We start from the raw sequence: 72089 nt of genomic DNA, 5'->3' as shown, positions 1-72089 counted from the left end.
CTGCAAGCCAGATAAGTAGAGATTAAGGTGTTGGGGGGGTTGGGGGCCCTGGGGCACCTCTTAGTGTAATAGCAATCAGTGTGCGACAGCTGGGGTGGGAGGGATAGGGGGGGCGCACTTTGCTGTCTCAGCCTTGGGTGCTGAATGACCTTGTCCCACCTCTGACCACTATACATTCTAAAGCCTGGCCCTGAGTGTGGTTGATGGTCTAGTGGGTAAGATAGATGCCTACTACCATGCAGTGTGGTTCATGGTCTAGAGGGTAAGACAGATACCTACTACACACTGTGTCCTGGGTTCAAATCCCAGCTATGGTATATAAGCATGCTTTTCTAAAAGTAAAAATCCTTAATCATGCAACTTTTTCTATCGAATTGATCATAATGGTAGTATGGTTTATGCTAGGCCAGCTTTAGCATGTAGTGTGGGTCATGGTCTAGAGGTTAAGACAGATACCTACTACACACTGTGTCCTGGGTTCAAATCCCAGCTATGGTATATAAGCATGCTTTTCAAAAAGTACAAATCCTTAATCATGCTACTTTTTCTATCGAATTGATCATAATGGTAGTATGGTTTATGCTAGGCCAGCTTTAGCATGTAGTGTGGGTCATGGTCTAGAGGTTAAGACAGATACCTACTACACACTGCATCCTGGGTTCAAATCCCAGCTATTGTATATAAGCATGCTTTTCAAAAAGTACAAATCCTTAATCATGCTACTTTTTCTATCGAATTGATCATAATGGTAGTATGGTTTATGCTTGGCAAGCTTTAGCATGTAGTGTGGGTCGTGGTCTAGAGGTTAAGACAGATACCTACTACACACTGCGTCCTGGGTTCAAATCCCAGCTATGGTATATAAGCATGCTTTTCAAAAAGTACAAATCCTTAATCATGCTACTTTTTCTATCGAATTGATCATAATGGTAGTATGGTTTATGCTAGGCCAGCTTTAGCATGTAGTGTGGGTCGTGGTCTAGAGGTTAAGACAGATACCTACTACACACTGCATCCTGGGTTCAAATCCCAGCTATGGCACTGGCGAACTGAGGGGGCTGTTCCGGGTGTCTGGAACCTCCCCCCTGCACTGAGCTGTGGATTCAGCCATGGAAGCCCGCATAATATAAACAGCCTCATTCTCCCTCCCTTCTTACTTCTGGTGCTTCCCTCCAGCTAATAGAATGAGAGAGGCAGCCTAGCTTCCCCAACAAGAAGATGCAGCCTGCAGTAAGAGAATGTTGATTCTGGAGTCCCGACTCTCCACAGCACAGAAGTGTCAGACATGATGAAATTAGAGTACAGGCAAGCTGGTAAATATACACAGCATGATGCAGAGCTTGCCTGGACTCAGGGTCTGTGGGCAAACATCTGTCTGGTCTCTCCCCATTGTTATAATGACTGCATGTGTGGGTAAGGTGTTAAACAAGCTGAAAAGTTTTTGACAGTCCCTAGACTCCAGGAGGGCTTCTTTCTGACTTGTGTGAGAGACTGACAGGGACAGGAGTCCGATTACAGGCAAGTAACCTGTCTGATGTGGGACTGCAATACAGATACGTTCTCTGCTCCATCTCAGGCTATTCTCAATTTCTCCACTCCTCTCTCTGGGCTAGTGCACGCCAAAATGACAATAGCAATCGCTAGCAATTTGTGAGTGTGATTTTGTGAAGTGATTTTCAGAGCGATTTTTGACTGAATTGCTCAAAAACATGCTACATGCAGTATATGTGCGATTTTGAAACAATCACAACGCTGCTGTGGGAACACCCTCATAGGGTAACATTAGCCAAGCGCTTTTCAAATCACTGTTGATTTGAAAAATGCTCAGAAGCACTCTTGGTGTGCACTAGTGTTGGGCGAACATCTAGATGTTCGGGTTCGGGCCGAACAGGCCGAATATGGCCGCGATGTTCGGGTGTTCGACCCGAACTCCGAACATAATGGAAGTCAATGGGGACCCGAACTTTTGTGGTTTGTAAAGCCTCCTTACATGCTACATACCCCAAATTTACAGGGTATGTGCACCTTGGGAGTGGGTACAAGAGGAAAAAAAAAATAGCAAAAAGAGCTTATAGTTTTTGAGAAAATCGATTTTAAAGTTTCAAAGGGAAAACTGTCTTTTAAATGCGGGAAATGTCTGTTTTCTTTGCACAGGTAACATGTTTTTTGTCGGCATGCAGTCATAAATGTAATACATATAAGAGGTTCCAGGAAAAGGGACCGGTAACGCTAACCCAGCAGCAGCACACGTGATGGAACAGGAGGAGGCGCAGGAGGAGAAGGCCACGCTTTGTGAGACACAACAACCCCGGCCTTGCATGAGGGCAAGAAGCGTGCGGATAGCATGCTTTGTACCGCCATGCAGTCATAAATGTAATAAAGATAAGAGGTTCCATAAACAGGGACCGGCAACGCTAACCCAGCAGCAGCAGCAGCAGCACACGTGATGGAACAGGTGGAGGCGCAGGAGGAGAAGGCCACGCTTTGTGAGACACAACAACCCAGGCCTTGCATGAGGACAAAAAGCGTGCGGATAGCATGCTTTTTACCGCCATGCATGCAGTCATAAATGTAATAAAGATAAGAGGTTCTATAAACAGGGACCGGCAACGCTAACCCAGCAGCAGCAGCACACGTGATGGAACAGGAGGAGGCGCAGGAGGAGAAGGCCACGCTTTGTGAGACACAACAACCCAGGCCTTGCATGAGGACAAGAAGCGTGCGGATAGCATGCTTTGTACCGCCATGCAGTCATAAATGTAATACAGATGAGAGGTTCAATAAACAGGGACCGGAAACGCTAAACCATCCCAGATGTTCATTGGTCATGTTACTTGGTTGGGGTCCTGGAGTGTTGCGTAGTCGTTTCCAATCCAGGATTGATTCATTTTAATTTGAGTCAGACGGTCTGCATTTTCTGTGGAGAGGCGGATACGCCGATCTGTGACGATGCCTCCGGCAGCACTGAAACAGCGTTCCGACATAACGCTGGCTGCCGGGCAAGCCAGCACCTCTATTGCGTACATTGCCAGTTCGTGCCAGGTGCCTAGCTTCATGCCCGGTTTCAGGTCCAGCGGTGCCAGCCACAAATCTGTCTGTTCCTTTATTCCCCTCCAAATTTCCTCCCCTGTGTTCTGCTTATCCCCAAGGCAGATCAGCTTCAGCAACGCTTGCTGACGCATGCCAACAGCTGTGCTGCACTGCTTCCACGATCCTACTGCTGCTGGTGCTGGGTTAGCGTTTCCGGATGAGGTACAGCTTTGAGATGCGTTGGAGGAGAAGGAGTCAGAGAGATAGGTGCTGCTGTTGTTATCCAGTGGGAGGGACGGCGGTGCAGCTGTTTGCGGCGTGGGCAACACCCGCGCCGTAGCAGGTGAGGAATCGCTGCCAGGCTCCACAAGGTTCACCCAGTGCGCGGTAAGGGAGATGTATCGACCCTGGCCGAACGCACTCGTCCAGGTGTCAGTGGTGAGGTGAACCTTGCAGGCAACGGCATTCTTCAAGCTTCGGGTTATTTAGCTGACCACGTGCTCATGCAACTCAGGCACTGCAGAGCGCGCAAAGTGGTAGCGGCTGGGAACCACGTAACGTGGGATGGCCACTGACATCATGCCCTTGAAGCTGTTTGTCTCCACCACTCGATATGGCAGCATTTCGCAGGCCAGAACCTTGGCTATGCTGGCTGGCTGTTACTGCCACGGCCCGGGGGTCATTTGCTGGCAATTTCCTCTTGCGCTCAAACATCTCAGAGACAGACAACTCAAACGTAGGGCTGCACACCGAAGGGCTGTTGGTTGTTGTGTTTGATGAACACTGGGAGACCTCAAGAGCACTAGTCCGGAAAGTGACAGTGTCAGCATCGTCTGATGTTTGTGAATGTTGTGAACCACGCAATGGCTGGACTACTGCTGCTGCTGAGGCGGGTCTGGTGGTGAGTCTGGTGAACCCAAGGGAGGCAGTGTTGCTGGTGGTACCCTGTCCTGCCGCGTTTGCCCACAGTGTGGGATGTTTGGATAGAATGTGGCGGCTCATGCTGGTGGTGGAGAGGTTGTTAATACTTTTCCCCCTGCTCAGGCGGGTCTTGCACACCTTGCAAATCGCCATGGTAACATCCTCAGTGCAGTCTTCAAAGAAAGCCCAGACTTTGGAGCACCTGCCTTGCTGGCGATTTCTGTTTGCGCCTCTTTTGCCTCTCACTTGAACCATGCTTGCGGTGCCTGAAATTGCGCGCCGCCTACCTTGTGGCACAAGGCGAACTCGTGCAGCAGTGGGTTCCTCAACAGACTCATCTGTGCTGCTGCTACGACGGCGATGTTCTCGTTCACAAACAAAATCTGGGTCTATGTCCACATTGTCCATACCCTCCTCTTCCATCTCCTCAAACTCGTCATATGTCATTGTGGGGGGCCGCCGCCGTGGAGTAGAGCTCCCCAGAACAACCTCTGCGCAGCTCACTCCAACGTCGTCTGGTTATCTGGCAGTTGTGTGTGTGGTGTCGCTGCCGGTTGTGTCAGCTTTGTGCCCACTGGCTCCTTGTAACTGGCTGAGGACTCGGACCTCGTGCGTGATGTGCTGGTGCTGCTTAACCCACTGCTGGACGCTTGAGAGGTCATCCAAGTAATTATCTGGTCCTGTTCTTTTGGATCTGTGAGGGTTGTTGTCCTGGACAACATGGGCGGTATTGAGTGGGTTTTCTTGGGTGCTCCCCTGTGGCCTGTACGTGAACCGTCAGGGGAAACACCTCTTCCCTTGCCCCTCCCTCTTTCACCGGATTTCTTCCTCATTTCACTTATCCTTAAAGTACACGCTGACTGGCAGCAGTACAGTGGCAGTACAGAAATGCTATACAGTGGTGGGTGAGCGGTGTACCACTTTTGTCAGCAGCGACACAGAGCACAATGCTATACAGTGGCGGGTGAGCGGTGTACTACTGTTCCCAGCAGACACAGAGTGGAAGTAAACACAATGCTATATAGTGTGGCTGAGCCGTGTACACAGAGTGGCATTAAACACAATGCTATATAGTCTGCTATATAGTCACCCCGAACAGGGTGATGTTCTGCAGAACCCGAACAGTGGCAAACACTGTTCGCCCAACACTACTGGGAGGGAACGCAGATTTTAGTACCTAAACACACGATACAACATGTTTTCCGGGGTCAGACTCTGAGGCACATACAGATGGTCCCGATCATCATCCTCATCATACAACTCTTCTCCTGAGTCTGACCCACCCACCACCTCTGCCACCCCAACATCCCCAGACACAGACCCCTCATCGTCCTCAACATTAACTTGGGATGCTGGCCTGAGCCAGACCTCCTCCTCCACATCAGGCCCCATCATCTCCTCAATGGCAGCCCTCATTAATCGCTCTGGCGCCGGACCGATGGACACAACGTTCTCCTCCGGGGAGGGCTGCTGCTGACCACTGGCTGCTGGGGTGGATGTTATAGCTTGCGTGGGGCGTTGGCTGTTGCTGTTGTTGGGAGTGCTGCTCACAGCGGAGGTCTCTGGGGAACTCATGTTGAGCTCATATAGTGGTTGACGGTGAGTGGAGTATTACTGATCCCAGCAATATACACACTGACTGGCAGAGTACGCAATGCTATATAGTGTGGCTGAGCGGTGTACACAGAGTGGCAGTAAACACAATGCCATATAGTCTGGCTGAGCGAGCGGTGTACTACTGTTCCCAGCAGAATCAGAGTGGCAGTAAACAATGGTATATAGTCTGGCTGAGCAGTGTACACAGAGTGTCAGTAAACAATGGTATATAGTCTGGCTGAGCGGTGTACACAGAGTGTCAGTAAACAATGGTATATAGTCTGGCTGAGCGGTGTACACAGAGTGTCAGTAAACAATGGTATATAGTCTGGCTGAGCGGTGTACACAGAGTGTCAGTAAACAATGGTATATAGTCTGGCTGAGCGGTGTACACAGAGTGTCAGTAAACAATGGTATATAGTCTGGCTGAGCGGTGTACAGAGAGTGTCAGTAAACAATGCAATATAGTCTGGCTGAGAGGTGTACACAGAGTGTCAGTAAACAATGGTATATAGTCTGGCTGAGCGGTGTACACAGAGTGTCAGTAAACAATGGTATATAGTCTGGCTGAGCGGTGTACACAGAGTGTCAGTAAACAATGGTATATAGTCTGGCTGAGCGGTGTACACAGAGTGTCAGTAAACAATGGTATATAGTCTGGCTGAGCGGTGTACACAGAGTGTCAGTAAACAATGGTATATAGTCTGGCTGAGCGGTGTACACAGAGTGTCAGTAAACAATGCAATATAGTCTGGCTGAGAGGTGTACACAGAGTGTCAGTAAACAATGGTATATAGTCTGGCTGAGCGGTGTACACAGAGTGTCAGTAAACAATGGTATATAGTCTGGCTGAGCGGTGTACACAGAGTGTCAGTAAACAATGGTATATAGTCTGGCTGAGCGGTGTACACAGAGTGTCAGTAAACAATGCAATATAGTCTGGCTGAGAGGTGTACACAGAGTGTCAGTAAACAATGGTATATAGTCTGGCTGAGCGGTGTACACAGAGTGTCAGTAAACAATGCAATATAGTCTGGCTGAGAGGTGTACACAGAGTGTCAGTAAACAATGGTATATAGTCTGGCTGAGTGGTGTACACAGAGTGTCAGTAAACAATGGTATATAGTCTGGCTGAGCGGTGTACACAGAGTGTCAGTAAACAATGGTATATAGTCTGGCTGAGCGGTGTACACAGAGTGTCAGTAAACAATGCAATATAGTCTGGCTGAGAGGTGTACACAGAGTGTCAGTAAACAATGGTATATAGTCTGGCTGAGCGGTGTAAACAGAGTGTCAGTAAACAATGGTATATAGTCTGGCTGAGCGGTGTACACAGAGTGTCAGTAAACAATGGTATATAGTCTGGCTGAGCGGTGTACACAGAGTGTCAGTAAACAATGGTATATAGTCTGGCTGAGCGGTGTACACAGAGTGTCAGTAAACAATGGTATATAGTCTGGCTGAGCGGTGTACACAGAGTGTCAGTAAACAATGGTATATAGTCTGGCTGAGCGGTGTACACAGAGTGTCAGTAAACAACGGTATATAGTCTGGCTGAGCGGTGTACACAGAGTGGCAGTAAACACAATGCTATATATAGCGTGGCTGAGCGAGGTGCACAGTGGCAGTACACACAATGCTATATTAGTCAGGCTAAGCCGTGTACACAGAGTGTCAGAAAACACAATGCTATATATAGCGTGGCTGAGCGAGGTGCACAGTGGCAGTACACACAATGCTATATATAGCGTGGCTGAGCGAGGTGCACAGTGGCAGTACACACAATGCTATATTAGTCAGGCTAAGCCGTGTACACAGAGTGTCAGAAAACACAATGCTATATATATAGCGTGGCTGAGCGAGGTGCACAGTGGCAGTACACACAATGCTATATATAGCGTGGCTGAGCGAGGTGCACAGTGGCAGTACACACAATGCTATATATAGCGTGGCTGAGCGAGGTGCACAGTGGCAGTACACACAATGCTATATATAGCGTGGCTGAGCGAGGTGCACAGTGGCAGTACACACAATGCTATATTAGTCAGGCTAAGCCGTGTACACAGAGTGTCAGAAAACACAATGCTATATATATAGCGTGGCTGAGCGAGGTACACAGTGGCAGTAAACAATGCTATATATAGTGTGGCTGAGCGAGCGGTGTACTACTGTTCCCAGCAGCGACACACAATGACTGGGGGGGACCCTGGCTAGCGTGGCTGGAGAGCGAACTACCCTGCCTGCCTACCCAAAGCTAAACCCACAGAGAAATGGCGGAGATATGACGTGGTTCGGGTATTTATTTACCCGAACCACGTGACCGTTCGGCCAATCAGAGCGCGTTCGGGCCCGAACCACGTGACCCGTTCGGCCAATCACAGCGCTAGCCGAACGTTCGGGGAACGTTCGGCCATGCGCTCTTAGTTCGGCCATGTGGCCGAACGGTTTGGCCGAGCACCGTCAGGTGTTCGGCCGAACTCGAACATCACCCGAACAGGGTGATGTTCTGCAGAACCCGAACAGTGGCGAACACTGTTCGCCCAACACTAGTGTGCACCAGCCCTCCCTCATTCACCTTTGTTTCCCTCTTCCCATAGTGCTGGCTGGCTGTGTCTTCTTGTCATACAGGAAAGCTAAATAAAAGTGCAATCCTGGTGAGGCAAAATATTATTATTTAGTATTTATATAGCGCCGCCATCTTCCGCAGATGCATATATCCCTGCATCATATGGGTATCGCTTGCACTTTGTGACTAGAGGTGTACCGAACGGTTCGCCGGCGAACGGTTCCAGGCGAACATTGGGGGTTCGCGTTCGCCTGCGCCAGGCGAACTTTTCCGGAAGTTCGATTCGCCCCATAATGCACTATGAGGGTCAACTTTGACCCTCTGCATCACAGTCAGCAGGCACATTGTAGCCATTCAGGCTACAGTAAGCCCTGGAGCCCCACCCCCCCCTTATATAAGGCAGCCTCCGGCGGCCATTACAGTCACTCGTGTGCCTGCTAGAGAGAGGAAAGGGACAGCTGCTGCAGACTTTTTCTCTTAGGGACAGATTAGTTAGGTTCTAGGCTGCTTTGCTTGTTCCTGACTGATTAATATTGCTTTTAAAGCACCCAGCAACAGCTCTTTTCAGAGCTCAACCTGTACATTTTTTTTTTCTGACACTTTTGTTGCATGCACAGCCTTGCTAATTGATAGTGTGTGTGCCACTGCCAGCAGCCCAGCACATTCAGTGACTGACTGCCTGTGTGTGTGACAGGGAGCTGCACATTGTACTACCCAGTACTGCATATACCCCAGTACCTGTTGTGTTTACTTAACCCACCTCATCACTGCATATACCTAGCTTTGTGTTGAGTGAACCCAGCTCACTGCATCTAACTACCCAGTACCTGTTGTGTTTACTTAACCCACCTCATCACTGCATATACCTAGCGTTGTGTTGAGTGAACCCAGCTCACTGCATCTAAGTCTAACTACCTGTTGTGTTGAGTGAGAACCCACCTCACTGCATCTTAAGTACCTTTACTGTATACTGTTCAGTGAACCCAGCTCACTGCATCTAACTACCCAGTACCTGTTGTGTTTACTTAACCCACATCATCACTGCATATACCTAGCGTGGTGTTGAGTGAACCCAGCTCACTGCATCTAACTACCTGTTGTGTTGAGTGTGAACCCACCTGGCCACCTCACTGCATCTAACTACCTGTTGTGTTGAGTGAGAACCCACCTCACTGCATCTTAAGTACCTTTACTGTTGAGTGAACCCAGCTCACTGCATCTAACTACCTGTTGTGTTGAGTGTGAACCCACCTGGCCACCTCACTGCATCTAACTACCTGTTGTGTTGAGTGAGAACCCACCTCACTGCATCTTAAGTACCTTTACTGTTGAGTGAACCCAGCTCACTGCATCTAACTACCCAGTACCTGTTGTGTTTACTTAACCCACCTCATCACTGCATATACCTAGCGTTGTGTTGAGTGAACCCAGCTCACTGCATCTAAGTCTAACTACCTGTTGTGTTGAGTGAGAACCCACCTCACTGCATCTTAAGTACCTTTACTGTATACTGTTCAGTGAACCCAGCTCACTGCATCTAACTACCCAGTACCTGTTGTGTTTACTTAACCCACATCATCACTGCATATACCTAGCGTGGTGTTGAGTGAACCCAGCTCACTGCATCTAACTACCTGTTGTGTTGAGTGTGAACCCACCTGGCCACCTCACTGCATCTAACTACCTGTTGTGTTGAGTGAGAACCCACCTCACTGCATCTTAAGTACCTTTACTGTTGAGTGAACCCAGCTCACTGCATCTAACTACCTGTTGTGTTGAGTGTGAACCCACCTGGCCACCTCACTGCATCTAACTACCTGTTGTGTTGAGTGAGAACCCACCTCACTGCATCTTAAGTACCTTTACTGTTGAGTGAACCCAGCTCACTGCATCTAACTACCCAGTACCTGTTGTGTTTACTTAACCCACCTCATCACTGCATATACCTAGCCTTGTGTTGAGTGAACCCAGCTCACTGCATCTAACTACCTGTTGTGTTGAGTGTGAACCCACCTGGCCACCTCACTGCATCTAACTACCTGTTGTGTTGAGTGAGAACCCACCTCACTGCATCTTAAGTACCTTTACTGTTGAGTGAACCCAGCTCACTGCATCTAACTACCTGTTGTGTTGAGTGAGAACCCACCTCACTGCATATAGCTAGCATACCCCCGAGATGGACAAAATGGACAAACCAGGTAGAGGAAGAGGTAGAGGCAGACCCAGAGGAAGGCCACCAGGCACCGGCAGGTCTGTGGCTGTGCGAGGTGGTGTTGCTGTGATTTCATGCGGACCTGCCCCAAAAGTGCTCAGAAGAAGGCACGTGCCATCACTTCCCAAAATCGTGAGGAGGTGATTGAGTATTTAACACAGAACACCTCATCTCCCGCAGCCACCAGCGCTACAACAAGCACCACATCCGCTGCATTTGACACTTCGCAGGAGTTATTTGGTGGTGGTGGTGAAATCACTGATTCCCAGCCACTACTGCAACAACAACAAGAAGGCGCAGGTACACCACCTCATACGTCTGAGTTAGGTGGCGATAGTATGGACGTAACGTGTGTGGATGGGGATGATGGTGGACCACCTGAAGTTGGTGCACTTGAGGAGGTGTCTGAGGAAAGCGCAGCTGGCCAGGAGGATTATGATGACGATTATACGGATACCACATATGTTCCCGGTGGAGGAGATGACCAGGGGGACAGTTCAGAGGAGGAGTCAGAGAGGAGTAGGAGGAGACGACTCCATGATAGAAGCAGAGGGAGCTCGTCCTCAGAATCAGCTGGGGGCAGTGTCCGGCGCCATGTATCGCCAGCTATGGCCAGACAGCCAACATGCCCTTCAAAGTCAGCTGCTGATGCCACCGTAGCGCCATCAGCCCAGGGGGGCTCAGCGGTTTGGAAATTTTTTCACGTGTGTGTCTCAGATCGGAGCAAAGCCATCTGTTGTCTCTGCCAGCAAAAATTGAGCCGTGGAAAGGCCAACTGTCACGTAGGGACAAGTGCTTTACGAAGGCACCTGGAGAGAAGGCACAAACAGCTATGGCAAGAACACCTGAGGAAAAGAAGCACCCCTCAAAAGACAAGCAGCGGAGAACAACCGTGGCAGCCGTCACAGGGGGCTTCTGCTGCTCCACGTTCCCATGGTATTGTTCGTGGCTGGGGGGGAGGAAGAATGGATACACTTTTAAACAATTTAAAAATACAACCATCTAAACTTTCAAACAATTTAAAAATACAACCATCTAAACTTTCAAACAATTTAAAAATACAACCATCTATCATTTTCAAAAAATTTAAAAAAAAGGCAAAAAAACTTGCCCTCCGTAAAACATTCTTGGCAAATGCTTTCGACTTGGTTTGTCTTCCGCTGGCTCAAGGGTCCATCTGACCACAGATGCCTGGTCTGCAAAGCACGGTCAGGGCAGCTACAGCATGGGTCTCAGCAGGCTCCCACTTCGGGCCGCAATCCAACCTTCATTCCCCGCGGTGACAATGGCAGACTTGCCCTCCATAACGGATTCCCGTTAAAGGATTTAAAGTTAATTCATTTCAAATACACAGCAGGGCCTCGAAAGTCCGCCTCCTGTATTGTTATTTTTGATCACTACCTCGGGGCGGGCGTGCATGCCTACCTGCTGCCCTCCTTGGATGTGTAGTGGTAGCCGTTTCTCAGGCTCCACACCGGATTCCATCCCTCATTTCCCGGCCATTACCCGGGGTCACAAATGACAGACTTGCCCGCCTCCATATGATTCTCGTGAAAGGAATGTGGTGTCATCTTTGCCCGCCATAACTGGTTCTCGTTAAAGGATTTAAAGTACATTCATTTCAAATACACAGCAGGGCCTCGAAAGTCCGCCTCCTGTATTGTTATTTTTGGTCACTACCTCGGGGCGGGCGTGCATGCCTACCTGCTGCCCTCCTTGGATGTGTGGTGGTAGCCGTTTCTCAGGCTCCACACCGGATTCCATCCCTCATTCCCCGGCCATTACCCGGGGTCACAAATGACAGACTTGCCCGCCTCCATATGATTCTCGTGAAAGGAATGTGGTGTCATCTTTGCCCGCCATAACTGGTTCTTGTTAAAGGATTTAAAGTACATTCATTTCAAATACACAGCAGGGCCTCGAAAGTCCTCCTCCTGTATTGTTATTTTTGGTCACTACCTCGGGGCGGGCGGGCGTGCATGCCTGCCCGCTGCCCTCCTTGGATGTGTAGTGGTAGCCGTTGCTCAGGCTCCACACCGGATTCAAACCTCTCATTCCCCGGCCATTACCCGTGGTCACAATGGCAGACTTGCCCGCCTCCACAGGATTCTCATTGTAGCGGTACTGAACAAGTACACAGCAAGTAGAAAATGTAAATTAAAAACAAAACGTAAGCTTTTTAACAATGCCATGGAAAGTTGAGAAGGAAGTCACACATTACCTGACATCACTGAGTGAGGAAGAGCAATCACGCCATGTTGCGCAGTAGTCCAGCATGGCCGTCACTACACAAACAGCTGTTTGCGGTGCGTTACACAGTGAGTTTGGTGTGTCAGTGTGAAGCAGTACTCTAATTACACTCCCTGTTTGATGTATACACATGCAAGATGTTTGAAAGCACGTTAGGCCTGCAATTTAGCATTCAATGTGATTTCTGCCCTTAAAACGCTGCTTTGCGTCACATCCAGATTTTTCACCGGGACTTTTGGCATGTATCCCACTCCGCCATGCCCCCCTCCAGGTGTTAGACCCCTTGAAACATCTTTTCCATCACTTTTGTGGCCAGCATAATTTTTTCTATTTTTCAAAGTTCGCCTCCCCATTGAAGTCTATTGCGGTTCGCGAATTTTTCCGCGAACCGAACCTTCTGCGGAAGTTCGCGAACCCGGTTCGCGAACCGAAAATTGGAGGTTCGCGACATCTCTATTTGTGACACTATGTGGCATATTCCACTCAATTGTCCAAACTAAGTCTATCTCCCGTTCCTCTCTCGGGGAGTTGTGCCAGCGCTGTACCCCGTTCACATTTGCTGCTACCAGAAGCCCTCAGAAACACTCGTGTCCTTGAGTACTTCCAAAGATAGGCAGCTCTGTAATACGCCAGCACACTTTTGTGCATGGGCAGTATGGAGCCACCTGTATTCAGAAGCACTGCCACTCGGGGACATACGTGCTTCTGGATCTTTCAGGAACCCCCCCCTTAAAAATCCTGCATTTGCCCCTGTATGGTATATAAGCATGCTTTTCAAAAAGTACAAATCCTTAATCATGCTACTTTTTCTATCGAATTGATCATAATGGTAGTATGGTTTATGCTAGGCCAGCTTTAGCATGTAGTGTGTGCGTCATGGTCTAGAGGTTAAGACAGATACCTACTACACACTGCATCCTGGGTTCAAATCCCAGCTATGGTATATAAGCTGTTTTGAAAATCTGCAATTCCCTACTGCATGATATAAGATGATGGATAGGAGGAGGAAGAGGAGGAGGAGGAGGAAGAGGAGGAATTCCGTTTGAGAGGTATAGGAATTCCGTTTCGACAATCGGAATTAACCTAATTCCGGCCAGAATCATGGAATTTATAATTCCGCGGAATTTTCCGAGCATCCCTACTGGGGACACATCTAGCTGTATATACAGGGGAGGGCCTCATACCTACCTCTTACTTGTTTGCACTATCTGAAGAAGGGGACCCGCCGTGGCCCCGAAACAATTGTCAGTTTTCACGTGCTTATGAAGCAATAAATTGAGAAAATCTGCATTTTGAAAAGGTGTGCTGACCTGGACTTTTTTACCTTACCTCTTACTGGGGGCACAACTTCTGGCTATCTGTACTGTAGGGGGATCTCTCTAATACTGGGGGCACATCTAGAAGTATATACTGGGGAGGATGACCAATACTGGGGGAACATCTGGCTATACCGGGGCGAGGGGGCCTACCTTATAGTGGGGGCAAATTTGACTATACTGTGGAGGGGGCTACCTTATACTGGGGCACAACTGGCTATCTATATGGGCGGGGACCTACCTAATATTGGGGGCAAATCTGGCTATCTAAACTATATACTGTATATTATATATCAAGAATCACTGTGATCTAATAAGATGGGAATTGATTCGAAAACCTAGGTCAATCATAGGAAGGGCAGGAGAGGCAGTAGATTGACAGCTTAAGGTAGCCATAGATGGCTGGTGTAGGGATCACCATAGCAGCCATGGGATCTGAAGCCATTGTGTATGGCCAGAGGCAATAAAGGAGTTTGCAGCGGGTCTCAGTGATTAACGATGTTACCCATTCTAGCTGTCCGCTGTATTGGAAATTACAATTTCTTTAAATCTATATGCTAAGTGTTAGAGCAAAGTGAACCTCAAGATTGGAAGTTTCCTGCCCTATGTCCCCCCCCCCCCCCCATTTGTTTACCTATGTCTCCAGGGGGAGGTGTTCAGTTGGCAGCTGCTATGTGTCTGTGTGTGTGCTGTGCACAGGCCAGGCCAGCTGCTGCCTGTTGGCCAGCTATTAGCCTTAGCTAGCTAGTTGAAGACCCATCTGCAGAATTATCGGAGCCACTCACATTACCAAAGCAGGTGGCTTCTCTTGATTGGGTGCCTCTTTGAGAGAGGTGAATGATTGGCCAAATAGCAGCATTCTGGACATGCCCTGGTCCCAACACTAGAGGTGTCGGCATCAGTGGATGACTAGGAGGGGAAGGGTGTGTCTTCCTTATTGGTCCCAAATGCGGATATAGTCCACTTGATTTACAAATTCTGTAAGTATCCTATAGGACCTGGGGGAGTCAGGACAGCCGGTGCTGCAGGGGTGGCAGCATGATCAGACATTACACTGGGGTGTTTTTGGTGCCAGGAAATGGAATGCATTTCTCCACATCATATACTGTAAAAAAGTTGGCTTTTACTATAGAGATTACAGGCTTTATGTATAGTGACTAAAATGTCTATGTTTACAGCACTTGTACTCTGGCACCTTTTGTACATTTATTTATCCCCGATTTTATTTACTTCCTAGGGGGCCCCATGATTTTTCGATATGCCGCCTGTAGAGGGATCAATCTGATCAAATCCTTACACACGCTGCACATAAATTTTTGACTGGCCGTACACTTGAAATCTATTTAAAATCTAACAAACCGCAGCCTGATGCAGTGCAATGCTACAGTCCGTAGATCTTTCAACCCTCCCGATTGATACCTCCTGTCCAATACGATCAACCAATGCAATCAATTTCGATCAAAAATCAAGAAAATGATTGATTGGTCCAGCATATTGAGCATCGATTTCTAGTGGATTCGTTCAGAGTGTTAAAATCTGCCAGAAATCAAAGGGATAAACTGTATAAGCTTCTGCATCAAACAGTGCCTTACTGCGGTTCATCAATTTTCAATTGATTCCCTGCTCGAATCTATTAAAAATCGATGTAATGTATGTGATAGGAATCAATTTATTATAAACCAATTCCTTTCAGAAAAAAATCAATCATTTTGCAGCATTGGGTGGAAACCTAAATTTGGAACATTAGGTGGAAATCTCTATGTGTATGCCTTGATGTATAGCAGGTAGATCTATTATATATGACTGTAAAAACTAAAAGCTGCATTTCTTCTATCCTCCACAAGGTGGCGGTCTCTCCCCATTTGATTTATGTAGAAGGAGGCGGAGCATACAGGCAGGAAGTTGGTGAAGCACAGTGGGCGGAAGTAGGGAGGAGACATAACTGGAACTGGCAGCGCAGACGGTAATAATAATAAGATATTTATTTTATTTATAATTACAGGTAGACACATATACACTGGGAGAATATAGGCAAAAGTTGGTGCAGCCACCAGTATGACGCCTCTGACTTATAACAATGTATATATACTTTTCTAAAGGCTAAAGCTATGACAGAGGAAGCCTTTACTAAACAAAGGTATTTATTCATATACTTATTGATGTTTCTCATGGATTTCTGGCAGATTCGATCACTCTCATGGAATGTACTAGAGATCGATGCCTCAACATGCCAGCCCAAACAATACTTCAATCGATTTTGGGTGAAAATTGGCTGATTACACCAGATGGAAAATATTGATTGGCAGTGGGTCAGGAGTGTCGCTGATCGCGGTTCAGTGTCTCATAGTAACGTTCCACTACATTGTACAGTGCAATGCTGTGGTTCGATAGATTTTCTTTATAGCTCTCATGGTGAAATCTTACAAATCTATTCCCAGTGTTGAATGATTTGATCCCTCTCAGACTAGATTTGATCTTAAAGGACACCTGAGGTGAGAGGAATATGGAGGCTGCCATATTTATTACCTGTTAAGCAATACTAGTTGCCTGGCAGCCATCCTGGTCTGTTTGGTTGTAGTAGTGTTGATCCCCCCAGGTGGATCACTTGCAGGTTGCTGTTTGGACTTTGGGAGGTAGAGCACACACTGCTGTTTACCGGCTGAGGTAGTCATTAATCGATCTGGCAGGTAAATCTGCCAGAAAATTGTGTGGTGTGTACCTAGCATAATAGGTGTATGGGCAAGATAACATACCGTAGTGACAAAGCCCATAGTGATGTATAGAGACAACGACAAAACCAAAGTGATGTTTAGAAAGAGAGATAGCATAATACAACAAAGAGGCAGTCCATCTAAATAGGTGGAAAAGGAGATTTATTGCCTAAATCTAATGCTAGGTACACACAATACAATTTTCTGTCAGATCGATTATTTTCAACATGTCCGATCTGATTTCCGATCGATTTTTTTTGAAACGGTTTTTAATAGAAGGGAACGGAAAATGAATCAAAAAATCCATTGGAAATTAGCTCGGACATGTTGGATATAATTGATCTGACAGTAAATCTGTCAGAAAATTGCATCGTGTGTACCTAGCATTAAAGAGGAACTCTAGTGAAAATAAAGTAATAAAAAAGTGCTTCATTTTTACAATAATTATGTATAAATGATTTAGTCAGTGTTTGCCCATTGTAAAATCTTTCCTCTCTCTGATTTACATTCTGACATTTATCACATGGTGACATTTTTACTGCTGGCAGGTTATGTCAGTAGAAGGAGATGCCACTTGCTTTTTTGGCAGTTGGAAACAGCTGTAAACAGCTATTTCCCACAATGCAATGAGGTTCACAGACAGAAAACTGTGAGGACCATGGTCCTGACATCACACTGTGGGAGGGGTTTACCACAATATTAGCCATACAGACCCCCCTGATCATCCGTTTGAGAAAAGGAAAATATTTCTCATGGGGTATCAGCTTCTGATTGGGATGAAGTTCAATTCTTGGTTACAGATTCCCTTTAAGGCTCAAGCAAACCACCTGATTGCTGTCTGATTTTGGTCTGTTGGACGACAATCAGGCATGTGTGCGCATGGCAAACGTCTAGACGAGCAACTATTTACTGGTGGTTTGCCGGATCCATCTGGCGGATGGGATATGGAAGCTGCCGTGTTTATTTCCTTGAACACAATACCAGTTGCCTGGATGTCCTGCTGGTCTCTTTGGCTCCAGCAATGCTTGAACTGCACACCTGAAACAAGCATGCAGCTAATCCAGTCAGACTTGAGGCAGAGCATCCAATGTTCATGCTTGGTCAGGGTCTATGGCTGAACAGATTAGAACCAGAGGATCGGCAGGGCAGCCAGGCAATGTACATTGTGTAGAAGGAAATAAATTTTGCAGCCACCTCTCGCTTCAGGTGCGTACATGCAATTAAGCCGCCAAGAGATTTGGGCTCAGGGTGAAGCCAAAAAATGGCTCACCCTACTCCTGCAAAAGTCCTGGCGGCGCTAATTACTGTTCCCCCTCCTGGTCGCCGTGGATAGTGGGGAAATATATAATTTTGGCTTCCAGCTATTACTGGCGGCCAAATTACAGTATTTTCTTAGTAATTTGCGCTCCGTCTTTTGACGGTGCCCAAATTACTGCCTGAGAACTGCTATAGCCGTAATTCCTATTACAGCCTATGACGGCACCGGCTGCACCCAAATCTTTGGCTTGTTTTTACAGCACGACCTTCAGGTGTCCTTTATCCTCCTTGCCGGTTATCCCGAGCTCAGCTCGGGGTAACCTGCGCAGGAGGATTTCTCAGGCCCCGCTGGGCCTATTTACATAATTTTTTTTTATTGCACACAGCTAGCACTTTGCTAGCTGCGTGCATATTTCGATCGCCGCCAATTCGCCGCGCCGCCCCCCCATCTCCAGACCCCTTGCGCAGCCTGGCCAATCAGTGCCAGGCAGCTCTGAGGGGTGGATCGGGAATCGCTCTGAGGTCCCGACGTCCATGACATCAGTGACGTCATCCGGCCCCGTCGCTATGGCGACGGGGGAAGCCCAGCAGGAAATCCCGTTCTGAACGGGATTTCCTGCTTGCAAAGTTCGCCGGCGGCGATCGAAGTAGGTAGGGGGATGCCGCTTGTCAGCTGCTATATGTAGCGAGCCCTGGGCTCGCTACATGATTTAAAAATTTTTTTTTTTAAAAAAGGTGCTGCGCCGCCCCCTTGCCGTCAGAATTGGAACGGCAAGGGGGTTAAAGGGGCACTGTAGTGACATATAGTAGAATTATTAGTTAGTATTTATATAACACCGACATCTTCCGCAGCGCTGTACAGAGTATTTTGTCTTGTCACTTAACTGTCCATCAGTTGAGCTCACAATCTAATCCCTCGAATGCAGTACATTATTCAGGACACCCACTCTTACAGTAAGTTTCCTGGTTTCAGCATTAGAAACACTTCCTATATCTATATTTTGCTGTATATTGACATGTAGCCCTGCCCCTCCAGTGATGCTTAGCCTAGGCTGTTTAGCTATGTGGAATTCTGCTCCCAGAGCATTCTGGGAGACCAGGCATTGTTTTCACTGGCTTCAGCATTCTAATTCTGCAGAGATCACCTGACAGGACTAAAGATGTTGCCAATGTAAAATCAAGGCAAGGAAAGTTTTTGCAATAGACAAACATTGACTAAACAATTTATCAATTAATTTTGTAAAAAAAAAAAAAAAAAAAGCAATTGTATTCATTGCATTATTTTAACTACAATTCCTCTTTACGCCCAGCTGCCCTGGGGCAAGCATGTGCATATAGCTACTGTCATATGATTTATCTGTGTATAAATGAAAAGCTAAAACATAGGGAGTCCCCTAAAGGAATACAGACAGTTCCTGGTTGATATTCTGATAAAACACACCTCCAGAATTGTATAGTACAGCAGCCAGTCAGAGGAGCATATAAGGTGCATGTCATTTATTATACTGTAATTTGGAGTCCTGCAGTCCAGGTAATTCTCAGTTTATTATCTCTCTACGTAGAAGAGCTTCCTGTATAGATCACATGACCGCGCCAGTGAGGATGGATGAGGACCGCAGTCACGTGACTGAGAAGATATTAAAGCTCACCCTGGAGATCATCTACCTGCTGACTGGACAGGTGAGGAGGATTCTGGGAGGGTCACATGACCACTTCTTTATCCACAGTAATAAAGCAGTCCTGAGTGGAGAGGTGAGGAGAATTCTGGGAGGGTCACATGACCTCTTATTTATCCACATTAATAAAGCAGTCCTGACTGGACAGGTAAGGAGGATTCTGGGAGGGTCGCATGACCTCACACCTATTTATCCACAGTAATAAAGCAGTCCTGCCTGGAGAGGAGAGGAGGATTCTGGGAGGGTCACATGATATCACACTTATTTATCCACAGTGATAAATCAGTCCTGGCTGGAGAGGTGAGGAAGATTCTGGGAATGTATACAGTGATTATTATTACTCTGCATTATTACACAGGATTGTGAAGTGGTGAAGAAGCTCTCTGGTGAGCTATTGGCCTCCAGCAGCCGTCTCCATCCTACAGATAAGCCCAGTAACAGAAATCCACCAGAGGGAGGTAAATGTTCTCTTTCTCAGGATTGTACACAGGAAGATCCCAGCATTCCTCACCTTTATCAGGTAGGTGGGATTTGGGGTCTCCCCAAATCTTACTCCATGCTGTACAATCTGTATAGAAGCAGCACAGAGGTTACAGTCTCATATTCTTGTGTTTTGTGGTCTTATTGTAGGGTGAAGATGTGATTACTGCTAGAGCTGTAGTCAGACAGGACACAGAAGAGACGGGTGATGAGCCGTGTAAGGAGGAGGAAATCCCTTCACAGATCAGCACAGGTCAGTAATCTAGATGACGTTCTAAAACTTCAATGAGCATGATGTGTTATCTGAAAACGTGTGGGCCTGCCTGTGACTGTACTGATCATGTGTGACTTTTACTTATACCAAATGTCACTCCATCCTACCGCCGAGCGCTGTAAATACAGTGCAGGAGATTTGGGTGTAGCCGGCGCCACCATAGGCTGTAGTTGGAATTACGGCTACAGCAGCAGCTTTATCCTGCGCCCAAATCTCCCGGCGGCCAATTCATAGCTACGCCCTACCGCAAGGAAGTACTGGAAGAACAGCCGAGCAATCCTTTTGCCTTGGTGCAGCATCAGTTTGTTTGCTTTGTGATTGCCTTGGCTATTATCTTTAATATCTTGCATGGCTTCTTCCATCTAGGAGAATCAATACCATTGATGGTTTCACATTACAATTATACAGTTTATGTTTGCAAACTTCATGTGGCCACTTTATGTGCCACGCCTGCTACTTTTTGTGTCCTCCTACTTCATGCGCCACGCCCTCCTCTTTATGTGTCCTCACCTTCTTCATGTGCAACACTCTCCATTTTATGTGTCTTCCCACCTACTTCATGTGCGATGCCCTCCACTTTATGTGTCCGCCCACTTCAGGTGCCACGCCGGCCAGTTAATGTGTCCTCCCACCTACTTCATGTGCCACACCTTCCACTTTATGTGTCCTCCCACTTCCCACCTACTTAAAGTGCATTACCCACCACTTTATGTGTCGTCGCACCTACTTCATGTGCCATGTCCTCTATTCTATGTGTCCTCCCACTTCCCCACCTACTTCATGTGCCACACACACCACTCTATTTGTACTTACTTCCCACCTACATCACATGCCATGCCACGTCCACCACTTTATGTGTCCACCCATCTTCTTCTTGTGCCCCTTGTTTGACTCTTAGCAATGATCTCCTGCCATATGGTGGTAAGTGGCTCCAGAAATAAATCACAGCGGTATCATGCAGCAAACTGATCCCAACAGGAAAGTGACGCTCTCCTGACTGACTGACTTGTTGACTGTGACAAGGGGAGAATTTGGGGCTTCCTATGATGAGGCAGAAACACCTTAACTCCCACCACACCTTCCTACCCAATATTACACATTAACATCTCCATGTACTTCAGGCACATCTTTGCTGGTAAACACTAAATGCAGAAACTCTCCTTTTCTCCCTTCTCAGTGAGTGTGTGTGTTTCCTACAGATGGGTCCAGTAGCAGAAACCCACCGGAGAGATGTACAGATCCTCTTTATTCCCAGGATTGTCCACAGGAAGATCCCACCAACCCCCACCATTATCAGGTAGGTGGATGTGAGAGATTCTCCAGCTCAGAAGTGTCTCTCTGCGGTCTGATTTGCAGGAAGCTGTGAGGTACTCATAAACACATGTTCTTGTATTTAGGGTGAAGATCTGATTAATATTAAAACAGAAGTTAAAGAAGAGCCAGAAGACACATATGTGAGGAATGATGTGCCAGGTAAGGAGGGGGAAATTCCTGCACAGATCAGCCCAGGTCAGTAATAATATACACTACATACAGAAAGAGGTAATGGATTCTCCCCCTTCAGTCTCTACAACAGCCCCCTTCTCCCCTCTCAGTCAGTGTTTCCTCTGTATTCCCAGGTCCTCAGCTTTCCCAGGATTCTTCACAGGAAGATCACACCACCCCTCACCATTATCAGGTAGGTGGTATGAGAGTACCGAACTCACTACTGTCACCTGACTACATGACATTAGCTTCCCTGTTAGGCCTCAGATCATCACAAAAAAAGTATTCATACGTCAATAATCAAACGATGGCAATAGCCAGAGCAATGTGTAGTAAGTGTACCGAAAGTTTTCCTGCATTGCCATCAACAGAAAAATAACTAAACCGGATTCAAAACCTTTCTGTAACGATCGGTGTAACAGAGAGGATCTGATTATTGGCGATCTGCAGTATCACCAAAAATACAGATATATACCTGATTATTGATGATCTGCAGTATCACGGATAAACAGATATATCACTAACCTCTGGACACCTGAGGTATGAGTGTTTGGGTGCAACAGTAATACTTTGAGGACAATACCTGGAGTACAGGTACAAAAGCAGTAAGGAATACTGCACAAGAGAACAAGTTCCTTCCAGTAGCCAGAGACTCTCCCGAAGGGAGGAGTCAGGCTGGGGGTAGGAAGGGCCAGAGCGTGAGTGACACCAAGGAAGGTGTCACTAACTGATCTGTGAACTATCTCCTAACTGGGAGATAGTTCTCGAGGTCGGGCAAGCCAGGTCGGCAACACACAGACAGATATAGTACACAGACAGAAGGCTGGTTCGGTAATCCTAAGGAACGCAGGGTTTGGCAACAGAGTATCAGATATAGCGAAGTACCGAATCAGTGATCAGAAGAGTAGTCAGGAAAGCAGAAAGTCATAACAGATAATAAACGATGCCTAATCTTGGGTGTGAGCTCCGTGATCATCAACACCCTGGAACTAGTCTGGTATATAACAGAATGGTAACTCAGATTCCTAATCTTGGGTGTGAGGTCCTTGATCATCCACACCCTGGAACTAGTCTGAAGTATAAAAGAATGGTAACACAGATTCCTAATCTTGGGTGTGAGGTCCTTGATCATCAACACCCTGGAACTAGTCTGAAGTATAACAGAATGGTAACACAGATTCCTAATCTTGGGTGGGAGGTCCTTGATCATCAACAACCTGGAACTAGTCTGAAGTATAACAGAATGGTAACACAGTATCTGACAATAGGTCTGAGTGCTTCCAGGTAGTGATCGCAACGGCAGACAACCAGAGAATGACCAGCACCCAGTATATATAGTAAAGCGCTCTCCAGCGCCTCCCCTAAGTGCTGGACCAATGGGAACTGGTTGAATCGTCAGCTGAACGGCTTGGTCAGCTGACTCCCTTCTGGCTGTCATAAAAGTTCTGCCTCTCAACGCGCACGTCCTTCTGAACCTGTGTGGACTATCAGTCCCAGCCACACCAGACATGTGTTGTAAAGCACCTGCCGTGCTGGACGCGGAACCGGCCGCACCGCTATCAGAGCATGCGGCGGTTTCTCCGCTTTCAGCCATACTAGTGGATGTAGGCCTACGCGTGCAAACCGCCGCGCTGGACGCGGAATCAGCCGCCTTGTTCTGAGTACACGCGGCGGCTTTTCCGCGTTTTCTCACACTTTCCCAAAACTGCTCCACCTAAAAGATTTACAGAATGTGAGGCAAACTATAAGTAAAGCTACGTACACATGCTGTATTGAAGTTGGTCCTTAGAGCTGATAAAGATTGCTTTGCCAGGAAATCTAGTAATCCCAAAGATTGCACACCTATGTCAAGCAGAGGTGGTGGATGTAGGGCCAAGTAGTTAAAGTCTACTAGTAACACTGGTGATATGATCGTAACTGTGCCTTGACAAAAAGAACCCTGTGTGGCCCTGAAATGATTGTCTTTTTATGATCAATAGCGTGTAGATAGAGATGGTGCAATAAAAAGTTCTTGTTAAAGTGGCGTGCGGACCTACTTGGCATGAAATCTGGCATAGACTACTACTTTGCAGGAAATCTGGCATAGACTACTACTTGGCAGGAAATCTTGCATAGACTACTACTTGGCAGGTAATCTAGCATAGACTACTACTTGGCAGGAAATCTGGCATAGACTACTACTTGACAGGACATCTGGCATAGACTACTACTTGGCAGGAAATCTGGCATAGACTACTACTTGGCAGGAAATCTAGCATAGACTACTACTTGGCAGGAAATCTGGCATAGACTACTACTTGGCAGGAAATCTTGCATAGACTACTACTTGGCAGGTAATCTAGCATAGACTACTACTTGACAGGTAATCTAGCATAGGCTACTACTTGGCAGGAAATCTGGCATAGACTACTACTTGACAGGACATCTGGAATAGACTACTACTTGGCAGGACATCTGGCATAGACTACTACTTGGCAGGACATCTGGCATAGACTACTACTTGGCAGGAAATCTAGCATAGACTACTACTTGGCAGGAAATCTAGCATAGACTACTACTTGGCAGGAAATCTAGCATAGACTACTACTTGGCAGGAAATCTAGCATAGACTACTACTTGGCAGGAAATCTAGCATAGACTACTACTTGGCAGGAAATCTAGCATAGACTACTACTTGGCAGGAAATCTAGCATAGACTACTACTTGGCAGGAAATCTAGCATAGACTACTACTTGGCAGGAAATCTGGCATAGACTACTACTTGGCAGGAAATCTTGCATAGACTACTACTTGGCAGGTAATCTAGCATAGACTACTACTTGGCAGGAAATCTAGCATAGACTACTACTTGGCAGGAAATCTGGCATAGACTACTACTTGGCAGGAAATCTGGCATAGACTACTACTTGGCAGAAATCTTGCATAGACTACTACTTGGCAGGAAATCTAGCATAGACTACTACTTGGCAGGAAATCTAGCATAGACTACTACTTGGCAGGAAATCTGGCATAGACTACTACTTGGCAGGAAATCTTGCATAGACTACTACTTGGCAGGTAATCTAGCATAGACTACTACTTGGCAGGAAATCTGGCATAGACTACTACTTGAAAGGACATCTGGCATAGACTACTACTTGAAAGGACATCTGGCATAGACTACTACTTGGCAGGAAATCTAGCATAGACTACTACTTGGCAGGAAATCTAGCATAGACTACTACTTGGCAGGAAATCTAGCATAGACTACTACTTGGCAGGAAATCTAGCATAGACTACTACTTGGCAGGAAATCTAGCATAGACTACTACTTGGCAGGAAATCTAGCATAGACTACTACTTGGCAGGAAATCTAGCATAGACTACTACTTGGCAGGAGATCTAGCATAGACTACTACTTGGCAGGAGATCTAGCATAGACTACTACTTGGCAGGAAATCTAGCATAGACTACTACTTGGCAGGAAATCTGGCATAGACTACTACTTGACAGGACATCTGGAATAGACTACTACTTGGCAGGACATCTGGCATAGACTACTACTTGGCAGGACATCTGGCATAGACTACTACTTGGCAGGAAATCTGGCATAGACTACTACTTGGCAGGAAATCTGGCATAGACTACTACTTGGCAGGAAATCTGGCATAGACTACTACTTGGCAGGAAATCTGGCATAGACTACTACTTGGCAGGACATCTGGCATAGACTACTACTTGGCAGGACATCTGGCATAGACTACTACTTGGCAGGACATCTGGCATAGACTACTACTTGGCAGGAAATCTGGCATAGACTACTACTTGGCAGGAAATCTAGCATAGACTACTACTTGGCAGGAAATCTGGCATAGACTACTACTTGGCAGGAAATCTAGCATAGACTACTACTTGGCAGGAAATCTAGCATAATTCCAGCATACGTATAGCGGTTGCCTGACTACTGCTAAAGATCCAACATGTCGGAAAAATTCATAAATGCCAGTGGCATAGCTAGAGATAATGGAGCTCCATAGCATAACTTTCATGGTGCCCTCAGATATTGGCACTCTTGAGCAATGCCATCTGCTCCTTACCTATGGATATGTGGCCAATTGTATTTCTAATCTACACTGCATGTAGTCCATAGACACTGAGACACAGTCAGATCCTGGAGGAACACAAGAAAGTTAATAGTGAATACATCAAGTACTACCTGGGGCCTCTCTGCTTCAGGGCCCCATAGCAGCTACAATGGCTGCTATGTCTATTTGTACGCTCCTGGGGGGATTTGGGAGATGGTAAATAAGAAAGGTAGCTTATAAAACAACATGTTCCAGGCTGCACCGTGACCAGTTTTGAAAGTTTCTGTACATTTTGGAAATCTTGAAATTCTGTCCACGGAAATCAAGTATTCATAAACCAGTGCAAATTATACTATGGCTATCATTCATGAACAGGCTGTCGGTAAAGAGAATCAGTCCGGGAAAACACCGCTGGCGATTTTTGGACTTCTGGGTGGGCATTCATAAAAAAGTATCCATGTGCGGAAGCAGTGCGGAGATTCCCCGAACTAGGCTGGCGGTAGGCAGGCGGTAGGCTTGCGGAGACACGGAAGCTGCCGAGTTGATACATTTCTCCGTATTCCGCTCTGCTGCAGCTGCCTGGGAGGTCTGTGTGTCTCCATTCACTTACATTGGTATCGCCACATCAGAGGGAGCGGTACTTCCCGACCTCACACCGCTTGCGGTGATCTTTATGAATGAACATTTTGCTACATTTGTACCGATAATCACCGCACCAGGCGGTGATTTATCACTCTGCTCGGTAGTGTCATTTTTCCATGCGGAAAGAGGATTTATGAATGCTGACTTTGCTAAGTGGTCGGTAAAGTCAGCTGTTTTAAGCATTTCCGCATGCGGAAATGCTTTATGAATGATAGCCTATGTAGTTACTATTAGTGTTTCCATTTTGCAAACATGAGTAATCCTCTAGATCTGCTCCCCAGTAGACAGAGACGTGGAGGACCACCAGAGTTCAAGAATGACCAATAAGATGAGACTTAACCAAATTTTGAAATAATTTTATTGGGCCTGCCCGAGTGAAACAGTAAATATTTTTCTGGGAGAAGGACCTGCTTTGGCCTCTAGTTGTGTTTACTATAGTGAACTTTCCCAATAAGACTGAATTTTAGAATAACAGTCTATGATGTTTAATAGCAGCCATGCTAGTGAAGTATCGCGGTTATGCTACAGGACATCACCCGGCACTTGTAAGGATCGCGCATAAGTTCAGAGCGCACGCTCCGCTGACAAACCAAGCGTAGCATGCGAATGCAAATTTTATCCTGTGCTGCTTGTGTGCATTACTTTTAGTGAATCAACCGCTATGTGGCAATGGCATCCTAGTTGGTTACAGAGGTGATTGTAGCACGTGTATAGTGTGTACAGTAGCGGTAAGGGTGTTTGATTTCCTGACAAATCACGGACCCATGGCCGGTCGTCCTTCTAGTGTATGTGTACCCCCCTGAGCCCGTGCAAATGTTGTAGGCTCACCAGTCCACCGGGCTGGTGGACTGGTGAGCCTACAACATTTGCACGGGCTCAGGGGGTACACAGCGACTCTTCGCCTTCAAAAGTAGAAAAGATGTGGCACACCGCTGGCTGCAAAAAGTTGCTTGTATTGTGGAACAGTGACACTGCATGTTACGGACAACCAGGTCCTTCATCAGGTGACAAAACTACAGTTATGCACCTGATGAAGGACCTGCGTGACCGTAACATGTCCGCAATACAAGCAACTTTTTGCAGCCAGTGGTGTGCCACCTCTTTTCGACAAGTTCGACTCCTAGCCTCCTCCTCTATCCACTGTCTTTCTCCGTTGCGGATCGGCGATGTACCACATGACACCACCACATGTACTAATGCCACTACATGTGGTGGCACAGACACCCCCAGAGGCATGTCAAAAAAATGCAATGGGCTTGAGTTACTAATGATAGTGTAATGCAACTGCACGAATTAGCTACTGTTACGCGCGCTAGTGAATCAGCATGCCCTTAATGAAAGCTCCCTGCGCGCTAATGGCAGCGTAGTGTCCATAATTGGGCACAGTCAGGGGAGCAGGAACTCAGCGCATGCTATGCTGCTGTGTTGCAGCATAGCGAACGCTAGTAAATTAACATCTGCTCCACTCCTCCCTCCCTGAGCCCCTTCAGATCCAGTCACATTAAAGACGTGATCCCCGCACTCTGATTGGCCCAATAGACTGTCTGTCACTTGGGCCAATCAGAGTGCAGGGATCATGTCATTTATTGTGACTGGACCCAAAGGGGCTCAGGGCGGGAGGAGTGGAGCGGACGTTAAATTACTAGTGTTCACCATGCTGTAATACAGCAGCATAGCATGCGCTGAGTGCCTGCTCCCCCAACTGAGCCTGATTACACACGCTATGCTGCCACTAGCGTGCACAGTGTGCAGGGAGCCTTCATTAAGGCATGCTGATTCACTAGCGCGCATAACAGTAGCTAACTCGCACTGTTACGCTGCGCTGTCGCTAGTGAATCAAGCCCGATGAGTCATGCCAGTGAGAAAGGTGAGCCTTCTGACAACAGGCCGGCATACACACACATTACATGGGGGGAGGCATATGGAGGCGGTGGTGCTAGGAGGACTTCTAATAGATTAGATGTTCATGCTTGTGCAGTGTGTGGGCAGGTAATAGATCCCTCTCTGATTGGATTCCATCAGAGAGATATGTAAGTGATGTTTGATTTCGAGGCAGAACGAGAGGTGACAATGTATGCTTGTGTGTGTGGAGGGGGATGAAAATACACGTTTCTAGGCTGGTGATATTTACCTCTATGATTATGTATTTGATCAATTTCCTGGCTTAGAATGAAGAACTGGCTGATCTTAAGATTAAGGAAGAAGAGACTCCTATGAGGAGTGATCTACAGTCTGTGGATGAGTGTGGAATGATGGTGACCAATGACAGAATGCCACATTCATCCAGTGATGTAACCTATGGTGAGCGGACTGAGTCTTAATATCACAATTTGTTTAATGATTGCCTTTTATTGACTGTTTGCTATCAATTAACTTTACACAACAAATGAGGGGACAATACTGTACACCATATGAAAGGTCCATCTCCATTCCTCAGTATTACATCATGTCCCCAACAAATGAGGAGGAGATACTGTACACCACATGAGAGGCCCATCTCCATTCCTCAGTATAAGTTCATGTTCCCAACAAATGAGGAGGAGATACTGTACACCATATGAGAGGCCCATCTCCATTCCTCAGTATAACATGTTCCCAACAAATGAGGAAGAGATTCTGTACGCCATACGAGAGGCCCATCTCCATTCTTTAGTATAACATGTTCCCAGCAAATAAGGTGGAGATACTGTACACCATATGAGAGGCCCATCTCCATTCCTCAGTATAACATCATGTTCCCAACGCATGAGGATGGGATACTGTACACCATATGAAAGGCCCATCTCCATTCCTTAACCTCCTGAGCGTTACGTCGCTCAAGAGGTTTTGTAGCCTCAGTCCCCCAGGAGATATCTATTAGATTTCATGTCTGACAAACATGTTAGCTAGCACTAGGCTAGCTAGTATACCGTAGGTGGCCACACTGTTGTCTGATCTGTGGATAGTACAGAGTAGCCAATCAGAGCTCTGCAAGTCACATGATCACAGTGAAAAGCGTGTCACTGCGATCATAACAGAAGGAGTAGAGCTGCTTGTTGTTCCTCTGTTCTCTGCTCAGATTTATTAATGTCTTTGCAGAGAAGGGCTCCTGGACACATTGGGGTTAATTCATTAATAGCAACGTGCTGGAACAGCGTACGTTATTTCCCCTTTCTCGCACTAATACACTAGCATGACTTAATGGCCCCCGATTGCATGCTAAGCGCGCTGGTGGTAGCGTAGCGTGCGTAACTAAGCAAGGCCGCAGCTTACAATAATCGTGTGGTAATGATATATGGCTACTGCGATACTTCACTAGCACCCCTGCTACTATGGTGATTAACATAGTAGCGGCCGCGCTAGTGAAGTATCGCGGTAGCGATACATCATGACTTCTTGGCTATTGTAAGCATCGGCTGTAGCTTAGTTACGTACGTTACGCTGCCGCTAGTGCACAGGGGTTGATTCGCTAAAGGAAATAGCGCGTGTAACCTCCTGCTACTCACGCTATTTCCACAGCCTGCACGCTATGTGCACTATTAGCCGCGTAGCGCGCGCATACAAAGGAGCGCAACTATGCTGCAGGTAGAGCAGCATAGAGAACGCTGTTACCTTAAACCTCCTTCCAGGAAATCAGAAGCACTTCTCTGCTCTCGTCCTGAGCCCCTTCGCGTCCAATCACTATAAATGACGTGATCCCTGCACTCTGGCCCAATAGACTGCTTGCGTGCAGCACATTACATTTAAGGCACATTGTGGAAATAGCGCAAGTAACAGGAGGTTACACCGGCTATTTCCTTTATACACAAAACTATGGGGTTGATTCACTAGAGTCCAATGTAGTGTAGGTGCTTATAGCATGGAGTTGTGTACAGGTATATAGTGTAGCGTATAAAGTGTAGTGTAGCGTAGCTGCTTATAGTATAGAGTAGTATAAAGGTATGTAAGTAAGTGATTATATTGTAATACACTTTAGTTAGTATATAGTGTAGCGTGGTTATATTGGTATATTCTGTAGTTAGTATATAGTGTAGCTTGGATATATAGTTATTATATAGTGTATTGTAATTATATGTAGTACTTAGTATATAGCATAGAGTATATAGTTAGTGTAGTGTAGGGTTATTATACTAAACTACTAAAATGGCTCACAAACATTTTACTGCAGAGGAAGCTTACAGGATTCTGTACGAGTCAGATGAGCAGAGCTTTGAAGAGAGTGGTGAGGACAGCAACTCCATTTATGAGCCAACAGACTGCAGCGATGACTCAAGTGACAGCGATTCCGATTCACCTCCAACGAAGCGCTTCAGAGCTCAGCATAAGGAACGCCGCTCTCCCTCTCCAGTGTCGCTAGCTTCCTACAGCCATCAGGAAGACAACTGCGCTAGAAGTCAGGAGGAAAGTGATGCAGAGTGGCCATCTGCAAGTGGGGCACAGGGCTCAGCTCTAAGGCCAAGGGCTCAGACTGTAGGGGGAAGTGTGCCACAAGAAATGCAGAACCCTGTCTGGTCACCCTGCAACATGCACAGCCCCGTAATTCCTCCTTTTACTGGATCGCCTGGAATAAAAGTGCCAGTTGAACATTTTACTGAAATTGATTTCTTTCAGTTGTTTATATCTGATAATTTACTGGAGAGCATTGTGCTAGAAACAAACCGCTATGCTCAGCAATTTATTTCAACTAATGCCACCTCCCATTATTCAAAGCCTGGCCTCTGGAAACCAACAACTATCGGACAGCTGAAGCAGTTTTTAGGGCTCATTCTAAACATGGGCCTAACTAAAAAACTCAGGTACAAGTCTTATTGGGCCAAGGACGTCACCCATCATAAGCCCCTGTACTCCATGATCATGCCCCGGACCCGTTATGAAACTCTCATGAGGTTTCTACACTTCATTGACAACTCTCTTTGCCCTGACCGCAATCACCCAACTTTTGACCACCTTTTTAAAATTCGGCCCCTTCTAAATCACTTCACACAAAAATTTGCTGAGGTCTACACACCCAGTAAAAATATTGTGGTCGATGAGTCCCTAATCGATTTTACAGGCGGGCTGGGCATGAAGCCGTTCATTCCAAACAAACGTGGCAGGCATGGCGTCAAACTATACAAGCTGAGTGAGAGCAGCACAGGGTATACCTATCGATTTCGGTTGTATGAAGGAAAGGATCAGGAATTGGATCCACCAGGTTGCCCATCATATGTGGGCATCAATGGCAAAACTTCACTGGATTTACTGTCCCCCCTCCTAAATCAAGGATACCATGTTTACATGGACAACTTCTGTGCCGATATCCCTCTTTTCAAACACCTTTATGAAAGGCAAACTGTGGCATGCGGTACTATTAGGGCCAGCAGACAGGGATTCCCAAAGGAACTGGCGTGGCATCAGCTCAAAAAGGGGGAAACCATAAGCCTTCGTAGCAATGAGCTGCTGGCACTGAAATTTTGTGACAAGAGAGAGGTGTGCATGCTCAGCACCATTCACACAGAGGCTACAGTTCTGGTAACAACTAGTACCAAGGAAACAGTTAGGAAACCTGTGTGTGTCAGAGACCATAACAAATTGATGGGGACTGTTGACCATTCTGACCAAATGATGAAACCGTTCCTGGTCATGAAAAAATCCATAGCCTGGTACAAAAAGGTGGCCATTTACTTCATTCAAATGGCCACCTTGAATTCTTTTGTCATCTACAAACAGGCAGGAAACCGAGGCAACTATTTCAGATATTTGGAAGCTGTGGTAAAGGCCCTTGTCTTTGAGAGAGGAGAAAGTGAGCCTCCAGTGCCAGCCCATGTGAACTGGCGACAAGCAAAATCCTGGCATTACCTCGCGCCTATACCAGCCACTGCAACCTCACAGTTTCCCAGTAAAAGATGCAGAGTCTGTTCAAAGAAGGGAAAGAGAAGAGAGTCGAGGTACCACTGCCCCAAATGCCCATGCAACCCTTGCCTCTGTATAAACAATTGCTTTGAAGAGTTCCATACTAACGCTTCATTTTATGTTTAGCTTAATATTCTTTTTTTTTTTCCTAAGCAGTAGAAAACCTTTATGTTCATTTTTATAAAACTCAGTCCCTTTTTTCGTCCTGTATAATCCTCAACCGTTTCAATAAACTTTTTTTTCTGATTAAAAAAAAAAAAACAATCCTCCCGTACAATCCTCAAATGTTTCAATAAACTTTTTATAGTTAAAAGCCCCTATAAGGAGTAAAGGGACTCCGAGCACCTCTCATGGGCATGTCTTTAAGACAGACGACTTCCAACAAAGTTGTGCTATGACCCCTCTGGAGGAGCCTCTTGCAATGGCCATGCGTGTCACTTCCTCTTCCTGCTTCATTCAGTGATGCACTTCTCTAACAGAGAAGACAGGGGTGACCCGGAAGTTATAACATCACCAAGATGGCAGCCGCAATTTTTAAATTGAATTCGAATGAAAACTATTTGGTGTAGAACAGCAATTCTGGCATCAAATAAAAAGGGGAGAGCACAAGCTACAGAAAGGTATGCGTCTTTAAGTACTTTGCAGTACTGGTCATAGTCTTAAAGGCATGCCCATGAGAGGTGCTCGGAGTCCCTTTAAAGCTCTCAAACTGCCATATAATGGACACTTGCACCATATTCATTTTTTTTTTCTAAATATCATACACATACCATTATCTAAATCATTTACACCTCTACACAAAGCATTGAATGTGTGCATTAAACACCAAGTGAACACCTGACATACCTGGCTAAGCAAATTTGGCCTAATTGGCTATTCATGAGGCAATGCTTTGAATGAGTCATTAGACTTGAGGCAGCCAGTACATAGGTCAGGTGAAACTGGTCAGAAGCACACACCTTTCACTCTTCTTGGATTACATAAATAATTTACATGTGAAATCTGAAAAAAAAAAAAAAAAACCTCACTCATTTAATTTTACTTTGGTCACTTTCTCAAAATGCTACCTAGGCAATAAAATGAGGGACCCCTGTGCATGGGAGAAGTAGGCTAATATGCTTTTGCATATATTGTGTAGCCTATAAACCACATGTGTGCATTATGGGCTTTCAAATTAGCATATTTGCAACAACAACAAAAAAAAGAGAAAAGACCAGTGGGTCAAATCTCTAATTACAGTACACTACATACAGAAAGAGGTAACAGATTCTCCTCCTTCAGTCTCTACAACAGTTCCCTCCTCCCCTCTCAGTCAGTGTGTCCTCTGTATTCCCAGGTCCTCAGCTTTCCCAGGATTCTTCACAGGAAGATTGCACCACCCCTCACCATCATCAGGTAGGTGGTACTGAGAGTACAGAACTCAATACTGTCACCTGACTACATGACATTAGCTTCCCTGTAAGGCCTCAGATCATCACAAAAAAAGTATTTAAGTCAATAATCAAATGATGGCAATAGCCAGAGCAAAGTGTAGTAAGTGTACCGAAAGTTTTCCTGCATTGCCATCAACAGAAAAATAACTAAACCGGATTCAAAACCTTTCCCAAAACTGCTCCACCTAAAAGATTTACATAGTGTGAGGCAAACTATAAGTAAAGCTACGTACACACGCTGGATTGATTGGCCCTGAGAGCTTATAAAGATCGCTTTGGCAGGAAATCTAGTAATCCTAAAGATTGCACACCAATGTCAAGCTGAGGTGGTGGATGTAGGGCCAAGTAGTTAAAGTCTACTAGTAACAGTCAAAAACATGAAGGAAAAGTCTGGCACTATAGTGTTTAATGTACAAAAATGATATCACATCAAGTGAATATAAAGTGCATCGGCAATGCTTAATGAACAAAGTTTGATCATGCAGTAAAAAACACACATACCGGCATGGTATCTTCGTACTCTCTGGGTACAGGTGGGAGGCAGCGGTGGTGGGTGCCAAAAGGTGCACGGCCTAACGACCGTTTCGCATGGCTTGCGCCAGGCTTTCTCAAAGGTGAAGTGTGCAACGTCTACTAGTAACACTGGTGATATGATCGTAACTGTGCCTTGACAAAAAGAACCCTGTGTGGCCCTGAAACGATCGTCTTTTTACGATCAATAGCGTGTAGATAGAGATGGTGCAATAAAAAGTTCTTGTTAAAGTGTCGTGCGGACCTACTTGGCAGGTAATCTATCATAGACTACTACTTGGCAGGAAATCTGGCATAGACTACTTGGCAAGAAATCTGGCATAGACTACTAGGCAGGAAATCTGGCATAGACTACTACTTGGCAGGAAATCTGGCATAGACTACTACTTGGCAGGAAATCTAGCATAGACTACTACTTGGCAGGAAATCTAGCATAGACTACTACTTGGCAGGAAATCTGGCATGGACTACTACTTGGCAGGAAATCTGGCATAGACTACTACTTGGCAGGAAATCTAGCATAGACTACTACTTGGCAGGAAATTTAGCATAGACTACTACTTGGCAGGAAATCTAGCATAGACTACTACTTGCCATTAAATCTGGCATAGACTACTACTTGGCAGGAAATCTGGCATAGACTACTACTTGGCAGGAAATCTGGCATAGACTACTACTTGGCAGGAAATCTGGCATAGACTACTACTTGGCAGGAAATCTATCATAGACTACTACTTGGCAGGAAATCTGGCATAGACTACTACTTGGCAGGAAATCTGGCATAGACTACTACTTGGCAGGAAATCTGGCATAGAGTACTACTTGGCAGGAAATCTGGCATAGACTACTACTTACAACACAATTGTTGCCTTTTTGGTAGGATATAAAACGTAACTTTTAATAAATAAAGATATAAAATACACCCAGAGCTGGCTGTCTTAATTACAAACTCATAACTTATGAACTAGGGGTCTATAATAAGCAACACTGGAAAGATTACTCCCCCCCCCCTTACAGTTCATATCGTCAATAATAAATTACACAAAACCCCCACCAAAATAACCCAACATGTTTCACTTCCTAGCGGAAGCTTTTTCAAGGGAACAAAGTGAAGTGCAAAAGTGCATTGGTGCTAAGGTGCAATATTATTAATACAAAGAAAATAACATGAGTCAAACAGCGTGTCCGCTCATGACAGCAGCTGCTGTCATGAGCGGACACGCTGTTTGACTCATGTTATTTTCTTTGTTCCCTTGAAAAAGCTTCCGCTAGGAAGTGAAACATGTTGGGTTATTTTGGTGGGGGTTTTGTGTAATTTATTATTGACGATATGAACTGTAAGGGGGGGAAGATTTATATCCTACCAAAGAGGTAACAATTGTGTTGTTAGTTTAAGTAATCAGGTGTTTGTGAATACTGATAGACTACTACTTGGCAGGAAATCTGGCATAGACTACTACTTGGCAGGAAATCTGGCATAGACTACTACTTGGCAGGAAATCTAGCATAGACTACTGCTTGGCAGGAAATCTAGCATAGACTACTACTTGGCAGGAAATCTGGCATAGACTACTACTTGGCAGGAAATCTGCCATAGACTACTACTTGGCAGGAAATCTGCCATAGACTACTATTTGGCAGGAAATCTGCCATAGACTACTACTTGGCAGGAAATCTGCCATAGACTACTACTTGGCAGGAAATCTGCCATAGACTACTACTTGGCAGGAAATCTGCCATAGACTACTACTTGGCAGGAAATCTGCCATAGACTACTACTTGGCAGGAAATCTGCCATAGACTACTACTTGGTAGGAAATCTGGCATAGACTACTACTTGGCAGGAAATCTGCCATAGACTACTATTTGGCAGGAAATCTGCCATAGACTACTACTTGGCAGGAAATCTGCCATAGACTACTACTTGGCAGGAAATCTGCCATAGACTACTACTTGGCAGGAAATCTAGCATAGACTACTACTTGGCAGGAAATCTAGCATAGACTACTGCTTGGCAGGAAATCTAGCATAGACTACTGCTTGGCAGGAAATCTGGCATAGACTACTACTTGGCAGGAAATCTGGCATAGACTACTACTTGGCAGGAAATCTGCCATAGACTACTACTTGGCAGGAAATCTGCCATAGACTACTACTTGGCAGGAAATCTGCCATAGACTACTACTTGGCAGGAAATCTGCCATAGACTACTATTTGGCAGGACATCTGCCATAGACTACTACTTGGCAGGAAATCTGCCATAGACTACTACTTGGCAGGAAATCTGCCATAGACTACTACTTGGTAGGAAATCTGGCATAGACTACTACTTGGCAGGAAATCTAGCATAGACTACTACTTGGCAGGAAATCTGGCATAGACTACTACTTGGCAGGAAATCTGGCATAGACTACTACTTGGCAGGAAATCTGGCATAGACTACTACTTGGCAGGAAGTCTAGCATAGACTACTACTTGGCAGGAAATCTAGCATAGACTACTTGGCAGGACATCTAGCATAGACTACTACTTGGCAGGACATCTGGCATAGACTACTACTTGGCAGGAAAACTGGCATAGACTACTAGGCAGGAAATCTGGCATATACTACTACTTGGCAGGAAATCTGGCATAGACTACTACTATTCGGCAGGAAATCTGGCATACACTACTACTTGGCAGGAAATCTAGCATACACTACTACTTGGCAGGAAATCTAGCATAGACTACTACTTGGCAGGAAATCTAGCATAGGCTACTACTTGGCAGGAAATCTGGCATAGACTACTACTTGTCAGGAAATCTGGCATAGACTACTACTTGGCAGTAAATCTAGCATAATTCCAGCGTACGTACAGCGGTTGCCTGACTACTGCTAAAGATCCAACATGTCAGATTTTTAGCAATCCCCGACCGCCAGTTCCAAATACAACCGTACAAAATCTAGTGATGGTCATTCATTTCGATAAGATCAAATCAAAGAGTAAAAAGGGAAAAATTCATAAATGCCAGTGGCATAGCTAGAGATAATGAGATAATGGAGCTACATAGCATAACTTTCATGGTGCCCTCAGATATTGGCACTCTTGAGCAATGCCACCTGCTCCTTACCTATGGACATGTGGCTAATTGTATTTCTAATCTACACTGCATGTAGTCCATAGACACTGAGACACAGTCAGATCCTGGAGGAACACAAAAAAGTTAATAGTGAATACATCAAGTACTACCTGGGGCCTCTCTGCTTCTGGGCCCCATAGCAGCTAGAATGGCTGCTATGTCTATTTCTACGCTCCTGGGGGGATTTGGGAGATGGTAAATAAGAAAGGTAGCCTATAAAACAAAATTTTCCAGGCTGCACCGGGACCAGTTTTGAAAGTTTCTGTACATTTTGGAAATCTTAAAGTTCTGTCCACGGAATCCAAGTATTCATAAACCAGTGCAAATTATCCTATGTAGTTACTATTAGTGTTTCCATTTTGCAAACATGAGTAATCCTCTTGATATTGCTCCCCAGTAGACAGAGACGTGGAGGACCACCAGAGTTCAAGAATGACCAATAAGATGAGACTTGACCAAATTTTGAAATAATTTTATTGCGCCTATCCGAGTGAAACAGAAAATATGTTTCTGGGAGAAGGACCTGCTTTGGCCTCTAGTTGTGTTTACTATAGTGAACTTTCCGATTAAGACTGAATTTTAGAATAACAGTCTATGATGTTTAGTACCAGCCATGCTAGTGAAGTATCGCGGTCATGCTACAGGACATCACCCGGCACTTGACGAACCAAGCGTGTGCTGCTTGCAGGGCTGTGGAGTCGGTCCAAAAATCCACCGACTCCGACTCCTCAGTTTAGGATTCCACCAACTCCTCTAATTTGCATATTACAATTTTGTTGATTAAAAGTATGTAACATGAAATTCGTCTCTTAAAGAGAACCCGAGGTGTGTTTAAAGAATGTTATCTGCATACAGAGGCTGGATCTGTCTATACAGCCCAGCCTCTGTTGCTATCCCAAACCCCACTAAGGTCCCCCTGCACTCTGCAATCCCTCATAAATCACAGCCGTGCTCTGAGGCTGTGTTTTACATCTGTAGTGTCAGTCTCAGCTGCTCCCCCGCCTCCTGCATAGTTTCGGTCCCTGCCCCCGTCCCTTCCCTCCAATCAGCAGGGAGGGAAGGGATGCAGGCGGGGACTGGAGTTCTGCAGGAGGCGGGGAGAGCAGCAGACTGATACTATACAGATAAACACAGCCAGCTCTGACAAGCTGTTTGTCAGAAGCGTGGCTGTGATTTATGAGGGATTGCAGAGTGCAGGGGGACCTTAGGGAGGTTTGGGATAGCAACCGAGTCTGGGCTGTATAGGCAGATCCAGCCTCTGTATGCAGATAATATTCTTCAAACCCACCTCGGGTTCTCTTTAACTGCCAACGCTTAGGAATTTTACAAGACAACTGAAGTGAGAAGGATATGTAGACTACTATATTTATTCCCTCTAGACTAAAACTAGTCCTTGGTAAGAGTACTTGTAAAAGGTACAAACCGGAACAAAGAACATCTATCAGGCCCTAGGCAATGTAAGTGTGGGTACATGTAAGAATGATGTGCAGGTACTCTGCAGGGGAATGAGGAGATTGTAAACAGACAACACCTCTGTATTCAATGTGCACAGCATTCTCAGTGGATTCCCTGCAGCTCTGTGGGGAGTGCATATGTAGAGTATAGTACTACTGTGTAACAAAGTAAACCTGAGACAGATGAAATTAAAGTTTTATACATACCTGGGGCTTCCTCCAGCCGCCTTCAGGATAATCAGTCCCTCGTTGTCCTCCTCCACCACCTGGATCTTCTGCTATGAGTCCAGGTACTTGAGCCAGTCGGGCGTAGTGCGCATGCACACACTCCGCCGCCAGGAGCATACTACACCTGTGCAGCACTATTGCGCAGGTGCAGAATGTTCCTGGCTGTGGGAGCGGCATGCGGCCGGACAGCGCTGACTGGCTGAATTACCAGGACTCATAGCAGAAGATTCGGGTGGTGGAGGACAGCGAGGGACTGATTAGCCTGAACGGGGGCTGGAGGAAGCCCCAGGTATGTATAAAACTTTTCATCCGTCTCAATTACCCTTTAATTTGTATTCACCAAACCAAATTTTAACATATCAAATTATTTGATTTCATCAGCAAAGGGAGTGCATACATTTGCATAAATCAGCATCAATGCAGAATTATTTCCATCTCATTGACCATCTCTGTTAGTGACACGGCTACACATCAGGCTTTATACTTACAGCATAGATGTTATTTAGTATATATAAGAGATCATATATACACATCATATATACAGTCACAATCAGATATGTATATCTGACCTTAAAAATACGGGGACTGCTTTATTGAAGCAACACAAGTAACTAATTTTGATTGGTTTATTTCATTTTTGTGGACTAAGCACAGCTATTACTGTATATATACATTATTTTTAATGACTATTATCTGAGAAATAGAACATTTTATCATATTTTCTATTTTAATTGCAGTTACAAATTCATTAGGAGTCGGAGTCGGTGCATTTTTTCCCGACTCCGACTCCAGGCACCCAAAATTGCCCGACTCCGCAGCCCTGGCTGCTTGTGTGCATTACTTTTAGTGAATCAACCGCTATGTGGCAATGGCATCCTAGTTGGTTACAGAGGTGATTGTAGCACGTGTATAGTGTGTACAGTAGCGGTAAGGGTGTTTGATTTCCTGACAACTGACGGACCCATGGCCGGTCATCCTTCTAGTGTATGTGTACCCCCCTGAGCCCGTGCAAATGTTGTAAGCTCACCAGTCCACCAGCCCGACTCCTCACCTCCAAAAGTAGAAAAGACTTGGCACACCGCTGGCTGCAAAAAGTTGCTTGTATTGTGGAACAGTGACACTACATGTTACGGACAACCAGGTCCTTCATCAGGTGCATAACCACGGTTATGCACCTGATGAAGGACCTGCATGTCCGTAACATGTCCGCAATACAAGCAACTTTTTGCAGTCAGTGTTGTGCCGCCTCTTTTTGACAAGTTCGACTCCTAGCCTCCTCCTCTATCCACTGTCTTTCTCTGTTGCGGTTTGGCGATGTACCACATGACACCACCACATGTACTAATGCCACTACATGTGGTGGCACAGACACCCCCAGAGGCATGTCAAAAAATGCAATGGGCTTGAGTTACTAATGAAAGTGTAATGCAACTGCGCGAATTAGCTACTGTTACGCGCGCTAGTGAATCAGCATGCCCTTAATGAAAGCTCCCTGCGCGCCAGTGGCAGCGTAGTGTCCATAATTGGGCACAGTCAGGGGAGTAGGAACTCAGCGCATGCTATGCTGCTGTGTTGCAGCATAGCGAACGCTAGTAAATTAACATCTGCTCCACTCCTCCCGCCCTGAGCCCCTTCAGATCCAGTCACATTAAAGACGTGATCCCCGCACTCTGATTGGCCCAATAGACTGTCTGTCACTTGGGCCAATCAGAGTGCAGGGATCATGTCATTTATTGTGACTGGACCCAAAGGGGCTCAGGGCGGGAGGAGTGGAGCGGACGTTAAATTACTAGTGTTCACCATGCTGTAATACAGCAGCATAGCATGCGCTGAGTGCCTGCTCCCCCAACTGAGCCTGATTACGCACGCTATGCTGCCACTAGCGTGCACAGTGTGCAGGGAGCCTTCATTAAGGCATGCTGATTCACTAGCGCGCATAACAGTAGCTAACTCGCACTGTTACGCTGCGCTGTCGCTAGTGAATCAAGCCCGATGAGTCATGCCAGTGAGAAAGGTGAGCCTTCTGACAACAGGCCGGCATACACACACATTACATGGGGGGAGGCATATGGAGGCGGTGGTGCTAGGAGGACTTCTAATAGATTAGATGTTCATGCTTGTGCAGTGTGTGGGCAGGTAATAGATCCCTCTCTGATTGGATTCCATTAGAGAGATATGTAAGTGATGTTTTATCTCGAGGCAGAACGAGGGGTGACAATGTATGCTTGTGTGTGTGGAGGGGGATGAAAATACACGTTTCTAGGCTGGTGATATTTACCTCTATGATTATGTATTTGATCAATTTCCTGGCTTAGAATGAAGAACTGGCTGATCTTAAGATTAAGGAAGAAGAGACTCCTATGAGGAGTGATCTACAGTCTGTGGATGAGTGTGGAATGATGGTGACCAATGACAGAATGCCACATTCATTCAGTGATGTAACCTATGGTGAGCGGACTAAGTCTTAATATCACAATTTGTTTAATGATTGCCTTTTATTGACTGTTTGCTATCAATTAACTTTACACAACAAATGAGTGGACAATACTGTACACCATATGAAAGGTCCATCTCCATTCCTCAGTATAACATCATGTTCCCAACAAATGAGGAGGAGATACTGTACACGGTATGAGAGGCCCATCTCCATTCCTCAGCATAACATCATGTTCCCAACAAATGAGGAGGAGATACTGTACACCATATGAAAGGTCCATCTCCATTCCTCAGTGTAACATCATGTTCCCAACAAATGAGGAAGAGATTCTGTACGCCATACGAGAGGCCCATCTCCATTCTTTAGTATAACACCATGTTCCCAACAAATGAGGAGGAGATACTGTACACCATACGAGGGGCCCATCTCCATTCTTCAGTATAACATCATGTTCCCAACAAATTAGGTGGAGATACTGTACACCATATGAGAGGCCCATCTCCATTCCTCAGTATAACATCATGTTCCCAACAAATGATGGGATACTGTACACCGTATGAGAGGCCATCTCCATTCCTCAGTATAACACCATGTTCCCAACAAATGAGGAGGAGATACTGTACACCATATGAGAGGCCCATCTCCATTCCTCAGTATAACATCATGTTCCCAACAAATAAGGTGGAGATACTGTACACCATATGAGAGGCCCATCTCCATTCCTCAGTATAACATCATGTTCCCAACAAATAAGGTGGAGATACTGTACACCATATGAAAGGCCCATCTCCATTCCTCAGTATAACATCATGTTACCAACACATGAGGATGGGATACTGTACACCATATGAAAGGCCCATCTCCATTCCTTAACCTCCTGAGCGTTACGTCGCTCAAGAGGTTTTGTAGCCTCAGTCCCCCAGGAGATATCTATTAGATTTCATGTCTGACGAACATGTTAGCTAGCACTAGGCTAGCTAGTATAGGTGGCCACACTGTTGTCTGGTCTGTGGATAGTAACAGGGTAGACAATCAGAGCTCTGCAAGTCACATGATCCCAGTGAAAAGCGTGTCACTGCGATCATAACAGAAGGAGTAGAGCTGCTTGTTGTTCCTCTGTTCTCTGCTCAGATTTATTAATGTCTTTGCAGAGAAGGGCTCCTGGACACATTGGGGTTAATTCATTAATAGCAACGTGCTGGAACAGCGTACGTTATTTCCCCTTTCTCGCACTAATACACTAGCATGACTTAATGGCCCCCGATTGCATGCGAAGCGCGCTGGTGGTAGCGTAGCGTGCGTAACTAAGCAACGGCCGCTGCTTACAATAATCGTGTGGTAATGATATATGGCTACCGCGATACTTCACTAGCACGCCAGCTACTATGTTAATTAACATAGTAGCGGCCACGCTAGTGAAGTATCACGGTAGCGATACATCATTACTTCTTGGCTATTGTAAGCATCGGCTGTGGCTTAGTTACGTACGTTACGCTGCCGCTAGTGCACAGGGGTTGATTCGCTAAAGGAAATAGCGCGTGTAACCTCCTGCTACTCACGCTATTTCCACAGCCTGCACGCTATGTGCACTATTAGCCGCGTAGCGCGCGCATACAAAGGAGCGCAACTATGCTGCGGGTAGAGCAGCATAGCGAACGCTGTTACCTTAAACCTCCTTCCAGGAAATCAGAAGCACTCCTCTGGTCTCGTCCTGAGCCCCTTCGCGTCCAATCACTATAAATGACGTGATCCCTGCACTCTGATTGGCTCAATAGACTGCTTGCGTGCAGCACATTACATTTAAAGCACATTGTGGAAATAGCGCAAGTAACAGGAGGTTACACCGGCTATTTCCTTTATACACAAAACTATGGGGTTGATTCACTAGAGTCCAAGGTAGTGTAGGTGCTTATAGCATGGAGTTGTGTACAGGTATATAGTGTAGCGTATAAAGTGTAGTGTAACATAGCTGCTTATAGTATAGAGTACTATAAAGGTATGTAAGTAAGTGATTATATTGTAATACACTTTAGTTAGTATATAGTGTAGCGTGGTTATATTGGTATATTCTGTAGTTAGTATATAGTGTAGCTTGGATATATAGTTATTATATAGTGTATTGTAATTATATGTAGTACTTAGTATATAGCATAGAGTATATAGTTAGTGTAGTGTAGGGTTATTATACTAAACTACTAAAATGGCTCACAAACATTTTACTGCAGAGGAAGCTTACAGGATTCTGTACGAGTCAGATGAGCAGAGCTTTGAAGAGAGTGGTGAGGACAGCAACTCCATTTATGAGCCAACAGACTGCAGCGATGACTCAAGTGACAGCGATTCCGATTCACCTCCAACGAAGCGCTTCAGAGCTCAGCATAAGGAACGCCGCTCTCCCTCTCCAGTGTCGCTAGCTTCCTACAGCCATCAGGAAGACAACTGCGCTAGAAGTCAGGAGGAAAGTGATGCAGAGTGGCCATCTGCAAGTGGGGCACAGGGCTCAGCTCTAAGGCCAAGGGCTCAGACTGTAGGGGGAAGTGTGCCACAAGAAATGCAGAACCCTGTCTGGTCACCCTGCAACATGCACAGCCCCGTAATTCCTCCTTTTACTGGATCGCCTGGAATAAAAGTGCCAGTTGAACATTTTACTGAAATTGATTTCTTTCAGTTGTTTATATCTGATAATTTACTGGAGAGCATTGTGCTAGAAACAAACCGCTATGCTCAGCAATTTATTTCAACTAATCCCACCTCCCATTATTCAAAGCCTGGCCTCTGGAAACCAACAACTATCGGACAGCTGAAGCAGTTTTTAGGGCTCATTCTAAACATGGGCCTAACTAAAAAACTCAGGTACAAGTCTTATTGGGCCAAGGACGTCACCCATCATAAGCCCCTGTACTCCATGATCATGCCCCGGACCCGTTATGAAACTCTCATGAGGTTTCTACACTTCATTGACAACTCTCTTTGCCCTGACCGCAATCACCCAACTTTTGACCACCTTTTTAAAATTCGGCCCCTTCTAAATCACTTCACACAAAAATTTGCTGAGGTCTACACACCCAGTAAAAATATTGTGGTCGATGAGTCCCTAATCGATTTTACAGGCGGGCTGGGCATGAAGCCGTTCATTCCAAACAAACGTGGCAGGCATGGCGTCAAACTATACAAGCTGAGTGAGAGCAGCACAGGGTATACCTATCGATTTCGGTTGTATGAAGGAAAGGATCAGGAATTGGATCCACCAGGTTGCCCATCATATGTGGGCATCAATGGCAAAACTTCACTGGATTTACTGTCCCCCCTCCTAAATCAAGGATACCATGTTTACATGGACAACTTCTGTGCCGATATCCCTCTTTTCAAACACCTTTATGAAAGGCAAACTGTGGCATGCGGTACTATTAGGGCCAGCAGACAGGGATTCCCAAAGGAACTGGCGTGGCATCAGCTCAAAAAGGGGGAAACCATAAGCCTTCGTAGCAATGAGCTGCTGGCACTGAAATTTTGTGGCAAGAGAGAGGTGTGCATGCTCAGCACCATTCACACAGAGGCTACAGTTCTGGTAACAACTAGTACCAAGGAAACAGTTAGGAAACCTGTGTGTGTCAGAGACCATAACAAATTGATGGGGACTGTTGACCATTCTGACCAAATGATGAAACCGTTCCTGGTCATGAAAAAATCCATAGCCTGGTACAAAAAGGTGGCCATTTACTTCATTCAAATGGCCACCTTGAATTCTTTTGTCATCTACAAACAGGCAGGAAATCGAGGCAACTATTTCAGATATTTGGAAGCTGTGGTAAAGGCCCTTGTCTTTGAGAGAGGAGAAAGTGAGCCTCCAGTGCCAGCCCATGTGAACTGGCGACAAGCAAAATCCTGGCATTACCTCGCGCCTATACCAGCCACTGCAACCTCACAGCTTCCTAGAAAAAGATGCAGAGTCTGTTCAAAGAAGGGAAAGAGAAGAGAGTCGAGGTACCACTGCCCCAAATGCCCATGCAACCCTTGCCTCTGTATAAACAATTGCTTTGAAGAGTTCCATACTAACGCTTCATTTTATGTTTAGCTTAATATTCTTTTTTTTTTTTTCTTTTTCTAAGCAGTAGAAAACCTTTATGTTTATTTTATAAAACTCAGTCCCTTTTTTCTTCCTGTAAAACCCTCAACCGTTTCAATAACTTTTTTTCTGATTAAAAGAAAAAAAATACAATCCTCCTGTACAAACCTCAAATGTTTCAATAAACTTTTTATGGTTAAAAGCCCCTATTAAAATTAAAGGAACTCCGAGCACCTCTCATGGGCATGTCTTTAAGACAGACGACTTCCAACAAAGTCGTGCTATGACCCCTCTGGAGGAGCCTCTTGAAATGTCCATGCGTGTCACTTTCTCTTCCTGCTTCATTCATTGATGCACATCTCTAACAGAGAAGACAGGGGTGACCCGGAAGTTATAACATCACCAAGATGGCAGCCGCGATTTTTAAATTGAAATCTAATGAAAACTATTTGGTGTAGAACAGCAATTCTGGCATCAAATGAAAGAGGAGAGCACAAGCTGCAGAAAGGTATGCATCTTTAAGTACTTTGCAGTACTGGTCAGAGTCTTAAAGGCATGCCCATGAGAGGTGCTCGGAGTCCCTTTAAAACTCTCAAACTGCCATATAATGGACACTTGCACCATATTCTTTTTTTTTTTCTAAATATCATACACATACCATTATCTAAATCATTTTACACGTGAAATCTGAAAACAAAAACCTTACTCATTTGATTTTACTTTGGTCACTTTCTCAAAATGCTACCTAGGCAATAAAATGAGGGACCCCTGTGCATGGGAGAAGTAGGCTAATATGCTTTTGCATATATTGTGTAGCCTATAAACCACATGTGTGCATTATGGGCTTTCAAATTAGCATATTTGCAACAACAACAACAAAAAAAATAGAAAGAAAATTGAAGTATATAAATGTTACCCCATTCGTCTAATCAAAATTGAGAAAAGACCAGAGGGTCAAGTCTCTAATTATACCCTTTGCCAAATATATTGAAGGGGAGTCTAGTTTTCTAGATGGCATAATTTGTGGGGATATTCAATCAGAGCTGTGGAGTCAGTATAAAAACTCCAACTCCTCAATTTATGAAACCACTGACTGTGACTTCAGGTCCACAAAATTGCTCCGACTCTGACTCCATATCCCTTACAGGGCTATGGAGTGGGTACAAAAATATTCCAACTCTTCAGTCTACAAAACCACCGACTCAGACTCTAGGTACCCAAAAATTGCTCTGATTCCTCGACTCCACAACCTTGTATGCAATGGACTTGCACCTTTTGCCCTGCTATAAATGAAGAGAAGCTTGAACAAAGGCACCAGAATAGAGTAAACACTTAAAAAAAATGTAAAACGTCAGCAATGGTAGGCTTAACTAACCCAACAAATAAAACACAGACGGTGTTGATTATAGTTTCAACAAAGATACCGTTTATTTAAGTACTGCACAATGCATCACATTTGACAGGTTCTAACCCACTTCATCAGGCAATTAAAGGAGTAAAAACTAGTACAAGTCTGGGTCCAAGCCAAACACCTCTGTCACCAAATGAACTACACCATACCGTTAACCATATTAGAGACCCATATCCATTCCTCAGTGTAACATCAGGTTCCGAACAAACGAGGAGGAGATACTGTACACCATATGAGAGGCCCATCTCCATTCCTCAGTATAACATCATGTTCCCAACAAATGAGGAGATACTGTACACCACATGAGAGGCCCATCTCTATTCCTCGGTATAACATCATGTTCCCAACAAATGAGGAGGAGATACTGTACCCCATATGAGAGGCCCATCTCCATTCCTCAGTATAACATCATGTTCCCAAGAAATGAGCAGGAGATACCGTACACCATATGAGAGGCCCATCTCCATTCCTCAGTATAACATCATGTTCCCAACAAATGAGGAGGAGATACTGTACACCATATGAGAGGCCCATCTCCATTCCTCAGTATAACATCATGTTCCCAACAAATGAGGAGGAGATACTGTACACCATATGAGAGGCACATCTCCATTCCTCAGTATAACATCATGTTCCCAAGAAATGAGCAGGAGATACCGTACACCATATGAGAGGCCCATCTCCATTCCTCGGTATAACATCAGGATCCGAACAAACGAGGAGGAGATACTGTACACCATATGAAAGGTCCATCTCCATTCCTCAGTATAACATCATGTTCCCAACAAATGAGGATGGGATACTGTACACCATATGAGAGGCCCATCTCCATTGCTCAGTATAACATCATGTTCCCTACAAATGAGGAAATACTGTACACCATATGTGAGACCCATCTCCATTCCTCAGTATAACATCACATTCCCAACAAATGAGGAGGAGATACTGTTCACCATATGAAAGGCCCATCCCCGTTCCTCAGTATAACATCATGTTCCCAACAAATGAGGAGGAACTACTGTACACCATATGAAAGGCCCATCTCTATTCCTCAGTATAACATCATGTTCCCAACAAATGAGGAGGAGATACTGTACACCATATAAGAGGCCCATCTCCATTCCTCAGTATAACATCATGTTCCCAACAAATGAGGAGACCATACTGTACACCATATGACTGGCCCATCTCCATTCCTCAGCAGAACATCATGTTCCCAACAAATGAGGAGGAGATACTGTACACCATATGAAAGGCCCATCTCCATTCCTCAGTAATGACATCATGTGCAGCTTTTTTTCTCTGCATGAAACATCTTCAGATTTCTGGCTATTAGCTCTGCATTCATTATTTCATGATAAAGGCGAAGAGCTATGAATGTGCTTTTCACACTAATGTTTCCCCAATAGATGGACATCATGCTGGGTATGCCTTGGAGGAACACATTATTCCACCCACAGATTACAGTGCAGAAGATGATGGCATCACACAATATTCTTCAGCAGGAAACCCCATTACTGGAAATGCACACCACAGTCTTTACCATGAGGAGAGATCACAACATCCCTTTGATATCTCCTGGGAGTCTTCAGATAAATCACACACGACTATGTTGGATACAACAGTTATCGTGCCACAAACAATTCAAGCAAGTGAAGGCCCATTATCCTGCTCAGAGTGTGGGAAATACTTCAGTAACAAAGGAAACCTCCTTAAACACAAGAGGATTCACACAGGTGAGCGTCCGTTCTCATGTGTGGTATGTGGGAAATCTTTCATTCAGAAAGCACATCTTTATAAACATGAAAGAATTCATACAGGCGAGCGTCCTTTCTCGTGTTCAGAGTGTGGGAAAGACTTCAGTCACAAAGGAACTCTGCTTAAACATCAGAGGGTTCACATAGATGAGCGCCCCTTTTCATGTTCATATTGTGGGAAAGACTTTCGCCACAAAGAAACCCTGTTTAAACACAAGAGAATTCACAACGGCGAGAGTCCTTTTTCATGTTCAGAGTGTGGGAAAGGATTCCGTTACAAAGAAACTATGTTTAAACATCAGAGAATTCATACTGGAGAGTGTCTTTTTTCATGTTCAGAGTGTGGGACAGGATTTCATGACAAGGAAACTCTGTTTAAACATCAGAAAATTCACACAGGTGAGCATCCTTTCTTATGTTCAGAGTGTGGGAAACGGTTCACTCGGAAAGACTCCCTTCGTAGACACCAGAGAAGTCACACTGCTGAGAGTTCTTCTTTGTGATGAGCACGTCATAACATTTTGTATGTAAAGGGGAATTTTCTAAGCAATGCAGAAATCACACAAGTTAGAAGCCCTAGTTGCTTTGAGGATGGGAATTGAAAGTAAACCAGCACATGCCATGTTGCCACTGAGTTGGGACTTGGGGACATTGAAAAAGAGGAGAATGTGAATGGGCGCTGCTACTTGGAGTAACGGTAGACAAGAACAGAAACTAACTAACAGTATTCCTGAACTAAGACCTAGTGCACACCAGAGCGGTTCGGCAGCGTTTTTCGATCCGCTTGTGGATGTGGATACGCTTGGGTAATGTATTGCAATGGGCTGGTGCACACCAGAGCGGGAGGCGTTTTGCAGAAACGCATACTCCCGGGCTGCTGCAGATTTTGGATTGCGGAGGCGTTTCTGCCTCCAATGCGGCCCTCGATACAATATTTTGTGGCCCCAGGGCCCCAGAGCTTCCACCGACCCTCAGTTTCCTCCCTCTCTGCCACAGATTTAGCCACCCACTTCACCAACAATATGGTCGCCATCTGTCAGGAAATATTCAATCCTCACCTCCCTCCCTCTCCCATCCAGCTCCTCCTCCACTCTATCCTCCCTTCCCCTCCTTCACTCCTACTACCATTGAGGAAGTCAACCACTTACTGCAAACTTCCCATACCACTACCTCCTCCCTTGACTCCATCCCTTCTGATTTACTACAGCCTCACTTCATGGATTTGGCCCCAGTCCTTACTACCCTGTTTAACCTCTCCCTATCCACAGGCACCTTCCCCTCAGACTTCAAGCAGGCCACTGTACTACCTCTGCTCAAGAAACCCTCCCTCGATCCCTCACTGCCCTCCAACTACCGCCCTATCTCCCTCCTCTCCTTTGTCTCAAAACTCCTTGAGCGTCTGGTTCACAAACGCCTGACCCAGTACCTCAATGCCAACTCACTGCTAGACCCACTGCAATCTGGATTTCGCCCTGCCCACTCAACCGAAACAGCTCTCACCAAATTGGTCAATGACCTTGCTTTAGCTAAAGCTGAAGGTAAATACTCCATTCTCCTCCTCCTTGACCTTTCAGCAGCTTTTGACACAGTAGACCATCCCCTACTCCTCCAGTCCATGGGCATTCATGACCTCACCCTGACCTGGCTTTCATCCTACCTCTCCAACCGCTCCTTCACGACCTCCTTCAATGAGTCCTCATCCACCCCTAACCACCTCTCTGTGGGAGTCCCCCAAGGCTCGGTCCTTGGCCCCCTACTGTTCTCCCTATACACATCCTCCATTGGCAAGGTTATCTCCTCCATGGGTTTTAACTATCATATGTGTGCAGATGACACCCAGATCTACCTTCACACCCCCGACATATCCACCACTAACATGGACAAGGTCTCCTCCTGCCTATCAGCCATCTCGTCCTGGATGTCTGCTAGGTTCCTGAAACTAAATCTAGACAAAACGGAATTTATGATCTTCCAGATGTGCATGTCACTGTTAACCACACTACCATTCACCCAACCTCTCAAGCCCGCTGTCTGGGTGTCACCCTGGACTCCGCACTCTTCTTCACTCCCCACATCCAAAACCTCACAAAGTCCTGCAACTTCCACCTTCGTAAAATCTGTAAGATTCTCCCTTTCCTGACCTCTGCCACCACCAAACTCCTCATCCATGCCCTCATAATTTCCCGCCTTGACTACTGCAATGCCCTTCTGTCTGGTCTCCCTACGACCCGAATAGCCCCACTGCAGTCCATCATGAATGCGGCAGCCAGAATGATCCACTCCTCTCATCGCTCCACCCCGTCGGCTCCCCTCTGTGAATCCATCCACTGGCTTCCTATCCAGTCCATAATCAGATTCAAGATACTGTGCCTGACTTACAAATCCGTCCACAAAACCTGTCCAACCTACATTTCCGATCGCACTCAGAGGTACACACCTAGTCGCTCACTCCGCTCCTCCATTGAGCTTCGCCTGACCGCCCCCCCCCCCCCCCCGCATCACCCAGTCCCATGCACGCCTCCAGGACTTCTCAAGAGCTGCTCCAACACTATGGAACTCCCTACCTCCACCCATTAGGGCAGCCCCCTCCTCCAACATCTTCAAGAAAGACTTACACGGGCAGGGTCTTCTTCCTTTTGTGTCCTACCTGATCATGCACCTCCATTACTGTGCACTCATGCTATGCATTTGAGTGAACTAAACTTGCCTAATCTCCATTCTCCCATCCAGTGACTGACTAAGCCAGTGGTTCTTAAACTTTTTTGGGTGAGGGCGCCCTTGATGGCTTTGACATTTTTTCAAGGCACCCCTCGGCAAAAACTACCAAAATACCGTTATGACCCTTAATAAGTAGCATCCCCTCCAAGTAGCTAGTGATGCCTATTAGGCAGCATCCGCCTCTAAGTAGTCAGTGGCTCTCTCCCCCATTATACTTAATGGTTAACTGGCAGGTAATGCAGCTGGTTGCATTACCTGATGGCATTGTACAAAGGATAGGGAGGCATGCCGAGGCACCCCTGGGAGGTGCTCAAGGCGCACCAGGGTGCCGCGGCACCCAGTTTGAGAACCCCTGGACTAAGCATTATTTTGTACTCATACTGTGCTGTGTGATCTGATTTTTCTTGTTTTCCTGTATTGTCATATTGCTGTATGTCACCCCCAAATATTGTCTGTAACCTAAACTAATGTCCAGAGCTGTGTAATATGTTGGCGCTTTATAAATACAATAAATAAATAATCACTGCAATGAGGATAGTATTTTTAGGAAGGCACGCAATGACCCTAGACTATTTTGGTCCTTTATCAAACACAAGGTACACATTGGCCTCAATTCATCAAGCATTACCGCATTTGGTGATGCTGATAACAGCTGAGTTTACAGAGCATTTAGTAACATGTCAATTCATCCAGGCTTTTACTGCATGGAAAGCTGAAATTACCGAGCAGTGAGGTAAATGACTGACTTGTGCAGTAAACACCTCAACAAATGTCAGTAAATGTCAATTCATCAAGGTTACAGCATGTGGTACAACACAGTAACCTACTCGATATTTACCGGCTGCTCTCCTCTGTCGAAAACCTGCTTTGAGTGCCTTCCGTGTAGATATCCCCATGATTGACAGGCGCAGAGAGCCAATAAGAACAGCCTCTGTCTCCTGCAAGTCCCTGTGATTGGATCCATAGCCTTCTCTGGCGGGTCCAGCTTTTCTACCCCCCAGGCAGCGAGCAGAAAGCCAATAAGAACAGCCTCAGTCTCTTGCAAGTCCCTGTGATTGAATCCGCTTTTCTACACCCCCCCCCCCCCAAATGAGCAGTGAGAGAGACTAGATTTAGAGCGAGCAGAGGCAGTATAACAGTATGTACACCTAAAGAGATGTCGGGATGCCTCTTACTATTGTAATTCTGTTTCTGCATGGAAAACAGACTAAAACCCAGTCTTCTGCTGTTACTGAACAGGTTTTTGTCAATAGGCTTTGTTAAATTACCAAACTTCTACCACACATGTGAAAATATTGATGAATTAGCACAAAAAAAGTGTAAAATAACGAATGCGGTATTTTCTTATCGTACAGCCTTCGATGAATCGAGGCCATTAACCACTTAAGGACCACAGTCTTTTCGCTCCTTAAGCACCAGAGCCTTTTTTTCCATTCAGACCACTGCAGCTTTAACGGTTTATTGCTCGGTCATACAACCTACTATCTAAATGAATTTTACCTCCTTTTCTTGTCACTAATAAAGCTTTGTTTTGGTGCTATTTGATTGCTGCTGCGAGTTTTAGTTTTTATTATATTCATCAAAAAATACATGAATTTTGTCAAAAAATGTTTTTTTTTTTACTTTCTGTGATAAAATTTGTCAAAGTAAAATTTCTGTATACATTTGTATCCAAATTTATTGTGCTACATGTCTTTGATTTAAAAAAAAAAACATTCAGTGTATATTTATTGGTTTGGGTAAAAGTTATAGCGTTTACAAACTATGGTGCCAAAAGTGAATTTTCCCATTTTGAAGCATCTCTGACTTTTCTGAGCACCTGTCAGGTTTCATGAGGTGCTAAAATTCCAGGATAGTATGAATACTGGCCAAATGACCCCATTTTGGAAAGAAGACATCCCAAAGTATTCACTGAGAGGCATCGTGAGTTCATAGAAGGTTTAATTTTTTTGTCACAAGTTAGCGGAAAATGACACTTTGAGACAAAAAAAAAAAAGTTTCCATTTCTGATAACTTGTGACCAAAAAAAAATGAAATCTGCCACTGACTCATCGTGCCCCTCTCTGAATACCTTGAAGTGTCTACTTTCCAAAATGGGGTCATTTGTGGGGTGTGTTTACTCTCCTGGCATTTTGGGGGTGCTAAATTGTAAGCACCCCTGTAAAGCCTAAAGGTGCTCATTGGTCTTTGGGCCCCTTAGTGCAGTTAGGCTGCAAAAAAGTGCCACACATGTGGTATTGCCGTATTCAGGAGAAGTACTATAATGTGTTTTGGGGTGTATTTTTACACATACCCATGCTGGGTGGGAGAAATATATCTGTAAATGACAATGTTTTGACTTTGTTTGCACACAATTGTCCATTTACAGAGAGATTTCTCTCACCCAGCATGGGTATGTGTAAAAATACGCCCCAAAACACATTATACTACTTCTCCTGAGTACGGCAGTACCGCATGTGTGGCACTTTTTTGCAACCTAACTGCGCTAAGGGGCCCAAAGTCCAATGAGTACCTTTAGGATTTCACAGGTCATTTTGAGGCATTTGGTTTCTAGACTACTCCTCACGGTTTAGGGCCCCTACAATGCCAGGGCAGTATAGGAACCCCATAAGTGACCCCATTTTAGAAAGAGGACACCCCTGTGAGGAATCGCGGAAGAGCCGCCGCCATGAGCCAGCGGCGGGCGGCTCTTTCCGCAGCACACGGAGAGGCAGCCGCCTCTTCACATCATGAGGCGGCTGCCTCCATGCAGCAGGTGGGGCAACGCGGCGAAACCGCCGCGTTGGACGCGGCGGTTCGCGCACATGTCCCCGCAGCGGAGACACCGCTGAGCGGGGCTGCGGTGGCTGGGACTCGTAGTCCCACAGGGTTTAGAGTGACGCGCGCGCGCGCGCACTCAAACAGCCCTTATGACACCCGGGAGAGAGTCAGCTGATCAGGCAGGTCAGCTGACTCTTACTCCGCTCCCCATTGGTCCAGCAATCTGGGAGGTGCTGGGGGATGCATAGGGGCATATATACTGCCGGCTGTTCACTCTTGCTTTGTCTGGCGTTGCGATCACATATGTGGGAGCACCCAGATCCGTAGTCAGATCCTTAAGTGTGCCGGGACCGGCTGGAGCCGTAATCCTACACTTAGCTAGATATTGATAGCTAAAGTACTAGTTTGATTGTGATTATCTGTTATGACAATTTGCCTGCTCGACTACTCTCTTGAACTCTGACCTTGTACCTCGATATTTCTGATACTCTGTTGCCGAACCTCGGCTCGTTCCTAGACTCTGTTTCTGCCTCCTGATTTTGTACCCCGATATATCTGATACCCCGTTGCCGAACCCTGCCTGTACTTTGACTCCGCCTTTGCCTACTGTATTGTACTTTATCTGTCCGTGTGTGTACGACCTGGCTTGTCCGACCTCGAGAACCGACCTCACTCTTGGAGGCGGTTCCTTGTTCTGTTAGTGACCCTTCCGCCTGAGGGTTACTTCCAGAAGATCCTTCCTGCTGGCAGCCTGACTCCTCCCGTCTTGGAGAGCTCACGGTTGTGGAGGGAATCTGTACAGTACGTCTTGCTGTACTGAGGCCTAGTCCTCTAAGTGTTACTGTTACACCTAACACTACACTCTACTCAGGTGAACGGAGGTTAGCTAGTATATTGGATTATCGGTGATACTGCAGATCACATATAATCTGGTATACGTCTGTATTCCCCGTGACGCTGCAGGTCACCGGTAATCAGACCTCTCTGTGCTTCACCGATCGTTACAGAACGCCAGACCAAAACAACTGATGGAACGCACTGATCCTCTGACTGTGCTTGCCACTTCGGTGGATAGCATTCACCAAGCACTAGGCCAGCACAAAGCCTTAATTGATGCCTTATCCGGCTCCGTGAGAACCCTCCAGACATCAGTTGATTCAGTGCGATCCCCTCCTAGTGATGACATACGTATGCCTGTCCCTGAGAAGTTTTCCGGCCACAAGTCTGACTTCCGGAATTTCAGGAGTAGAGTGTTATCATATTTTGAATTAAGACCCCGATCCTCGGGGACTGAGACCCAACGGGTCATCTTTATTAAAACGTTGTTGACTGGGGACTCCCAATCCTGGGCATATAACCTGTCTCCCACCGATACCGCCCTGACCTCGGTAGAGGAATTCTTTAAGGCCATGGCCATAATCTATGACGACCCTGACCTTGCTGCATCCTCAGAGCGGAAGCTCAAACTTTTGCGGCAAGGCAGGGGTTCGGTCGAGGATTATGCGGCGGAGTTCCGCAGGTGGTCAGTCACCTCCAGATTTGATAACTTCGCACTAATGGATTATTTTTTGTCTGAGTTGACGGAGGAGGTCTCCGATTTAATGTTAACGGTACCCGAGCCCAAGACTCTTGATGAGGCCATATCATCGGCCATTCGAGTAGATCGCAGACTACGCCATCAGAGGCAGGCTAGGGGTAGTCACCGTGTCAGGGTGACTTCGTATGCGGCACCGGTTGCTGCATCCTCTGTAACAGCATCTCCGCCTGTCTCGCCCGCTCCGGCCTTGCCTTCACCAGAGCCGATGCAGATTGGTCGATCAAAACTGACCCAGGTGGAGCGAAGGCGGAGGATGACGGAACAACTGTGCTTATACTGTGCAGAGGCAGGGCACAGGGTGCGAAATTGCCCCAACAGTGCGGGAAACGGGTCTGCCTAGGAGTAGTGGGGGGTGACACCCTAGGCACACAACCTTCACCTCTTAAAGAGAAAAAATTACTTCTCCCTTGTACTATCACATGGGATGATAAGTCTGTTGCCACTGAGGCTTTCATTGACTCCGGCTCAGCGGCTAACTTTATGAATTTTGAGTTTGCTCAGGAGTTGGGTCTACTACTCACTCCCGTGAGACCCCCCATTCAGGTTACGGCTGTTGACGATTCCCCTTTGCAGCGGAATTGTCCCCTGTCACAGACTCCGGTTGTGAAGCTCACCATAGGGGTATTGCACGAGGAGCAGTTACAATTTTTTGTTTTACACATGTCCACCTCCACTATAATCCTAGGCATGCCTTGGTTGCAGGTTCACTCCCCACAAATAGACTGGGCCACAGGACAGTTGACAGCATGGTCACCTCATTGTTTCCAGCAGTGTTTGGGGAGACTAACATTAGGTCTAAATAAGGTACAGGTGGAAGGTATACCGGAACAGTATTCAGATTATGCCGATGTGTTTTGTCCCAAGGCCGCGGATAAATTACCCCCGCATCGCCCATTTGACTGTCCCATTGACCTTCGTTCTGGTTGTATGCCTCCTCGAGGCCATTTATATAATTTATCTGGTCCCGAGAAACTCGCCATGCAGGAGTACATCCGTGAGAATTTGGCAAAGGGGTTTATTAGGCCATCCCGGTCACCCGCTGGGGCAGGCTTCTTTTTTGTTAAAAAGAAAGACGGGGGTTTACGGCCTTGCATTGATTATCGTGGCCTCAATAAAATCACGGTGAAGAATCGTTACCCGTTACCACTTATAGACGATTTGTTCACACAGGTCACTGAGGCTAGGATATTTTCAAAACTGGATTTACGGGGGGCATACAACCTGGTGCGTATAAGGAAGGGCGATGAATGGAAGACGGCCTTCAATACCCCTGATGGGCACTACGAATATAGGGTGATGCCTTTCGGCTTGTGTAATGCCCCGGCCGTCTTCCAGGAACTCATCAATGAGGTTTTTCGGGAGGTCTTGGGGAAGTTCGTCCTAGTCTATCTTGACGACATTCTCATTTTTTCTAACAACCTCCCGGAACACAGAACTCATGTCAGGATGGTTTTAGACAAACTGAGGCAGAATCGGTTATACGCCAAACTCGAGAAATGTATTTTTGAGGTCACGTCGGTGGCTTTTCTGGGGTATATAATCTCCACCTCAGGTCTGTCTATGGACCCTGCCAAGGTTTCTGCAGTCCTGGAATGGCCACAGCCGGTGGGGTTAAAATCATTGCAACGGTTCTTGGGGTTTGCGAATTATTATAGAAGGTTTATAAAGGGGTACTCCACAGTTGTCGCCCCTCTCACTAGCCTTACTAAAAAAGGGGCAGACACCACTCATTGGTCTCCCGAGGCCTTACAGGCTTTTTCTAAGTTAAAGGGGTTGTTCTGCTCAGCCCCCATACTCAGACATGTGGACACTTCGTTTCCGTTTATTGTTGAGGTAGACGCCTCGGAGATCGGGGTGGGGGCTGTGCTGTCCCAGCGTTCTGGTCTTCAGGGTAGACTACACCCGTGTGCCTATTTTTCTCGAAGGTTCTCTCCGGCAGAGAGAAACTACGACATAGGCAACAGGGAGCTCCTAGCCATCAAATTGGCCTTTGAAGAGTGGCGTCATTGGCTAGAGGGAGCTGAGCACACGATCACGGTTTATACCGACCACAAAAACCTAGAATACATCGAGGGGGCTAAAAGGTTAAGCCCGAGACAGGCTCGGTGGTCGCTATTTTTCTCGAGATTTACATTTTTGATCACGTATACGCCAGGTAGTAAGGATACCAAGGCGGACGCACTTTCTAGGTGTTTTGAGCCAGAGACAGCACAGCCCTCTGTTCCCGAGACCATTGTCCCACGAAGTATGGTGTTAGCCGCCACCGAGACTTGGGAGGACTGGAAAGAGACTTTGAGTCCTTTTCAGCAAGATATCCCAGAAGGGAAATCGGACGGGGTATTATTTGTTCCGTTACCACTCCGTTTCCAGATCTTGGAGATGGTTCATTCCCATAAGAACGCGGGGCATCCGGGAGCGTCTAGAACGCAAGATCTCGTGGCCAGATGTGTATGGTGGCCTTCGCTGGCCGCCGACTGTAAGGAGTTTGTCAGGGAATGTGCGGTGTGCGCGAAAAGCAAGCCCTCCCGCCTGGCACCTGTAGGTACTTTACAGCCTTTGCCCACCCCGAGTGAACCATGGACCCATTTGTCCATGGATTTCGTGGGAGAGCTTCCGAGATCGGAGGGCATGACAGTTATTTGGGTGGTGGTCGACCGTTTTAGTAAGATGGCCCACTTCGTGCCTCTGAAAGGACTCCCCTCGGCCCAGGAACTGGCCGATTTATTTATCATCCATGTCTTCAGACTGCATGGCATTCCAGAAAACATAGTATCCGATCGGGGAGTCCAGTTCGTTTCGAAATTTTGGAAGGCATTTTGTCACCAAATGGGCATGAAATTGTCATTTTCCTCGGGGTACCACCCGCAGACAAACGGCCAGACGGAGAGGGTTAACCAATCCTTAGAGCAATTTTTGAGGTGCTATGTTGCCGAGACACAGAGCGATTGGGTTAAATATATACCTTATGCAGAATTTGCCCACAATAACTTGAAGAGCTCTTCCTCGGGTTTCTGTCCATTTCAGATTGTGACAGGTAAACTGCCTAAATTCTCTCCTTTGCCAGTTGCATCCACTCCGTTCCCAGCTTTGGAGGCCTGGCAAAGATCATTTAAAGACATGTGGCGGACCATCAAGAATAATCTCGTTAAAGCTTTTCAGAGTCAGAAAGGTCAGGCTGATAAGAGACGCTCGGTAGAGTGGAAATTTCAACCAGGAGATTTGGTTTGGGTTTCAACCCGTCACCTGACCCTGAAACAACCCTCTGACAAACTTGGTCCCAGGTTCGTGGGTCCATTCCCAGTTACTAGGAAGATCAACGATGTCACGTATACCGTTGATCTTCCCGCCAGCATGCGTGGAGTGAGGTCTTTCCACGCATCACTTCTCAAACCCGCAGCCCAGGTGGGTCCCACTCCTCCTCCTCCTGTCTTAATCGATGCCCAACCCGAGTATGAGGTGGAGAAGATCATAGACTCACGTACTGTACAGAACTCGGTACAGTATCTCGTGCATTGGAAGGGGTACGGCATTGAGGAGAGGCAATGGGTACCTGGGAACCGCATGCATGCGGATGAGCTAGTAAGGGAATTTCACGCTTTACATCCAGAGAAGCCCAGAAGGAGCTGTCCGGAGTCCACTCCTCGGGGGGGGGGGGGGGGGGGTACTGTGAGGAATCGCGGAAGAGCCGCCGCCATGAGCCAGCGGCGGGCGGCTCTTTCCGCAGCACACGGAGAGGCAGCCGCCTCTTCACATCATGAGGCGGCTGCCTCCATGCAGCAGGTGGGGTTGGACGCGGCGGTTCGCGCACATGTCCCCGCAGCGGAGACACCGCTGAGCGGGGCTGCGGTGGCTGGGACTCGTAGTCCCACAGGGTTTAGAGTGACGCGCGCGCGCGCGCACTCAAACAGCCCTTATGACACCCGGGAGAGAGTCAGCTGATCAGGCAGGTCAGCTGACTCTTACTCCGCTCCCCATTGGTCCAGCAATCTGGGAGGTGCTGGGGGATGCATAGGGGCATATATACTGCCGGCTGTTCACTCTTGCTTTGTCTGGCGTTGCGATCACATATGTGGGAGCACCCAGATCCGTAGTCAGATCCTTAAGTGTGCCGGGACAGGCTGGAGCCGTAATCCTACACTTAGCTAGATATTGATAGCTAAAGTACTAGTTTGATTGTGATTATCTGTTATGACAATTTGCCTGCTCGACTACTCTCTTGAACTCTGACCTTGTACCTCGATATTTCTGATACTCTGTTGCCGAACCTCGGCTCGTTCCTAGACTCTGTTTCTGCCTCCTGATTTTGTACCCCGATATATCTGATACCCCGTTGCCGAACCCTGCCTGTACTTTGACTCCGCCTTTGCCTACTGTATTGTACTTTATCTGTCCGTGTGTGTACGACCTGGCTTGTCCGACCTCGAGAACCGACCTCACTCTTGGAGGCGGTTCCTTGTTCTGTTAGTGACCCTTCCGCCTGAGGGTTACTTCCAGAAGATCCTTCCTGCTGGCAGCCTGACTCCTCCCGTCTTGGAGAGCTCACGGTTGCGGAGGGAATCTGTACAGTACGTCTTGCTGTACTGAGGCCTAGTCCTCTAAGTGTTACTGTTACACCTAACACTACACTCTACTCAGGTGAACGGAGGTTAGCTAGTATATTGGATTATCGGTGATACTGCAGATCACATATAATCTGGTATACGTCTGTATTCCCCGTGACGCTGCAGGTCACCGGTAATCAGACCTCTCTGTGCTTCACCGATCGTTACACAACCCCAAGGTATTCTGTTAGGAGTATGGTGAGTTCATAGATGATTTTTTTTTGTCACAAGTTAGCGGAAATTGACACTTTTGTGAAAAAAAAAAAAACAATAAAAATCAATTTCCGCTAACTTGTGACAAAAAAATAAAATCTTCTATGAACTCACCATACTCCTAACAGAATACCTTGGGGTGTCCTCTTTCTAAAATGGGGTCACTTGTGGGGTTCCTATACTGCCCTGGCATTTTAGGGGCCCTAAACCGTGAGGAGTAGTCTTGAACCCAAATGTCTCAAAATGACCTGTGAAATCCTAAAGCTACTCATTGGACTTTGGGCCCCTTAGCGCAGTTAGGCTGTAAAAAAGTGCCACACGTGGTACTGCCATACTCAGAAGAAGTAGTATAATGTGTTTTGTGGTGTATTTTTACATATACCCATGCTGGGTGGGAGAAATATCTCTGTAAATGACAATTTGATTTTTTTTTACACACAATTGTCCATTTACAGAGAGATTTCTCCCACCCAGCATGGGTATGTGTAAAAATACACCCCAAAACACATTATACTACTTCTCCTGAGTACGGCGATACCATATGTGTGACATTTTTTTGCAGCCTAGGTGATCAGGAGCCCCCAGGGGGCAGTTTAGGGACTAATTTAAAAAATAGTGCTGACAGATAGTGACAGGGAGTGATTGATGGGTGATTAGAGGGGTGATTGGGTGCAAACAGGGGTCAGAGGGGTGGGCAGGGGGGGGGGGGTCTGAGGGGTGCTGTGGGCGATCAGAGGAAAGGGGGGGGGGCAGATCAATGTGCTCACCTGCATGGCTGCATCCTGCACTGGTGGTTCCTCGATTACTGGTACCACCAGGGCAGGAGGCAGCCTGTATATTAAGTTTTGTATACATTACAAAGTGTATTATACACTTTATAGCGGCGATCAGGCATCTAGTAACCCGCCGGCGCTTCTGAACGGCCGGCGGGTTACTGCGCGAGGGGGCGGAGTCTGTCGCCGGCGGCTGATCGCGTCACGAATGACGCGATTGCCGCATAACTACGCCCGCCGCCGCCGATGGGCGTATTGCGGTCATTTGGGCCCAGCCCTTGCCGCCGCCCTTCGGCTGTGGGCGGTCGGCAAGTGGTTAAAGTACACTTGATCCAAAATTACCAGAAACCGCTCTGTGGCCGACAGTCCTAACATTGGGTTGCAGGTGATGAGAGACAACCCAGAGGTAAGTAATATCTGTGCCCTTTGTCTGTCCAGCAACCTGCAAGTGTGCCAAGGCTGGTGCCATCCTGCCTCTTCATGGGCTTCACTGTGACCACTGGAAACCTCCGTACACACGCTCGACAAAACTCGACAGCCAGGGCGCACAAAATGCGACGGGTCAGCTGAGAATTGTTTAAAAAAGTGTCCACACAATGGTAAAAGACAGTGATTATCATCCATACAGACTGATCTGTCCTGGTCAATCAGTTCGGAAGATATTCTGTGTAAATCATTTGTACCGAACAATACTAAACCATGAAGAGATGGACTAGTCCAAAACCTGTCACTTATGTCAGATTTCTACTGCCTACTGTGACAGCAACATAGGAGAAAAGTAATTTATGGCTCATTTTACTATGGAAAAAACATACTTCTTATTTGTCTATGTTTGCACATATTTTAAATTTTACAATTTTTCGCTGTAGTGCCCCTTTAAGTATCTAACTTTTTTTTCCTCACGTTTGCTGTAATTTTCTGGCTTGGAATCTGTACTCTTTGTTTCAGACTCCCCAGTAGTCTTGTTAGTTATCTTCCACGCCTGCACTAATTGAGTCACTATCAGCAGCATGGACACTGCCAACCTGACCAAGGTGGAGGGGATGGCTGTGTGCTCAGTGTTGAGGTACAAAGTGGTATATTCAGAAAACCTCTGCAAAATATACATGCACAGGTAACATTAAAGGACAACTGTAACAAGAGGGATATGGAGGCTGCCATATTGATTTCCTTTTAAGCAATACCAGTTGCCTAGCTATCCTGTTGACCCTCTGCCTCGAATACTTTTAGCCATAGACCCTGAATAAGCATGCAGCAGATCAGGCATTTCTAAAATTGTCAGATCTGACAAGATTAGCTGCATGCTTGTTTCTGGTGTTACTCTGCCACTACTGCAGCCAAATAGATCAGCAGGGGTGCCAGAAAACCTATTGTTTAAAAGGAAATAAATATGGGAGCCTCCATATTGTTCTCACTTCAGTTGTCCTTTAAGGTTACTGGGCTGTATTCAATGAATGTAACACATTGCACACATAGCGTAACTCGCATAATACATGCAACACCTACGTTTCTTGTATAACCAGCATTGTAGGTGTTGCATGAAAAATGGGACATATGGACAATCAGCAATTCAGCAGTAACAGTTCACATCACGTATCGGAGGGAAAGATGTCTCATTGTCTACATGTATGTCATGTATGTATGTCTATGTATGTATGTTACTTTACGAGCAGGTGGGACACCTCCCTAGTGTGGGGCTCACCTGCCCTATGCACCTTTATGGAACACACTATACTCCAGCTGTGACTAAGGAGACATCTTTAATTCGGAACGTGTGAGCTGTTACTGCTAGGTGTCCATATGTCAGTTTTTCACAAAGATTGGACGTTTTACAATACTGGGGAACCAGGGCTGGATTTACCATAACGCACTGTAGGCACCTGATGATGGAAAGACTACTCACTCCCATCCCCGACTGCCTCCCTCCCTCTTTCCTGTGCAGTCCTGATGAAGGTGTGAGAGATTACTCACCCAGCTCTTGGCATTCCACTGACATTCTTTCAGTCAGGGGCACCTCTAGCTACCTTATACTTTGGGGCACCTCTAGCTACTTAATACGGAGGTTCCTCTAGCTACCTTGTATTTGGGGGCACCTTTAGCTACTTAATATTGAGGTTCCTCTAGCTACCTTTTAGTTGGAGGCACCTTTAGCTACTTAATATTGAGGGTATTTCTGGCTACCTAATACTAAGGGGCACCTATGCTGCCTATAACCGGCAAGGGAAGTATGGAAGAAGTGACAGCTGGGCCAGCCAGCACACTTGCAAATGCGGTTTGGTGTGGGTTTGTAGGTTCATGGATGGGCAAAGTCTAAGGTGCCAGGACATCTGTGCCTATAGGCTCCTGTGAGGTAAATCTGGGCTCGTCGGGGGCTGATCCCTTTGTGTGTAGAGGAGCTATTGGCAGCTAGATAATGCTCCAAGTGATTGGTGTGGGTTGTAGCAGACAATGCCTTCTGTGTATATATCTACTACAATTTGAGAGGTTTTTTTTTTATAAAGTCTTACACATTTCTGTATATTAAAAAAATAACTGATCGCAATCTGCTTTGGTTGTGGGACAGAAAGGAAGACCTTTCCTCGGCAATCATTCTTCATTGGGGGATTATTTATAACTAGCCAACCCGCGTCGTAGCATACGCCGCATCTTCGATCTATCTAATAGAGTACGTGCCTCAACCTTGAAGCAAGAAGAATAAAGGTGGGTACACACATCAGATAAAAGTCCTGCCCGCCGGTATCGAGCGCAGAATCGATCCGGCAGGGTATCGGACACGGCTCGATTACATGGTAGAAAACATACCGTGTATGCCCAGCATGAGATCTGCAGATATCATAGACTATAAATGCATTTTGCAGAAACTGATTTTTTTTGCAGGAACAGATCTTTTGCAGATACTGATCTGTTGCATGTGTACAGCATCTGTGTGTGCAGCATCTTGCAAAAATTTTTATCTGATGGGGAGTTCAGCTCAATAGAATAAACTGTGTAGGTATGGCTCTCATACTACATGGAAGGGGATAACATTGGTCTGTGATCTTTCATTTTCCAAAGACTTTTATCTGATGGGTGTACCAACCTTTATGCTACGTACACACATGCGACAACGATCGTTCGTTGAGAACGACGAATGAACTTTTAATTGATGAAAGAACGACTTAAGTAAAGATAGTTTTAAAAGGTGTGTAACGATCTGATCGTTAGAACGAACGTTACATCACGTAAAGCAACTATTGCGCCTGCGCATAAAAATGAGAAGTTTCACAGAGAAATAGTGAAATGCGCATGTCAAGCCTAGTACGAACGATCGTTTCCAACGATGTACTACTTTTGCAAACGATCGTCGTTGGTTAAAATCCGCCGAGACAGAACTTTCTTTTGTAGCGATTTGGCTCGTTCGTCGTTTGCCTTAATAGTCGGTGGTTCGTTTTTTGTAACGATCGTCGTTGGTAAAGATCGGGGAACGATCGTTACAAACGACTATAGTCGCATGTGTGTACGCACCTTAAGGCTTTCCATTAGAAAATGTATGCATGCTCAAAGACCAAGTTTAACCCTAGCAAGTCTGGCTTTCCAAATCTGGCCTAATTGGCTATTCATGAGGCAATGCTCATGCAAATATGCATTTGCTTTCGCATGCCAAACTATGCAGGGTCAAAAAACTAATACCACAAAGCGGTCCCCCTGCGGGAATTAGTTCATGCTACATTAGCACTATCCAGGAGCGCCACTGGGAGGCTTTCTAATGCCCCATTTTTATACAACCCGGGGGAACCACGGGGTCCCAGGCTCTCTCACTGCCTGACAACCACAGTGGCATCCCCCGGAGGGGAAGGCTAGGTGCCGCAGGCGCCCCCCCCCAAGCATGGCTAGTGCGAGCCGTCCGCACCCACCTCCCAATATTAAAAACAGGCACTTACTTTAACGTCCTTTGCGTTCTGCTTCATGCGCACTAACTTGGGCCCCCCACATGAGAAAGGAGTGAAGCAGGGTTACTCGTAAACTACGCCAGAGCGAATCTACGCATCGTAGTACGCAACTATGCATCGTAGTTCGTAGGCGAAGTTTAAGAACTACACTTACGCATTTCCGCGTAGTCGTAGTCCCGCTATGCGTAGCTTCGCCCGCTACGCTTAGTTGACGTATGTATTGCGAAGTCAACTACGCGTGCGGTAACTGCATTTATATGGGTCATTGCGCATGCACAGAAATTTTATTGCCCTTTATACGCATACAATTCCGCATTCGATGTTGGAATGTATGCTTAAATTAGTGTGTGTATGCGCATAGTTAGTAGATTATTGCGGAAAATTTTCCGCATAAGGGCATAAGCGGTCGCATCAACTACGCTACGCAATACGAGAAGTTTGCGTATTTTAATGCGTAGTCTACGGTATGCCAACGTAGCGAAGTGGCTGATTTCGGAGCCGTAGATTGCGAAGCGTATTTGCGTAAAAATACGCGTAGTTCCAGCGTAGCGAAGTTGGCTACCTACGACCATCCCTGGAGTGAAGCATGGGTCACCCCGAGCTTTAGAGCTCAGGGCTGGCTCACGTACAACACTCCAGGGGGGGGGGGGGGGACACAGGCGCAGACAACTCACTGCAGGGCTCACACCACCGGAGCAAGCCATTCACAACCTGCCTCCAAAGGATACAACTGCAAAAAATGCTTTCCATGCTCAAACACCAAGTTTAACTCTAGCAAGTCTGGCTTTCCAAATCTGGCCTAATTAGTTATTCATGAGGCAATGCTCATGCAAATATGCATTTGCTTTTTGCATGCCAAACTATGCAGGGTCAAAAAACCAATACTGCAAAGCGGTCGCCCGGCGGGAATAAGTTCATGCTACATTAGCACTATCCAGGAGCGCCACGGGGAGGATTCCCAATGCCACCCTTTTTATACAACCAGGGGGGACCGCGGGGTCCTAGGCTCTCTCACTGCCTGGGAACCACAGCGGCACCCCAGAGGGGGAGGCTGGGTGGCGCAGGCGACCCCCCTAAGCGTGGCCAGCGCCACGGAGAGCCGTCCGTACCCACCTCCCAATATTAAAAACAGGCACTTACCTTAGCGTCCATTGCGTTCTGCTACATGCACATTAATTTTCTCATGGAAAGCATTTTTTGCAGTTTGTATCCTTTGGAGGCAGGTGGTGGATGGCTTGCTCCGGTGGTGTGAGCCCGGGAGTTAGTTGTCTGCGCTTGTCCTCTTCCCCCCATGGAGTGTTGTATGTGAGCCAGCCCTGAGCACTAAAGCTTGGGGTGACCCATGCTTCACTCCTTTCTCATGTGGTGCCCCCAAGTTAATGCGCATGTAGCAGAACGCAATGGAAGTTAAGGTAAGTGCCTGTTTTTAATATTGGGAGGTGGGTGCGGACAGCTCTCCCCGGCGCTGACCACGCTTGGGGGGGGGGTCGCCTGCACCACCCAGCCTCCCCCTCTGGGGTGCTGCTGTGGTTCCCAGGCAGTGAGAGTGCCTGGGACCCCGCGATCCCCCGGTTGTATAAAAAGGGGGCATTGGGAATCCTCCCTGTGGTGCTCCTGGATAGTGCTAATGTAGCATGTAGCAGTGTTGCTTCAGAATTTACACCGAAGTCATTTTCGCATCGAAAATCCTGTTTTCGTTTTTGGCGAATTTTCACGCAAATCTTCAGAAATATTTCGAAAATTCATTGTATGCGGATGTTTATGCCCTTATGCAGAAAAATGTCCACAATAATCCGCATGGAAATTCAGTCTATACGGACGTTTATACGGAAAAATGTCCGCAATAATGCGCGAGAAACTTCTCTGAATGCAGACTCTAATGCCCTTATGCGGAAAATGTCTGCAATAATACGCAAGTAACGCGAAAATGACTGGCATTTGGCGAAAATTAACGCAAAAAAATTAGATGGAAAATTTGCCTGTCAAAACGAAATTAGGCGAAAATTCTGTAAAAATTTTCGCTCATCACTGGCATGCAGCAGGGCGACCGCTTTATTGTTTTTTTGACCCTGCATAGTTTGGCATGCAAAAGCAAATTTGCGTGAGCATTGCCTCATGAATAGCCAATTCGGCCAGATTTGCAAAGCCAGACTTGCTTGGGTAGGCCTCTTTTCCACGGACAGTTGATAGGCAGTAAAATGCGTCTCAAACTCTTACAACTGCTCGCTGCTGCCTGGTAACTGCTTGCTGCTGCCTGGTAACTGCTTGCTGCTGCCTGGTAACTGCTTGCTGCTGCCTGGTAACTGCTTGCTGAGCACACAGCTCAGCAGTCCGTGGAAAAGAGGCCTTAAACTTGGTGTTTGAGCACGCATACATTTTCTCATGCAAAGTACTTCTTCTTCTTGCTCGAAGGTTGAGGCACTTACTCTATTATATATATAGATGAAGATATTTATGGTGCCTCTTTTTGGGTAAGTGTACTTCTCTCTTCTGATTCTGTATGGGATGTCTTAGCTTGGGACTGGTGAAAGGTGTTATTGGATATAAAGAGGATAGTGGATCTGGGTCACCATGAGCTATCTGCAGAGCCGGGACAAGGTCCTCCAGCACCCAAGGCTGAGACACCAAAGTGCGCCCCTCCATCCATCCCACCCCAGCCATCACACACTGATTGCTATTAGTCTAAGAGGTGCCCAAGGGCCCTCAACCCCCCAAACACCTTATTCTCTTGTTATCTGGCTTGCAGTCACTGCCATGTATCCTCTTTTCTTATCTCTCTCTTCTTAAAACACAATAGGGGAATGATAGCTGAGTGAGTTGTGCGCCCCCTCCTGCACTGCGCCCTGAGGCTGGAGCCTCTCTCGCCTCTGCCTCGGCCCGGCCCTGGCTATCTGGATATTCTTTAGTCTTGGAGGAAGATGCATAATAACTGGAGATTGAAGATTGAGAACTAGAGAATTCTAAAGAGCTTAAGCCTTAATTCACTTAAATTGAGCAGTGCAAGTTAAAAATCCTGTGCGCACACTACACACAAGCTACGTGATGTAGTGCTTCATAGCCTGCGCTGCTAACTTACGCCGGCTCCTTTCTAAATACCGGCTGCTTCTTTAATCCCACCCTGAGCCCCGCCGGGTCCAGTGGCTTTGTAGGACGTGATCCCCGCACTTTAGTTGGCCCAATAGGCTGCCTGTCAGCTTAGTGAATCAAGACCATAGTCAGTGTTGTTAGAAGGGAGGGGGTGGGGATATTTTGTAATAATTTTTGAATCAAAATCAAAGGGTAATGGGGAGTGGGGAGGAGGGTCGGAACAGAGTTGGAAAGGAGGAGAGCCCAAGGGTTGCCCCCCAAAGGTGTGGGTTCAGAAACAGCAGGTATACTCGCAGTGGGTACAGCTGTGATTGTGTATGTCAGGAGATCAGTATCTGGTAAATTGCTGGAAAACCTCTTGAATCTGGAAAACATTGGTTACCACAAACTGTAGTAAAATGGGTGAAGCAGATACCTTCTATTTGGTAGATGTTATGAATGCCTTTGGTTTGGTGGCTAGGTGTAGAGGGCCAGATGGAATTTTAATGGGTAAGGCCTGTACAGCACACGCTCAATCAACGTCGCCTGACAGCTTGCAGTTCAGCAGTAAGGGGGGGGGGGGGGGGGGAACAATGCTCTCATCGTTTGGACAATCATCCGCTAGAACAGATCGCTAGCCAAGGAGTCAAGAAGGGTCATGGCTGCCATACACACACTGAATTCTCACCAGAGGTGGCTGTTATCGCCTGCCTTGGACAAATTAGGAAAACCTGAAAGGTGGATAAAAAAAAAAAATTACTTACTTGGGGCTTCTGCCAACCCCCTGCAGTGGCCCTGTGCCCACCGGTACTCAACGATCCTCCAGTCCCCCGCTGCATCTCAGTTTCAATTTTGCCAGTCGATGGCCACTGGCACAGTAGAGGTTTTCTCGTACTGCGCTTGTGCACGAGGTGCAAATGAGGATGCGTGGGGCCAGGGCCATGCATGCGCAGTGGCCATCGACTGGCAAAAATGGAACTGGGCTGTGGCTGGGGACTGGGGGATCGTTGAGTACCAGAGCAGGCATGGGTCGGCTGTAGGGGACAGGGAGAAACTTTTTTTCTGTGTATGGAGCTTAAAGGACAACTGAAGCGGTGGTGAAGGCTGCCATATTTATTTCCTTTTAAGCAATGCCAGTTGCCTGGCTATCCTGCTGATCCTCTGCCTTTTGTACTTTTAGACATAGACCCTGAACAAGCATGCAGCAGATCAGGTGTATCTGACATTATTGTCAGAAGTGACAAGATTAGCTGCATGCTAAACAAATATGGCAGCTTCCATGTCCCTCTCACTTCAGTTTCCTTTACCTCCCTGGCGGGGCATTTCTGTCTGGAATTAGGAGTCAAAAGCGGTACTTTTTTTTTCTAGAATTTTCGGCCTCCAAGTCTTAAGTCATAATTTACCAAAATATGTCAGAATAAAAGCCTGGTAGACATTCTGCATATAAATAAAAGACTAGAACACACATTTTGTGAATTAATTACATTTATGAAGACACTTAAAATTTGTGAAACTGTAAAAATAAGAGAGCAGTCAAAATCAGGGCAGAGGTCAGTGCAGTCGGCAGGCAGAAAGTAGCAAAATCAGGGCAAAAATCGGTAACAGTATGGCAGAAGAACTTCAGAAGCAGTTGGGAAACAAATGGCTATATTGTTACCATCCTGTGCTTTCAAATAAGCTTTTCTGCCATCTCTGCCATGGCAGTCAGGTGACACGGGAGAGATCAAATTACAACTTGTGATTAGAGACAAATGAAGATAAACTCACTCTATGTATACATACATGTACATACATACACGTACATACATACATACACACATGTACATACATACATACATACATACCAGTACATGTATGTATATACATGCATGTCCAAGCATGTACATACATGTACCTACATGTGTGTGAGTGTATATAATATATATTAATATACACACATGTAGTAACATGTAAATATATATATATATATATATATATATATATATATTCATTCATTCATGTATATGCATGTATATACATACATGTGTATATATATATATATATATATATATATATATATATATACACATGCATACATATATATATATATATATATACTGTATATATGTATATGTATATATATATATATATATATATGTATATGTGTATATATATATATATATATATATATATATATATATATATATATATATATATATATATATATATATATATATATACATATACACATATATATATATATACACATATATATATATATATATACACACATACATATATATATATACATATACATACACATACACATAGAGATAGACAGGGCGATCACTTCTTTCTTTTACAAGTGTTTTGGACCTGAACATCTTCAGGTCCACTTTAAAAATTAGCCCCGTCCCCTCCGCGTGACGTCACAACGCCCCCGCGCACTGATTGGCCGCCGGGTCCCCGGAAGAATAGAGGGGACTTGGGGATCCCGGCGGGCGAAAAAAAAAAAAAAGATTCGGGGGGAGAAGCCTGGGTCCCGCTGGCAGCACTGATCACCCAGTGCAGTAGGGCAGGCGGCGGATTTCTGACAGACCGACCTGAGCACGGACTTAAGGTCGGGCTTACCGCCAGGGAGGCTACGTCTCAGATTAATCCAATTGTTAATGTCTTGAAATGTTCCTTTGCTTCTAAGGACTTCTCATCACCATACGCATTGCAACTCGCAGTAAAACGTTCATCACTGGGAAGCACAGATAATGGAGATGGTCAATTAAATGCAATTTTATTTTTTATCAGTAAAGATTTTAATTGAATTTTTACAAAAATATAAACAAACTTACAAAAGCAAGACAAGCAACCCCTAACCCACCCCCAACCAGTCCAAAGGCATTCAGCGGTAACAACACACAGGTGCAGTGTCATCAGTATAAAAGGATAGTAGTACGCTTTATTAGATACCCTTGGTCATTCCAGTTCGCAGAGAGAAAAAAGAAAAATAAACTACAATATCACATTATCTTGTCACATTAAAGAGAACCTGAGTCAAACCTAAAGGAAAATGTACTTAACTAAGAGGGAAGCCTCTGAATCCAGCAGAAGCTATCCATGGCCTTCTGAAGACCACCGCCGCTCCCCGGGACACTCGTGAAGATCATCTCTGCGCTCCTCTTTATGCACGAGCACCACCATGCTGCACTTGCGCAAATACTGCCACACCTGTGCAGTAGCACAGAGCCAACAAGCCACTCCGTCTACTGCTCAGATGCAGCTGTACTCGTACATGAAGAAGAGCGTGGCTATATAACACATCCAACAGGCTCTACTCAGATATGTTCCGGGGGTCCAAAAATGGTGACATGTGGTCTGGAGAATCCAGAGGCTTCCCTCTTCTTAGGCAAGTATGCAATTTTTTTATTTGACCTTGCCTCGGGTACACTCTACAGGGAACCCGGCGTGAGAGGGACATGGAGGCTCGATAAGGAACTGTGCATCGTTTAATGTACCATCACAAACATCTGTCCTAGCCTTGACAAAGGGGACTGGATTGTCCCCGTAATGATCGACGGCGTACGGTCAGATCTCTGTACGTGTGTGATGGATATGAAACGACACACCGTTCCTTATCAAGTCTGTGTGCAGATCTCTCTTTTGACCTTTTG

The 72089-nt window shown here is 46.1% G+C and overlaps 1 protein-coding gene across 4 annotated transcripts; it reads left to right on the top strand.

Annotated features, from left to right (window-relative positions):
- Positions 1-15972: 15972 nt before the first annotated feature.
- Positions 15973-50934, top strand: LOC137534460 (piggyBac transposable element-derived protein 4-like). Of its 4 annotated transcripts, XM_068255960.1 has the most exons (12): positions 15973-16028; positions 19422-19539; positions 19894-20055; positions 20166-20268; positions 21489-21586; positions 21687-21762; positions 21909-21967; positions 28649-28781; positions 33688-33746; positions 41433-41565; positions 43780-45538; positions 48441-48594. In XM_068255960.1, exons 1-12 carry the CDS (start codon positions 16000-16002, stop codon positions 48508-48510), a joined length of 2799 nt encoding a protein of 932 aa, XP_068112061.1. In that variant the 5' UTR covers positions 15973-15999; the 3' UTR covers positions 48511-48594. The 4 variants fall into 4 exon arrangements, with proteins under 4 accessions (XP_068112061.1, XP_068112060.1, XP_068112062.1 ...); XM_068255959.1 differs by having other exon boundaries at positions 43780-48529; XM_068255962.1 differs by lacking the exon at positions 43780-45538 and having other exon boundaries at positions 15977-16028; positions 48441-50934.
- The last annotated feature ends 21155 nt before the right edge of the window (positions 50935-72089 follow it).

Source organism: Hyperolius riggenbachi, chromosome 10 (assembly GCF_040937935.1).
Source record: "Hyperolius riggenbachi isolate aHypRig1 chromosome 10, aHypRig1.pri, whole genome shotgun sequence".
Lineage (NCBI taxonomy): Eukaryota > Metazoa > Chordata > Amphibia > Anura > Hyperoliidae > Hyperolius > Hyperolius riggenbachi.
Note: the sequence above shows the minus strand (reverse complement) of the source record. Positions and strands in the feature narration are given on the sequence as shown.

Bases quoted from the DNA above. Each gene is read 5' to 3' on its own strand.
- LOC137534460 (XM_068255959.1), top strand. From the start codon at position 16,000: ATGACAGAGGAAGCCTTTACTAAACAAAG. The intron at 21,968-28,648 runs GTAGGTGGTATG...TTCCTGGCTTAG, and splicing joins CCACCCCTCACCATTATCAG to AATGAAGAACTGGCTGATCT. The intron at 41,566-43,779 runs GTGAGCGGACTA...ATTTTACTGCAG, and splicing joins ATTCAGTGATGTAACCTATG to AGGAAGCTTACAGGATTCTG.